Source organism: Uranotaenia lowii, chromosome 2, assembly GCF_029784155.1.
Source record: "Uranotaenia lowii strain MFRU-FL chromosome 2, ASM2978415v1, whole genome shotgun sequence".
NCBI lineage: Eukaryota > Metazoa > Arthropoda > Insecta > Diptera > Culicidae > Uranotaenia > Uranotaenia lowii.
The window spans coordinates 233,875,726-233,947,814 of NC_073692.1; the positions used below are offsets into that span (position 1 = coordinate 233,875,726).

At 36.9% G+C, this 72,089-nt stretch overlaps 2 protein-coding genes across 5 annotated transcripts; one reads left to right on the forward strand and one right to left on the reverse strand.

Moving 5' to 3' along the window:
- The first annotated feature begins 21,907 nt into the window (after nt 1–21,907).
- LOC129742411 (ionotropic receptor 21a) lies at nt 21,908–38,448 on the forward strand. Its single transcript, XM_055734310.1, has 5 exons — nt 21,908–22,983; nt 33,529–33,690; nt 33,754–33,995; nt 34,054–34,387; nt 37,434–38,448. Exons 1-5 carry the CDS (start codon nt 21,908–21,910, stop codon nt 38,446–38,448), a joined length of 2,829 nt encoding a protein of 942 aa, XP_055590285.1.
- A 466-nt stretch (nt 38,449–38,914) lies between these two features.
- LOC129744385 (mucin-2) lies at nt 38,915–55,531 on the reverse strand. Of its 4 annotated transcripts, none has more exons than XM_055736890.1 (13): nt 54,981–55,531; nt 54,708–54,913; nt 52,135–54,516; nt 51,660–51,829; nt 51,376–51,584; nt 51,263–51,309; nt 50,792–50,992; nt 46,328–49,912; nt 42,427–42,531; nt 41,935–42,354; nt 41,576–41,868; nt 41,173–41,516; nt 38,915–41,105 (listed from the first exon to the last, which is right to left on the reverse strand). In XM_055736890.1, the coding sequence occupies exons 1-13, from the start codon at nt 55,323–55,325 to the stop codon at nt 40,935–40,937; spliced, it is 8,478 nt and encodes a 2,825-aa protein (XP_055592865.1). In that variant the 5' UTR covers nt 55,326–55,531; the 3' UTR covers nt 38,915–40,934. The 4 variants fall into 4 exon arrangements, with proteins under 4 accessions (XP_055592865.1, XP_055592863.1, XP_055592866.1 ...); XM_055736888.1 differs by having other exon boundaries at nt 50,792–50,938; nt 54,981–55,463; XM_055736891.1 differs by lacking the exon at nt 52,135–54,516 and having other exon boundaries at nt 54,981–55,463.
- Nucleotides 55,532–72,089: the final 16,558 nt, after the last annotated feature.

Below are 72,089 nucleotides of genomic sequence, written 5' to 3' on the forward strand. Positions count from 1 at the left end.
AATGAGGGCTCTATAACTTGGCTCTGAAATTTCTGATCTGGAATAAAATTCGAAAATCTTATTTTCTTTTTAACACTTCAGAAATCGTATAGAAATTAGGATACAAATTCAAAGCACAATTTTTTATTGTGCTACACTTCGAAATATAACTCAAATGGACTGAATCTAAGTGTTAAACTTTATTCGACAAAATTGAACACAATATTTTCGGTTTCTTAAAAAATCCAGGGGTTTCTGAGATATTGAATGCCGAATTTCGGTGTTTCACGTCGTAGATTTCTTGGCGGTGCTTAATGTGTTAAAATTGCTTGTCAATTCAATTTCCAGATTCCAATTTTATCAACAAAATTAGTTTGCAAACATAATGCTGAAAACCACAAATAAAAGTTTGAATTTGAGTTTTTTTATTTTATTCGCAAAAAAAAAACATATTTTATTTAAAAAAAAAATTTCCACAGGATTTTCATTATGGAATTGATTCTTTATAAGACATATTTACTAGTAAAGAAAAATTTTCTCCTAAAAATCCTTCACAAATTTCTATATTTTTCCAGTGCATTGTATGACATTTTCCACATATTAAGGGCACCAAAATTTGGCATTTTATGTTCCAGAACCCTATAGACAAAATTCTGCTAATTTAATGTAGATATTTGAGCGGAAGTGTCGTATTCCATTTTGTAGAATGAGGTTTCATTATAAGATTTATCTCATTTTAATTATGCTTTTTAATAGAGCATACTAGCGGCTAGCGAAAACACGAAATATCTCGTATTTGGTCCGCAATGTAATATTATTGCCGTTTTTTTTAAAGCCAATTTTTAAACTTAAATCATTAACTTGGTTCAAGTTTAAATCAAAAAATTTGATCAGCAAATCTTATGATTTTTATCTTTTACTTTTTTTGAAAATTTGATTTATTTTCATCAAAGGCAAATTTTTTTGAATTTGAAGAATAGTTTGAACTTGTTTGATTTGAGTATAGAAGAAGTTCATTTTTAAGAAATTGAAGACTTTCCTAAAAAAGCTTATTTTATGCCCAAATAAACTAAGTTTGTTCTACCACACTTTAAAACAAATTCAAAGATTTTAACCTCTTTAACTCTTAATTTTAGAACCAATTTTCTAAAGTTACGATTTAATACGAAAACTTTTAATGTCAAAGTACTTAAAAATGACTAATCATATAGTTGCAATCAAAATTTGTTTTTATTTTTTTTTGTATTCGTGCATTTTTGCACAAAAAATCATAGCTTAAAATCAGTCACCAAAACCCCCCCCATGAGTCGATTCTTCCTACGGCCCTGTATATAACCATGGTGAAAACATTTCATGAAATTATTGAAAGTATAGAGGCGTATCGAATAGTGGAATACCATAGACCTTTTCAACTATTCGGTGAAACGAATATTCGGTCTAGTATTCTATTGAGTTTTCAAGAAAAACACAAAAGCCATTATTCGTATTTCCTTCTATTGCTTTAATCTTAATATCCTCATGTTTTTAAGTCGATTATTCTCAACCAGATGTGTAATGAATAAAATTATCTTTAAGTAGGTATGGGTCCTGCGTCTATCCAAGATTTAAAGCATGGGTGGCCAACATTATCAACAGGCGGGCCAAATTTTGGAAATGCGATAGACTGGCGGGCCACACCATCATTTTTTTAAATTTTCCAAGCAAATAAATGATTTAAACTTCTGTTGGGTTGATTTGTTGCAGAAATGTCAAATATTTAGTATGGGAATTCCACAGTACATTATTTTTTTCATGGCTATAATTATTCAAAATATAAAAATTCTGATTTTTGACTTCTGTATCATGTTGAGTTGTCTAACTTTTCCTTAAGAAATAAGGACAAAGAAAATAATGTGATGATATATAGGGGAGAGTGGGGGTACTTGATCCCCTTTTCTTATTTTCACCATATATTTTTGGAAAAATTTAGCAACTCGCCGTCTTTGACATTTTCTGCCAGCTTGTAACTTCAAGTTTCTATGTTCCAAAAATTAGAACGATACTTGAACCCGTTGATGAACTAGAAGCGTTTTTGTGGGAGTAAAAAAATTGCGATTTTTCTGAAGTTAGGGGAGACTTGATCCCCTATTGAAGGAGACTTGATCTTTTATTCAGGAAGCCCTAATCCTTGTATAAAAATCAAACAAAACCCCAAGATAGAATGTTAATTGACTATTTTGGTCATGTTTGTTCTCATTTCACAATTTATAACAGACATGAGAAGAAAATTCTAGAACTTTGTCTCAACGCTAATAACATTGCATACTTAAAGGCGCTATTTTTTAAAATTAAGAGAAAATTAATTATTTTTGCTCTTTTCTTCAGATAATTGTTTGATAAATATTAGTTTTTGTATAAATATTAGTAATTTCGTAATCAGCAATCATAACGATCAATTCAGAAGAAGAATATGCCGTTTGGAAGGGGGATCAATTGTACCCAACTCTAGGGGATCAATTGTACCCATAATCAACATTTTTGAAAACTTTTTCTGAAAAAAGTTGAGAGTTTTCCATTGCTTTGAAAATATGGCATTATGAAGTTCATTTTACGCTCGAACGATTGATGCATTGGAACAAATATTTTTTTCATAATTTTCCCATATAAGGAACATTTTAAAGTGATGCAAAAAGATCTTGAAGTTACATTTTGTGAAATTTTTCAAACAAAGTTCAATTACTCAAACAATTATTTTGTTAAAAATTTTTTAAACTACAAGCATTGTTATTTTGCTCATTTTGGCACATTTTTCTAGAACATTTGATCTTTGTAAGACATTCCAGTTTCGAGATATAGCTAAGGAATCAAGTATCCCCAGGGATCAAGTATCCTCATTCTCCCCTATAGGTATCGACTGCGAGCTTCCTAAAATTAAAAAGATCAACCCACTTCTAACATGTGCGCCCTGCTTCACAAATGCCCATTTCAGATGTCACTACTTAATCGGCAGCGCTGCACAAAAAATGAAAAAAACAATTATTCATTTGCAAACCAAGTTTTTAAGAAATATATTTCAAAATAACTATTTCAAAAATTAACCAGACCTCCATCATTGATAGTTTCAAAACTGAACTAACTTCAACAATTCAAAATGCAGTTTCTAGTGAAATGCATTCTATAAAATCGGATTTTCAAATAGTGACCATGGCTATAGAAACATGCCAAAAATAATCGGCTTCAAAATTTGACACTATTCAAACAGATTTTAAAAATTTGAATTACGAAATGAATTTCCAATATAGGAGGTGTTTGATCTATAAAAAACGCAATCTTTTTTTCCGGCATAGTTGCAAAGCTGGAAAACCAGTTGGAGTGAGTAAAAATCTAGGAGTCCCATTTGTCATGAACGAAAATACGATTTATGTCATAAAATCGCTCAAAAACTTGGAACTAACCAACTACTAGAACTAGATAAGAAATCTCTGTTAAAAACAGAGCAGATCTGAACCTCTCCGTTCAAAACTCATCAACTTCGCCTAAGAATAAAATGGTTTGAATAAATATAAATATTTAAAAACATTTAGTCAACTTTTCTTTATGTTTTATAATGGATACCATAAAAATTGTCAATTTTAATCAGTTTTAATATGAGTTTTACTCATTACTTTTTCGTTTTTCTGTAGTTTCGTAGAACTTTGTTTTATTTATCGAATGTTATTCTATGATAACATCTTTGGTTCATTTTGTTTCTGAAAATTATCACTAGGTAATTGTTTGAAGATGATGAAAAGTTTGAGAGAAACATGAGAATCAATGAAAGGAAAATCATAAAGCGTAAATATCATGAATATTTCGAAAAAATCATTGATTCTCATGTATCTTTAATCTTTTCATCATATTCGAGAAGTTGGTTTTTTAAAGAAATTTTGAGAGCGGTGTTTTATTTTTTTTTTCAATTTGCACCAGTTTAAATGACATGGTTTATATAAAAAATTTCAAAAAATTATCAAAGAATGACGGCACATTTTTAACATGTAGATATGCCTGAAGATTAAAAAGAAGGATTTTAAATGGTTTCGAACTTTTACGAAATTATCTTCGATATGGGAACAATTTTATTATCTGACGGGTTTGTGACAAGGTTCCTATATTTTCCATTGGATAACAAAATTTGTATATTTATGCGACTTTAAAATACATCCTTTTTTGCAGATTTCAAAATTTATTTTTTCTGAGGCATTTGATATCATATTTTTTCGCCAAAAAAAATGAAATCCACATTACTTTGTAATTTTTTATGGATATTATAACATGACACATCAAAACGCAGTGAATTTCAATAGCTTTTAAAATAAAATATTAAAAAAAGTTAGTTGTGAAAAATCATTAATAAGCTGCCAAGACTATTAAATAATACCTTCTGCAAAAATTAGCAAATTTAAAAGTTTGGTAAACATCTGGAAACACCCTGCACGAATTGTCATGTAATGTACATTCGTATCTATTTTGCCGTGATATGTACAGTAAATATTTCGTTGATTTCAATGAAAGCTGACAAATGAAGTATATTCTCCGATCTAAAATCTTAAATAGCCATAAATTCTAAATTTTGACAAATAACCAACTATGAACCAATCACACTAGTGTCATGCACCCATTTAGGAGCTCTCATTGCTTTAAGAATAATGGTAGGTAAGTGGTAATAAAATAAGAAAAATCATCACAATACACATCTGTTATTCGAAATTCCAGTTCATGCATCAAATATTAGAAAATTAAAAAATATACAGGTTTTTTCTACTTTTAATTCGAAGTCTTGAATGGTTGGTACAGATCTTGATGAATTCTATCTCTAAATGGTACAGAAACCAAGAAAAAACCTCAACTCTTAAATAGAGCAAAAACCACATTTAACATTTTGGAAAAAGCTTCGCGGGCCACAAAAAGACAGCCGCGGGCCACATGTGGCCCGCGGGCCATGGTTTGGCCACCCCTGATTTAAAGAGTTTAATTTCATTCCACCAAGATAGCAAGGTGAACGTTCGTGGAAGCCAAAAAAGTAACTTCTACCTCTAGTAGAAGGTAAAGTTAACCTGAATCGAGCTGAAAAAAGGTACCGTAAAACGGGGTAAGATTGATCACTTTTTTCAATATTTTTCGCTTATTTTTTCGGTTAGAAGGAATGGGGCATGTTTCATATTTTTAAAACCAGTAGGTACTGCTATGAACACAAAATTCGATTTCGTCCCTGTTAAGAATTTAATGCTTTGGGGTAAAATTGATCAGTCTCTATTTTGACGGTTTTAACGAGTTTTCTTGATCATAAAGGATACAAAACACCTTCATAAGATTTCATCGCGGTCCAAAAAAACAACATCGCGGTCCTTAATGTGTAATGGCCGAACAACAATTAAAATCGAAAGGTGGACAATGGTGCTGCATAAATTAAGGGGCTAAATTTTGAATATTACTTAAAAAAATTCAACTACGAAGAAAAAATGAAAATTTTGCCATCATTCAATTTCCTAGGCCCTTGCACTATTCCTCTTTATTTTTTTCCTTCAAACTTTTCCATTTGATAGGGTTTTTACCATTTTGCCTTCAACTGGCTTATTCTTGGAAAATGTCCCTATTTTTTCAATAACAAAAATTTGCCTCAGAATACAACAAATACAACGCCAAAATTATACATTTACTAAGAAAAAAAGTTTAACTCTCACATAAATCAACCTGCTGCTTCCAAACACTTTTATTTCACCAAGAAGGGTGTTTGTTCGCTAGCCTCCGGAAAAATAGATATTTCAAAAATTTGAAATAACATTTTACTTACATTTGAAATTTGAAAAAAAAACAAATTTTTTCCCAATTTGAAGCTCAATTTAAAGGTTTTAAACGTTGAAAAAAGTTTTTAAATATTTCAACTTCAGACTTAGTTATTGATGATTATGTGGAAAAATTTCCCGTTATCAAAGTTACCCCAGTGATCAATGTTACCTACAACGGTGTTTTGCCACTCAGGGACCAATTTTGCTTCGTGACCAATGTTCAGGCATGGTAATCGAGCAGCGAGGTAGTCAGCAGGATTTCGACACGTCGTAGTAGGACGCGGTGCGCGGAATATTTCATCGCTATAGAAATCTTGTTATGAAAGCCGCGAATTGTTTTAGCGGGTGAAAAGGACGTTTTATTCAACAGCGGAAAAGAAGATCGGCTTGGGTTTTCCGAAGCGCCATTCCAGCGATCACTTCACTTCAGTTTGTTCAGGCACGACGACAAGACGGCCAGGCCGCTAATTTCTAAATTGTTATACAGTCGCAATAATTGTTAAGTGTTAGAAATAAATTAAATATAAGTAACTAGCTGACCCGGTGTGCTTTGCTACACCTTGCAAAAATAAATGTAATTTGTAATTTTTTTTTCAAATTTAGATTTTTGTAAGCAATTTTTTCAAATCAAACATGGTTTAGAACAAACAACTTTGAAATGAGAGCTGCAGCTGGAGTTCCAAATTGCAATTCGAAGATGATATATATTATTTACTGAAGCTAGATCTCTAAACTTGTTTTTCAAGATCTGAAATTTGTACTCTGTTTTTAAAGCTTCAAAATGACTCAAATAATATTTTTTTTCATATGTGATGAAAGAAATTAGAGAAACATGAACTATCAAAGAACGAAAGAACATAAGCCGTAAATATCATGAAAATTTCGAAAAAGATACAACGGCTCACCGACAGGACTTGAACCTGCAATCTCCGCTTCGGTACAACGGCGCGTTAGCCAATTCCACCACGGTGAACGTGATGGAACCGGCGAACACGAGCAATCGAGCTCTGCCGATCAACTGCTGGACCTTCTATCGAAACACCATGTATATCCCGCATGTGATCTTTCCCTCTATTGATCTCTCTTGTTTCTCTAACCCCACCCATCGACTCGGGATTTTAGCCGAACGAGCACATGGTCGATTGCTTCGGGTTTGCCGCAACTTACTTATTTTTCATGATATTTACGGCTTATGTTCTTTCGTTCTTTGATAGTTCATGTTTCTCTAATTTCTTTCATCACATATGAAAATGTGATCATTTTCAGGTACAAAGATGTACCAAGCGATTTCATAACATCAGTATTGACTCAAATAATGTCAATATTTATGAATTTTCCACCATTTTTTTTTCCCAAAGTGGGAAGTTACGAACTTCCATAAAAAAGTTTGTCGCATTTATTTTTGAGTTATGCCAAATATCCGTACGCAAAAAAACCCTCTTTTAAAATATGGTCCCTTCTTTGAAAGCTCTGTATCTTAAACTTACATGGGAGCTCCCCAATCTTTTCCAATTTTGTCCCCCACTGCTTGAAGAAGGTAGGCTGATGCACCTGGCTCGAGTTTACATAAATTTCTAATTGAAAGAAAAAGATTCGCATATTGGTATTTATTGCACATTGTACTTTATGGAAATAGAATTTTGAAAACCGATCAATAGTGTGAATCGGGAAAGTTTTTTGAGTATATTCTTAAAATTCTGTATTATGAGCACTTCCAGCCCCTGATTAGCTTTAGATTATGTTTTTTTTGGAGGTGAAAATGTAATTTGAAAAAAAAAAACGATGAAAAGGATTTTTAATAAACATTTTCAAACAGCTTTTTTCACCATCCTCGCCCTTCGAAGCAGTTTGAATATCTATCATTTTTGAGCCAAAATTATGTTAAAAAAATGTTCCGCCATATGCCAAACGCCATATGCCAAAACATGAGAAGTTTTCCCAAACAACACTTATCATGGTATGAAAATTATCGATTTTATACAGTGCAAATTTCTGTTTTTTAATAAATTTATTAAAGCAAAAAATATCAGTGCATCATTATATAATTTCCCCACGTTTTTTATTTTCTCTTTAAAAGTCAAATATTCAAAAATGTTGGCAAAAAAAAATCTAAGTTAACATTTGTCCCGTATTTTGGGGCTAGTGTAAATGCAAAGCTTATTTTCAGATGCGTTAGAATAATGGCTTTAAAATCAATTTAATACGTATAGGGTGATTTGCCAATCGTTGTCCCCTAACCCATTGTTGCACAGCATGACTTAAATTGTCAATATTTCAGCTGTTTTTGAACTTTTCCTCAAAAATAATACTCGATCATGTAATTCGGAATGTTTTCTGATGAAATGAGGCTTTTGAGATGTTTTCTGCTGTTAAATGTTTATCTTACGACAGTTTCAATTTTTCTTGTTTTTTTCGCGCGGTTTTCGCGCTATTTGTTAACAAAAACCTTAACATTCCTTCTACGGCAAATAAGGTTTTACGTCAGAACAAAACATTTTTCGAATCAGTTTTCTATACTTAACGTTTGTTGGGCAATTGCAACACCATGATTTTGAAAAAAAAAATATGATCCTTACTTAACCAGAAAATATGTCGGATCGTGCAACAATTGGTCCGCTCAATCTCCTCCTGTCCAATTGTTGTACATAACTCCGCTGCAAAATTTGTTTGGAAATTTCAAATTTATAAATTTGTATACCTCCAATAACTTTGTTTGGTTATTTTCACAGCCAAAAATAGCACTAAAAATTTTGGAAGCGATTGACTAAGTCCTGAATTATAACAACATGTTTTGAATAAGTAAGGAGGCTTGTGCGGAAAAATCCAAATTTTCATTCAAAAACCATCAGAGATGTACTGAAAGTCTAAAAAACATAATTTTGGATTTTTAAAATATTTCTTGGTTCTTGCAATACATAGCATTTGAAAAAAAAACTAAACCTTACTCGTACTCCAGAAATGATATTTGTGGTCATTCAAAAAATTGAAAATAGGTAAATATTTTTGAATTTTATTGTTTTGACAGCTAATTTGAAAGCTGGTTAATCGTAGGATGAAAATAAGAATCGCATTATACTGCTTTGCATAGCCAATAAGTGTGTTCATTTAAAACATTCGCAAAAACATGTCATGTAATTATTGAAAGCTCCAGAAAGCAAATCCTTAAATTTTACAATGGATTACGATTTTTTATTTCGAAATGGTTATAACTTTTTTCATGAAATGCTTTGCTTCTTCTCATGTTGGCAACAAATTAATCTTAAGAATAGGCAAAATCAATGCTTTAAAACAAACTTTATTTTCAAATTTATTTGAAATTCTTGGACATGCGAAAAGTTAATCTCCCATACAAATTGTCATACAAAATTGAACACGTTCATTGACTGCAATATTAATTTTTGTAATTTCTGTGCTCTTATTAATTATTTTCCACTTAGAATTTTCACATTTTTTGCACTTAATGTTGATTTTTAATAATTAGTTCAATAATTCAAAGACACTTTATATTTCCATAAGTTTATCTTTTCCACCGTCGAATCCTAAAATTGAAGTTTTGAAATTATTAAACTCGTTGAAAAAACTTATGAATGTACGAAAGTCGGGCAACTTGCATTGTCTGAAAAGTGTCAAAGTCTTTGAGCTTTGCGAGACTACTTTTTTATCAGATTTATTTCGATTTTTTTTATCTATTTATTTATTTACTCAACATTTTATGCAAAGAATCTAAAATTTGTTCTGAAAAAATCTATTTCTCTAATTTCGAGACGACAAATCTTATAGAGTTGAATTCCATGTCAACAGCGATCCCCTTGATATTGTTAATAATATTGTCAGAATATTGTACAATAGGAAAACTACGACCTTATCATCCAGAAAAATTAACAGCCATAGCTTTGTGAAACCTAATTTGATCCAAAAAAGTTTTTCAACCGGAAAGCTCTATGTGATGTGATTGTTTCCTGAAGATTGATGAAATGCTACAGAGGTTACATTAATTACAAATAAAACCACTTACATGAAAAAGATATTTAAATCAATTAACTTTTCGAAAAGATAAATACTTATACAAAATGGTATATCATGAGCATAAATCAGTCGAACGATTCGAAACTTTGGGCGTGGTTGTGTCCATTTTCAAGTTTTAAATTAATATTCATTACGTTAAAATCGATTGACTTCCAAGTGAATCCTAAAACAATTGTTTTTTAAAACCACATATTCTTCATAGGGGTAAAAGGGCGGCAAAACAGATCACGTTCTCTAATCTTTTCACCTGTAAATAGGCACTTGAAAATTAAGCATTAAAAACCTTTCAGTTCATTCTATGGGATTTTAAAGACATAAAATTGTATGTTGGTAGGACATATAAAGAAAAAAGTTCAACACTGGGTAGATTAGGTCAAATAACACTCCATTCAAATGGCTTCGGTTCAATTTGAGTTTCTGAGAAAACTTCACGTGTGATAAATGCTATTCCAGACACTCAAACCGGTGGCTTTGTGTTTTTTTAGATTTTCGGTTCGAATTTTCCCATTGGGCATTTGACGGTTTATATGGAAGACCCACCTCCCCCCCCCCCCCCTTCCCTCGAAAAGGGCCGTCTCCAAATAAGATTGCATTTGAACAAAAGTTCTCATAATAAGCTTCCGTAACCAATATCAGCCTCTACGACCACATGATGGCTGATTTTTAAAATGTGCAACCATTGGAAAAAATCGGACAACATTATGAACGACATGAAATTTGCCTGTGCAACTATTGGGCACAGACAAGCTTTTTTAAATGATTTTTTAAATTTTTATGTTACTTTTTTCAAACACTTGAATTTTTGGATCTTGTTGACCAATCCTGTATGGGTGCATCGACAAAAAAAAATCGAGTGAATTTGATTGAAATGACTAAAATACAGCATAAAAACCAAAATCATGTGCTTAGCTGTGCAACGATTGGCAAATCACCCTATCTGTTTTTGTTTTATCAAGTTTCATTGATATATCTGCAGTATTCCAGCAGTATAAATTTATGTTTGTTATTCCACTTTTAACGAATGCTGTTCAAAGCAAATGACCTTCATTTACAAAGACATTTAAGAATTTTAAATATCCGCTTCAGTTTCAACGTTCGGATTACCCCTTCTGGTCTTTTCAACATATTGAATCATTTTGAAGATGAATTTCTCAAAAGTTCGACGTTTGCCCTTGCCCCACCGTGTAAGTTGACAGGAGCGAATATTGTTTTGAACACTTTAAAAGTATACTAAACATTTCTCATAAAAATTTTGCTTCCAGTTGAATATCAGCTTTAAAGTCTCACTTTTCAAAAAAGAAGCGGATCTAAAGTCTCTTTTATGCAGTCATGCAACACAAAAACACTTTCCAAATAAACTACGTACTTGAATTGATATGTAAGCAAAAAGTACGATGTTTTTTTCAGATTTCTTTCAAATAAAAAGCTCCCAGTTTTATTTCCAAATTCGTTTCAGTTGTGTATTTGGGCCGACGTAACAATTTTTAGAAGAAAACGTAATTTTTTATTTTTTTTTGTAACAGAGAAAAGTTGAACGTTTGAACATGCTCTAGTGTTCCTTGAATGAAAATTCTTTCGGAAAATGAATTCCCTCACTTTTGGTCAATAAAAATCAGTTTATTTCACTGATACCTTTCACTTATGAACACGTCAGTCCTATCTTATCTAATTTAAAGAAAAGGCTCTTGATCAGTTCATGTGTCGCATCGGATTTTTTCATCTTCTTTTTCAGTTAAGTACATTTTTACATGTTCAACTAAATGTTTCCGATCTACCTCTGTAGAAAACATCTTATTCATATTTCTGTTATCAATATGATTCAAAAATAACCTTGTGTGCAAAATGGGTTAAAAAATTGTATGTAAATTCTCTACTTTCAGTATTTTTTTTTACAATTGTCCGCAAAGTGTCATACCATTATTTCATTAGCATCAGAACTAAATTTATATTTATAGACAACAAATGCTATATGGACAACAAATATGGAAGTATTTTTACAAATCTTTCAATTGCTTTTAATTCGATTTATAAAATACCAATCCGTGTCACATCTAGGCGTCATTTATTTCCACGTGCTGTGTACAATTAAGCGAGAAAAACATCTGGGTTGCATATCGCCCCCACGTGCATAAGAAATATAGGTGCTTGGTTGAGAAACAGACGCCTAATTGTTAAATTTTTCCAGCGATCAATGAACATTATGTTTTGGTTACTATCCACTTGCGTCGACGTTTGCTTGACCATAGAGACGATAAACAAACCCCTCAAAGAAAAGAAAATCTCTAAAAATGGATGCCATGACTTTTCAATTTCAAGGTTTGGCAAAAATAATGTAAATGTTTTATTCGATCGGCAAAATGTCAATCTGGATCACATCTAGGCGTCATTCATAACCATGTGCTATACAAATGAGCTAGGAATCAAGTAGAAAAAAAAATCACATCAAGGCTTCATATCGCCACCCCTTGCATTGAAAATATTCTTGGTTGAGAAATACGCGCCAAAATATTCTCACTGATAAGTATGCTATGCCATGGTTAATATCCTTTTGCGACGTTGGCTCGCGGCGCCTCGACCATGAAGACGAAAAACAAACAAAAGACTTTAATTTGTTTCGAAAAACTACAAATTTTGTATGAGATCCCCCCCTCCTTTAAGTCGGATGGGGTTTTAACTATTATAGAAACCATCTCCGGCCCCAAAAACCCTCAGATGCCAATTTTGACGATGAGCGGTTCAGTAGTTTCCGAGTCTATAGGGAACAGACAGACAGACAAACATTCATTTTTATATATATAGATTAAAGTTCGTTTAAAGTCCAAAATAAATGTTTAGTGAGTTGTGCAAATAAATGTTTGAACTGCAAGTGCGGGTTGTCATCATTTGACCATAAAAGTGAGCTAAAGAACTTACCCGAAAATTCGGAATTAGTGTCCGCATCGTTTAATGTCTGGGAATCAGCCACTGCTACCCTGAGCCCTCGACAACCAATATGTGAAAATCGGAACAGAACGGTAAATGTTTTCTTAGATTTAATTTAGTTTGTGTGGTTCTCGTCATAAAACTTTGCTTATTTTACAGATTGGCCCACAGAGCTTGGAAGTGTTTTCCACGTCATTCCGGAACATCCGGAACGAACGGAGGGCATAAATGTGTTAACCAATGTAGGAGGATTCAGCGGCCACGGTGACAGAAGTAGGAAGCAGGAGTATTTGCCCGGCAATGAAGCAAAACGAAGATCACCGAGCCGGATTGCCACGAGCCTAGCGGAAGAAAGTTATGAAATTTAAACTGTAAACTTAGTTGTTGATGATTGTTGTGTAGAAAAATTTCATAATTATCAAAGTAGCTCCAGTCTACTGTAAGTCAGTAAGTCATTTATTCAAACCTATGATATTGATCATATTTAAAATCACATAATTTTTTTTCATAGATGAACATAATGAACGCATGAACAAAAGAGTAGTTTGTTACTCGAAATGAAGAAGCCCCCAAAACTGACGCGCAAGGAATTTTAATACCAATTTATAAGATATGTTGGCACATCCACGTGAATAATGTCTAAAAAACATCATTCAGTCTTTGGGAAGCTGAGAAATAAACTGGGCGATAACTTTTTGACTTCTAATTTCACATAGAGGGCGCTCACAGAATATTTCCTATGCCATTTTGAGGGGCGACAAAGATGTTAAAGTCATTATCTTCATGTTAATAATATGATTAAAATAGATCTTATTTCGACAATAACCAAACAGCGCGACAAAACGTGGTTTTGTAACATAGGGGAATCGCATGGAAACTTTCAACCATTCCTCATCGATTCTACCATGTTACCCATGCTAGCTGTGTCGCGTTTTTGATAAAATAAGATTTTTTCACGTTTATTTTCACTTGAACTGCAGACCGGGCTTAAGAATGCTTTTTATTTATTTATTTATTTATTAATTTTTTTTTTGTAGCGGCCCACCACACTCCCCCACACCAAAAGGCTCATTTGAGCCCCCTGGTAATGGACGCTACTGTTCTCAGCACGTTTGGCAGCAATTGAAAAAGAAAAATTAATACGCGAGCAAATTCTACTCATGCTGAGAACACAAAAATTATTTATTCAATTGCGAGGAAATGTGATGAATATTATTTAAACTAATTTACACTATGAATCTCAATGGAAAAAGTTTCTTTTGAAGAGATTCATGTTGAAACAAAGTTAAACTAATTATACAATAAAACTATACTAAATTAAAAAAAAACTAACACTTCAAGTAAAAATTATACAGAATTAACGCTACAAAGTTATAAATCTTTACACTAAAAGCTAGCTTTGTTCGGCTTGTTTAACGACTTATTTTTTCTTTGAACATTTGAAGCAGTTTGTTTTTGAATATGGATCGACGATTAGTTTCTTTCAGATCATTGGGTAAGTTATTATATTTGGTTGGTCCGATGAAAGAAATTCTTTTCTGTCCTAAAGTTGTAAATGACCGACAGCGTTGTAAATAATTTAAATGACGAGTATTGTGTGTTCTTATTGCAGCTCTAAAGTTGATATTTTGGATGGTATTTGATGAGTGCATATTGTCAAAAACATACATGATAGTTTGGAAGTTGTGCAACCTAGTGGCGGGCTAGGAAGGGCCTAGCCGTGGTTATAGGTTCCAGCACCGCGCTTAACCCGGAGAAGTCACGTTACCCGTGCCTCGCACGCTGTCTGGGCCCGTGCGAGCCGCCTGGGGGACTGGTGCTTGGTCGACTGTCGAGGGGCTACCTGATGGTGATCTATGATGTAATGCACGATGAATGTATTTATTACGCACTTCAAATGGGTCGATTCACGATGACGTATTCTCCCTTTTGTGGTGACAGTTCGCACGTCCTGTTTACAAAATTTTACGAACGAGAAATGGGGTGCGGCGAAATTTTTCGTGTAGCTGCACGGTCAAGAAATTTAACTCAAAACTCAGTTTGAGGATAGCAAAAAACCAAGTCCCATTTTGTGAACTAAGTTTAGCGCATTTTTTGGTTTTTAATGGTTATCTCTCCGGGAATGAACGGAAACTTGAAAATTCTTTAAAATTTCGAAAAGGAGGTTTGTTTATTGAAATGTTTTAACATGTTTTTAAAATCCTTCTTCAACACATTTTTTCTGGACCAACCCACTTTGCATTGAATATTCTGGGAAAGCGCCTCTTCTTGAAACAAAAAATCCCATCGAATGTCCAAATGTGGAAACTTCTAAGGAATTCGAATGTGCCGAATCGATTGTTCTGAAATTTCTTGTGTTATTTTGACCGGAAGCTGTAAACAAATGCAGATACTTGTACGACGACACTATTCAGGGACAGAAGAATACAATATAGGAAAATTCTCCGGTGAACATTCCGAAAGAAAAGGCTGAACTATTATAAATTTATACGATATGATATTTTCTAGAAATAAAAATAACTTCAGATAGTTAAACCACTAATCACATTGACATGAGACTTAAAACCAAATTCCTCTCTGTTTTTGGCTAGAAGCCTCCTATCGTCGACATTGCGCGGCAGCAATTCGAGCATGCAAATTTTATTGGTATCGACATTTTCGTTAATTTTCGAGTAACGCCAAAAATCGAAAACGAGTGTCCAGTTAGTGGTTTAACTTTAAAGTTTAAGTTCATTTAATCCAGCTGGATTTACAAACAAAATTATTGATTTTTCATTATTTAATACCTCAAACATCTAATTTTCTTTTCAATTTTCTTTATCCCAAAATTGAGCCAAGAAAATCCCTAAATTGAGCTAAAAACGTGTGAATGGGAATTAAATGAGGACCCAAATGTTTGCTTTGCTTCCTCAGCGTGTAGAATTGGAAAATAAGAAATCAAAACAGGAATCGCGAAATGTCAAAAACAGTGAGGCCAGGCAGTGCGTGAATCGACCTATAAGACGTTGTATCACCGCTACACATCCCCCTTCCACTCTCAATAAAAAAAAGTACAAACAAAGAAAAAGAATATGTCATTCTTTGATAAATTATATTTTCAAGTGGAAGTTTTTTTCCAAATAATTGTGTGATACACCATATCCAAATATTTGTCTTGTTTCAATTTGCATGTTCTGCAGAGCTGCCAGGTGTCCTGATAAATCCTGTTTTTTTTTCTCGATTTTTGCCAAACCACCTGGCATCCCTGATGTTCAGCCCTATTCAGCATGCCTACAGCTACGGGTGGTTGCATATTGAGGATAAGCAGGCAAGGGGTACCAAAAGTTTCTCATTGGTGGGAGGGGGGGGGGGGGGGGGTGGAGACGGAGCGCTTTTTTGACAGCGACTTGTTAGCCTACCATGCCTACGATTACGATTGCCTGTCACAAGATGGACGATTCCGTGTATTAGTATAAGAACACACCCGAAGCTGTACACGCCCTGGCCCTATTTGCACATTTAGGATATAATTTAATGATTTATTGCTGTTTTCATTGTAGCGTGTAGAAACAAAACAAAAAGGTAAACAAAACAAATTTACTTCAAAACTTACTTGTGCAATTTTACGAGCCGATCAATTTTCAGTCCAAGAAGCTTCACTGGTTTGTATTCTCGCCAAATTTCTCGGTCCCTTATATGCCTGCCAGTCCTGGGTTGGAGTCTAATGTCGGTGGAAGAAACTGATGCATCCACACCCAGATTTGCCGTCAATACAAATTGGACACCCATGTTCCAGGTCGCCGCCAATTCATCGATGATCGCAATTTAGCGGCCTTACCGGGCCAGTTCCGCAAATGCTGGCAGATATTGAAAGCACGCCACTAGTGCAACTTTTTGCAGACTCTAGACCCCGGCGCCTCGGAAGTGGCCAAGTTCAGCTGCCACAGCCCGTTCGAAACTGCTGACGCTGGCTGTGGGTGAACCATACTATGATCGACAGTCAATCTTCGATGTCCTCTTCCAGCGCAGGCAACGAGGACAAAAAACCCGCTGAACCGCGAACGAGAGGCGAACACAATTACAACACATCACCATTAAACATGCAACTGAAAACGGTGATCGAGGTGACTGGAATATGGACACAAACAATCAACCAATCAAACCTATTCGAAAATGTCGATGCTCAGTTGGACAAAAAGGAAAAAAATGACGGCAGGAAAACCGATTTATAAAAAAACGATAACGCCCCCTGTACATCCTTATTAGTTCCTCTACGCTGAAACCATCGTCCATTAACACGGCTCCCCTTCGAAAAATTTCCATCGGGGACAAGCAGACTCGTCAAAATGTGAGTAACATGCATGCACTGGTGGTCGCACCTCTCTTGCCAAAACATGTGACGGAAAGTTTTCTGGAGATTTAGCTCTTTGTATCGACGAACATACACGGTCTTCCATCTCGTTATTCAATTCCCACAAGCTTCCATGTGAAATTAGGGATCATCGACAGTCAGATCGTTTCTTAAACGCGAACCGCAAGAGACGAAGGAATTTGTGGCAACCGTGACAGGACACGAACCTGCAAATCTTCGTGCGATGCGCCTGGAACTTATTGCTAAAAATAATCATTCAAGTATGAGAGTTGTCATGGGCATGCAACGAGGGCTATCAGTTAAATTTAAAGATCCTTTTTTTCAGATGCGTTCCGAAATGTTGAGTTTTAAAAAACAGCGACAAACAATGTCTAACAGTTAAAAGTCATGCTCATTCTTCTTCTACCGAAGTATTCAGATGTCGATATCTGAACGAGCATCTCGGCTTCTATGATTACCGCTGAGGTTCTCTGAGCTACGTAAGGCTAAACCGTTTTAAGATTCAAAGTCGAATGCTAAGATCAAAACCAAATTCCAACTAATGCCGTTTATTCTGTATCGAATATTAATTGCTAGTGTAGCATGCTTTTACAATTTAATTAATGTTCAGCTAGTCAACAACAACTATTTGTACTCTTACTTCAACGAACAAGCAATGATTCATTTGCTAGCACTAGTTAGTTGTATTCGAACTCAATCATGAAACTTCTACGTGTATATTTACTTAGACGTTACCAAACTATTCAATTCAACCAAATTTTCCCGTCATCAGTTGATGGAATTCTGCATCTTGTCAACTCCAAATTCCGCTAATATTCATTTATTGTACGATCAATAGACATGCTCATCGTGGTATTTATTCAATAGAACAGATAACTTATTCAAGCGGAAGTTCTCATCTCGCCAAAAGTTTCTGCTGCTCTGACGGAAGTCGTCATCTCATCGCGTCAGCGTTATGAAACAAGCTATTTGGTTCAGATGGAAGTACACTTGCCTGGCAGAAGTCTTTGTCGATCCAAATACAACAGACCAACTCTCTTTAGGCGGAAGTCCTCATTACGCCAGATATTCAATAAAAATAATTTAAATTTTTACAGGCGGTAGTTCGCCAAGTATTTTCACAACCATGACGGAAGTCCTCATCGCGTCAACTGTGTAGAAACGATCTTTCCTCAGGCGGAAGTCCACAACTCGCCGAAAGCTCAGGCGGAAGTCCTCATCGCGCCATATAGATCTACTCGAATTTTCCTTAGGCGGAAGTCTTCATCTCGCCAAGTACTTCTAATGCTTTGACGGAAGTCCTCATCGCGTCAACTGGGTGGGAAAACAAAACATTTCCTCAGGCGGAAGTCCACAACTCGCCGAGTGCTCTGACGGAAGTCCTCATCGCGCCAGATAAAACAACTCAAATTTCTCTTAGGCGGAAGTCCTCATCTTGCCAAGTACAACTCAAGCTTTGACGGAAGTCCTCAACGCGTCAACTGTGTAGGGAAACAAAACAACATTTTCTCAGGCGGAAGTCCACAACTCGCCGAGTGCTCTGACGGAAGTCCTCATCGCGCCAGATAAAGCAACTCCAATGTTTCTTAGCCGGAAGTCCTCATCTCGCCAAGTACTTCTAATGCTGTGACGGAAGTCCTCATCGCGTCAACTGTGTAAGACATTTCCTCAGGCGGAAGTCCACAACTTGCTAGATAAAATAACTCAATTTTTTCCACGGAGGTATCGCGGAGTTTGTTATGGGTTCTACACATCGCGCAAATTTTTCCTACAAGCATTTTATTTATTTTCCCTCATCTACTTCATCTAATGGAAAAATCTGTCGCTGTAGGCAAACTCAATTAACACATTTGAGGCCGCTGGGAAAAATCTTTATCGATTCAAAAAATTCAAAATGGCTACTTACGATTTTTCTTTGCGTTTCAAATTTAAATAAATCCACCAGAAGAAACCAGATTCTCGAAGTCCAGAATATATCCGGCAGGATCGCCAATTGTGCAACCTAGTGGCGGGCTAGGAAGGGCCTAGCCGTCGGTTATAGGTTCCAGCACCGCGCTTAACCCGGAGAAGTCACGTTACCCGTGCCTCGCACGCTGTCTGGGCCCGTGCGAGCCGCCTGGGGGACTGGTGCTTGGTCGACTGTCGAGGGGCTACCTGATGGTGATCTATGATGTAATGCACGATGAATGTATTTATTACGCACTTCAAATAAGACGTTGTATCACCGCTACACAGAAGTCACAAAGGTCTACTAAAGGTAAGATGTTATGAGCACTGGAGGAGTGAATAAGTTTGGTTGGATGTAAAATAGGGAGATTGTAAATATTTTTTAGACGTCTGTTTTGCAAGGATTGCAGCTTTTGTAAATGTGATTGAGATGCTCGACCCCAAACTGAGATAAGGTAGTATAAAATTGAATGGATAAAAGCGTAATAGAATTTCAACAAGACATGTTGAGGCACAAAACGTCGTAGTCTCCAGAGGACACCGCAAAGAGGAGAAATTTTTTTTCTGGATTTTTTGTATGGCAATTCCACGAAAGAGTACTATCCAAGTGAATACCTAAGTATTTGAAGCTTTTTACTTCTTCTATAACAAACTGGTTCATGCTAGGGTCTCTATATTGTCTCTATATTACTTTCCTGGCCGAGCGAAATATCTTTGTTTTTGTGTAGTTTAATGATAGCAAGTTGCTGTTAAAATATGCGGATAGTAATTTTAAATCATGCTCCATGTTATCGATTATGACATTCGGAGATTTTCCTGTATAGAAAAGTGCTGTGTCATCAGCGAAAAGCCTTGCTGTACCTAAAAGTGGAAGTTTATATAGATCATTAATATATAAAAGAAAGAGTAGTGGCCCTATATTGCTGCCTTGTGGGACGCCTACACCAATATTTCTGATTTCACTCTCTACTCCTTGAACAACTACATATTGTTTCCTATCCGAAAGATAACTGTGAATTATATCATTTGCTTTGCCCCTTATTCCATATTTATTTAATTTTTCCAGTAAGATGCCATGATTAAGCGTATCAAACGCCTTTTTCAGGTCCAAGAATAAAGCACCAACTATATTTTTGGAATCAATTTCTTTAATTATGGAATCCACAAGTTCAGAAATTGCAATAAAAGTATTTGAGCCTGCTCTAAACCCATATTGCATACTATATAGAACACTGTTACAATTGAGGAAATTGGTAATTCTATTTACTAGTAATTTCTCGAAAACTTTGCTAAATACGCTCAGACTTGATATATGCTTGTACTGAGTACCGCAATACGGGGTAAGATTGATCACTTTTTTCAATATTGTTCGAATATTTTTTCTGTTAAGTTGAATGTGGCATGTTTCATGCATTTAAAACCAGCACTGGACTCCTATGAACGTAAAACATGGTTGCAGAAATTTATTAGACTATTTTAAAATCGACTTAAAAATCGAATTCGTCTCTGTTCAGAATTTGATGCTTTGGGGTAACATTGATCAATCTCTACAACAAGGATACAAAACGCCTTCATAATATTTGCAAATGCTAGTTTATCAATATTACCTTGCTTTTTAACGTTTTCTTTGAAAAACATTTAAAAATAAAAAAAAGAACAATGATGCTGCATACATTTAGGGGCAAAAATTATAACAATATCTTAATAGTTTTAGCTTCGACAATAGAAATACACAATAGACACAATACACAAATACAATAGAAATTTTACCTCACACATTCCCCTAGCCCCTCCCATCATTTCCATTTTCATTTTTTCTTCAAAGTTAACCATTGAATAGGGTTCCTATCCATTTGTCCAATACAGGCTTACTCTTGGAAATGTCCTTGTTTTTCAAATATAAAAAATTTATCATTAAATGACTGTAAAAATAGCACTATAATTATACATATACAAAGAAAAAAATTTGTTCTTTCACATTTAACAACCCGTTTGCTTCTAAATGCTGTTTGGTGTCATCAGTAGAGCTGTTTGTTTGCGAGCCTTGGAAAAATAGATATTTTAAGATTTTGAAATTACATTATTACTAACAGAAAATAAATTTCAAATACAAACCAAATTTTGCAAATTTTTAACTCAATTAAGAGGCTTTCAAATGTAGAAAACAGTTTTCAAAAATTCAAACTATAGAGCGAGTTATTGATGATAATGTGGAAAAATTATTTGTTGGTCAAAATTACCCCGGTGGCCAAAGTTACCCCCATTTTACGGTAAATGTCTTTTCTAAAGCGGTTGTAATTTTATTCGCACTTCACATCGATTTATTAAAAAAAAAAACAAAGAAAAATCCTCAAAACTCAAAATATAACCACAGAAATGAATGCATAGAGGCTGATGTCGGCTTCTAGGTAAAGATTCACGCTACTTCTACTAAAATAGAAGAAGCCTATAGCCTATAGGCCTACGGAAATCCAACATGTAGGAAGAAAGAATTTTTATTTCTTCAATTCATATTTCTATTACAATTGAAGAAGCTTCAACCAGACCCTATCCGTACGGAAATAACCACAGCTAACTTTCGTTTTTGCTGTTCAATGGTTGTGAATGAAAGAAAACGAGAAAAATAGGAAACAATTCGGCTACACACCTGATCAATCCCGACCAGGTTCAATCATAACCCATGGCAGCCGCGGGGGATCAAAAGGTCACTGGGCTTTATGAATTTTCCAGCATTTCCTCGCATAGGTTGTTGCAAGGACGAATGCCATGCTCAGTGGATGCCTCTATAAAAGACAACCCCTCGATTGGGGATGCTTTTACAGTTACTTTTGATTGAAAGCAGTGTAGTTCGGGACACATTTTCGGGTTTTGGTGCAACATGAAGAAGATTGTGCTGATCAGTGTTTTACTATTCCTGTGGTTGGAACTTTTACTGGCCTTGTCTGGGGTTGTTCAGGGTAGAGACAAGTATCAGGATGCATTGATTGCATATAATGGACCATCGCAGAACAAATTCAAATACTATGAGTTGTCCAGTGAGCAGTATGTGTCGGGACGAATCGAACCCGAAAATGAAACATATTCTGGATTTGAAGGGACCGATTCGCGAAATAAACGATTCGCCGATCCGACATTTCGTGGAAACCCCAAAACTAAGGAACAGATATGGGCTAGAAATTTCGCTCATCGTTTGACGGATGATAAGCAAGCTCGATCGCTGGTGAAGCTTTTGATCCGCATTATCACCAAACATTTGAGTGCCTGCATTCCTATTATTTTGTTTGACGTATTCGTCGAGCAAAAGGAAAGTTTCATTATGGAGACGCTTTTCAATGAGTTTCCCACGACGTACACCTGCGGAAAGATAAACGCAAACTATACGTTGGACAGTCCAGATCTTCTGTTGCCAACTGCCTCCAAGTGTCGAAGTTTTATTCTGTTCTTGTCCGACGCCATGATGACCAGACAAATCATTGGACCGCAACTGAACAGTTTTGTGATTGTTATACCTCGATCGAGTCAGTGGAAGTTGCAGGATTTCTTATCCTCCAAGCAATCAAGGGATATCCTGAATCTTCTGGTTATCGGTGAATCGTACTCCCAAGCAAAGACTGCGGCAAACGACGAAATTCCCTACGTTCTTTACACCCACGAACTCTACGTTGATGGCTTAGGTTCCAATCGGCCCTACGTGCTGACCACATGGATGAACGGGAAATTTTCTCGACCGAATGTTGAACTTTTCCCGAAGAAAATACGCAAAGGATTCTCGGGTCATCGCTTCACAATTGCCGCAGCCCATCAGCCTCCTTTCGTCTTTAAAATCCTGTCCACCGATGGAGTCGGTAATATTGCCATCCGATGGGATGGACTGGAAATACGCTTGCTGAAAACGTTGAGTAATTATTTGAACTTCACCTACGATATAAAGGAGCCGTCTAAAACCTATTTGGGGTAAGTTTCTATGTACCCAGGAACGGTATATTAACGTCGCGGATAGTTGTTGTCATGTGATTGGAACAACACTATCAATGAAACTGCAAATCTGAAACAAACTAAGCGCCTACGGTTAGGCTATAAAAGATGATTAAACAAGTACCGTCAACTGGGGCATCATGCAACAATTTTCAACTTCAATGGCTTCTGAAAACTTAACCGCTTGTACATCAAAAGTTTAAAGGTTGGTGGGACAGAAAAACTATTGGTTTCACCAGTTATTTTTAAATTTACAAAAAACATGCGATTTTCACCCTGCTAAGTAAAAAGGGTAAGTTGCAACAAACTTTATTTTTAATGTAAAATCAAATAAAAACGTTTGAAAATTTATAGTTTTTATATATTGTTGATGTCGATAACGATGATAACGTATAAAGCACCGTTTGTATTAATTTTTGGTTTTGTTCGAATTACATTTTCCATAACTTTGTCTCAACCCTAATGACATTGCATACTTGAAGGCGCTGTTTTCTATAATTAAGAGAAAATTAATTAGTTTAGCCTTTTTCTTGAGACAGTTATTGGATAAATATTTATAATTGGACAAATATAAGTAATCTCGTAATCAGCAATGATCAGGGATCAAATGTACCCATAATCAACATTTAATAAAACTTTTTCTAAAAAAAGTTGAGAGTTTCCCATTGCTTTGAAAATATTATGTTCAACTTTTCAAATTGTATCCGTGGTCTATTGTTGGGTCTAATTTCAAAGCTTGGGTCAAAGCTTGAAACATTAAACTTTAAAACCTTCGAATGAAAATTAATAAACTTTTCATTTAACACAAAACCATAATTTTTTAAATGATCATGATTTTTTAATAAATCTTTGAAAAGTTCGAAAAATTATTCGAAGTTGCAACTTTAAAGCTAACTAAATTTGCATTTGCTTTGTGCTGATTAGTGTTTTATTTGTGCCAATATTTACAACAAATCTTGGAGTTCCTTATTTTTATTTTTTGCTAATTGATTATTCACGAAACTATCCATTTTCCAACATGTCTTTTGTCAGTTTAATTGAACATGATTTAAGTTAATGTTTAGAACTTCAAAAATGACCTTTTTTGGCCTGTTATTTTGATAGCTGTAAGAATTTTATTTGAGAAAAAGGTTTTATCTCTGACTTTGATCACTAGCACTCTTGAAATAATATTAAATTCCTTTTTTTATCAAATTTAATTCAATAATCAACTTTTGAATAAATCCTTATTAGTTCAAAATCGATTTTTTTAAATTTTAAATTCACATTTCAACCGGATTAAATTTTTTTTCAAATTCAAAATACTACAGAGGAATTTTTCAATCAACCCCTCAATTTTAAATAGAAATAAGAAATGCAAATAAAGATGAATAATTAATAACAATTATTATTATTTCCGATACTCGGTGAAAAGTGATGTCCTTTTTTAGTAGGGACATCTAAATATTATGATTTTTTTAATATACATGAATAGAAGGTTAGATGAAATGAAAGATGGTGAAAATGAGCGGGTAGAGTTTATTTAGAAGCATTAAAGCATGGATCACTACAAATCTGGATGCATTAAAACGGGTCTATCTCGGAGCTATATAAACGAAATAAAAATGTTTTGTACTTGAAATGTAGGGTTTTTATTGCACTTTAAAGGAAAAATAATAAAAAAATTATTCCGATGTTGTTTTGTTGAATTTTCGAACTTTTGGTTGAGTATCACTAATTATAGTTTGAACACCCTATTCGCTGACCTCAGCGGCCATTTTGTTCCACAATCTCTTCATCTCTGTTGCTTCCCGAGTCGTCCTACCATTCTTCTTCATCTTCTGCTTGACAATTGCCCAAAATTTTTCGATAGGGCGGAATTGAGGGTAGTTGGGTGGGTTGATGTCCTTTTCGACAAAATCCACCCGTTGGCCCAATACCACTGTAGAACCTCCTAGCTGTAGTGGCAGCTTGCCAAATCTGGCGAAAACTTAACTAGTCCTTTGTGAAATCTAATGTACGAAAAAAAAAAGTTTTTCAGGCACTCCTCCTTGTAAATTTCGGAGTCCATGGTCTTGTTTTTCACAAAAACCGGAATTTTTCGTCCGCAGCTGCAAATACCTTGCCAGATCAAACACTTTCTTGCAAACTTATCAGCAAAAACGAATTTGAAGTTGCCGGGGACATCACCATGACCAGTGCAGTGCACCACTGCAGTGGCTTTACATAATTTTTGGCCAGAAAGCTGCCCAAAATCCATCTTCACGTACGTTTCATCATCCATGAGGATACATCCGTCGAACTTCGTTGGAATCTTCTTGTATAACTTGCGGGCACGTCTTTTGGCTACTAAATTCTGCTTCAATGTCCGGTTTGGTTGCTTACTGGTCCGATAGGATCGTATTCCTTCGCGTAGACGAATTCAGCTGACGGTGCACCGGTCGGCGTTGAATTTCTTGGCAATGTCATAGTCCAACTACCCTGTGTTTTCCTTGATCGTTCTCAACACCTTCAAATGCAGTTTCCGATCCTTAATTCCACTATGACGCTTGGTATGAACCTGCCGATCTATAGTACGCATCTCACGGAAACGTTTGAGAACGCTACACACGGTTGATTTGACAATTTTTAACGATTTCGCGATTTTTGAACCCGACCACGTCGGGTTTTTGACGTGGGTGTTCAAAATTTATTTTCATCTCGCGGCTTCCATCACGTGTAACTTTTTTGAAACAAAACGAATCGTAATGAAATTTTCAGCACTGGTAGAAGAAACATTCCTCTACAAAGAGCTGCCAAAACATTCCAGATCCGACAACTAGGAGCACTATGGTAAAATAAATAGTGCGTCCAGATTTGTAGTGATCCATGCTTTATCATCACATATCAAATTTTTGTTCCGCACGGGTCAACTATTATGAAGACTAGATACAGATAGAGTTTTATCTATTACCACACATTATTCATTTATTTATTTATTGATTAGATCCTAGGCTTCAGCCCTTTATCTTATTCTATAATATAAATGACACTTAATAACTACACTTATTGTTAATTTGTAAAAGAGCACTGCACAATTCTACTTTTAATTTGTTCTCTGGTCATGCTTAGTTGAATAATATCGACGTTTGCGTAATAAAATGGCCTCATTCGGTACATTGGTTCGTTTCGGGCGTAATTCTGGGTCCGATTAGCTAGTTGAAACGGCCTTACGCTTCGTAAATTGCTGCGGCCTCCGTACGGAGATATAAGAGATACCGTAAACTGGGGGAACTTTAATCACTTTAAAACCCTTACTGCGGTGAGGAGTTTTAAACATGACCATTGATTGCAGTAAATTCAAACGACATTGGTGATTATAATTAAATGTTTGTTACAAAACCAGATTTCGAGTTTCGGGGTAACATTGATCACTATGGTTTTTACGTATCTAAACAACTTCAAATGTATTGTTTTGATGCCATTAGTGCCATTAGATGCCACTGTAGGTTCAAAACATCGATAACAGTATTTTTTTGTTTGGACTCAATCAAATTTTTCAACGTTTTTTTTTTTCAAAAACAAAAATACTCTAAAGATGGACAATGTTGCTGCATACTTTTAGGGGCAAAAATTATAAACATTTTTTCATAGCTTTTTGGCAACAAAAACAAATGAAATTACACCTTCATGCAATTGCCTTACTCCTCGCACTGTTTCCATGTTCTTTTTTTTCTTCAAACTTAACCATTTGATAGAGTTTTTAGCCATTTTTTCTATACGGACTTTTTCATGGAAAATGACCGTTTTTTTTTAATATCCAAAAATTATCATCAAATGACCATAAAAATAACACTTAAACTTAACCTAAATCAAGAAAAAAGTTGAACTTTCACATTAAACAACCCATTTGCTCCTAAATGCTTGAATTTGATCAGGAGAGATGTTTGTTTGTGAGCATTAAAAAAACCAGATATTTTATGATTTTAAAGTTACATTGTAAGTAATATAAAAAATCCTCTAATAAAAACCTAATTTAGCCTATTTGCATCTCAACTTATAGGCTTTCAATCGTAGTAAATAGTTTTAAGATATTCTTACTTTAGAAAAATTAGTTAATAATGATTATCTGCAAAAATTTCATGTTGATCAAAGTTACCCCGCTGATCGAAGTTCCCCCAGTTTACGGTACTAAATAGAGCGAATAATGTCTTCCACAGATTCAATCCTTTAGAAACAGTGCGTCGATCGATTTTCTTCGGGTTTCCAGCGTATTCAAACCTAACAGCATGCCCAAGACTCGATACTCCGGCATTTATGCTTGCCAACCAAGGTTTCTCAAAGCGTATTTCAAGAACTTCTTCTGAACTCTCTCTAGTCTGTTGTTGTGTATGTTGTAATACGGTCGCCACACAACGCCGGCATATTCAATGACGGTCCTAACTAATCCAGTGTAGATTGTGGCAATTGTATAGGGATTATCCAGCTCGTGACAGATTCTACTAACCATTTCGAACATAGAGTTTGCCTTCGCTACAACTATTTCGATGTGTTTTGAAAAAGTTAACTCCGAGTCCAACACAGCTCCCAAGTCTTTCACTGAGTTTTGCCGAGCAATGATGCAATCGTTTTCTAAGCGGTATTCATAAGTGATATTGCTTATTTTCCGAGAAAATGTTATCAAGTTTCATTTCGAGGAATTGATCTTTAGGCCGAATCTACTGCAACACTCTGTGAACCTGTGTAAGGCATTTTGCAGAGCCAAGCAATCCTTTTGGTGACGAATAGGCAAAAACATTTTTAAATCATCGGCATAAACCAGCACAAACACATCAATCAGCACTCCAGGAAATTCGTTCATAACAGTGATGAAAACAGGGGTCCCAAGTGAATCCCTTGTGGAACACCACTATTGACCGAGAAAGTATTTACTAGATCACACGTTCTCCAGTTTGACATATTGCGTTCTTTCGATCAGGTACGAACGGATCCATTGAAGACAGGATCCGGTTATTCCATTCTTGCATTATATCGACAGTAAAGCGTTTATATTGATTACGTCAAAGGTTTTGGACATGTCAGTGTATATTGCGTCAACTTGGAAACCTTGCATAATCCACTGTGAGGTTCTTGATACAAACTTTGTTAGATTCGTTACGGTTGAGCGTTTCTTGAGAAAACCATGTTGACACAAGCGGGAAAACTTGCAGTGCGAACAAACAAAAAGATTAGATATATGTGATCGCTCAGATAAGCTCTCTTTAACTCAGAAACGCTTCTATCGATGTACCTATAGTCTTCTCAGTTTGTTATCTCCGCGTTTGCTACATCCGGAGTTTGGATGCGAAACAGTACGGTCGATAGTCTGATAGTGACCTATCACCGATGCTATGTTGTCGTGTTTTTCTATTTCGTTTTGACCAAAGTTATTTAAATTTATGAAGAGATTAATCACCGTATCGGCCTTATCGGTGAAAAGTGATGTCCTTTTTAGTAGGAACATCTAAAAATTATGAAATTTTTCATAGATGGATAGAAAGTTAGATGAAATGAAAGATGGTGAAAATGAGCGGGTAGAACCTATTTAGTAGTTGGCCCGTGCTGATCAAAAATTTGATATGTGATGGTAATGCTTCTAACTAAATTCAACCCGCTCATTTTCACCATCTTGAATTTAACCAGATATACTAGAACCGATATACACCACTTAACGAGAAATCGGGAGACACGAATAGCGCTATCTGGCGACAGAAATGGAACTATTACACTGTGAATTTTTTAGGAGCTTTGATCAGAGATGCCAGGTGTCCTGATTTTTCAATTGACAATCGCAAAAAGTGTGGCGTAGCATATAGAAAAGGCGGAAGTAAAATGATTACTATTTGAATAAATATGAATTATTAACAGCGCATATTCTTACAATTCTTAAAACGTTGTCTAAACCCTTAAAGCATCGGCAGCGATAAGTGCTATCCCAGGTGTTAACCCCGGACACATTCTAGGTCCTTTTTTAGCTTTAGCAGTACATTTGCGCACCGGTAAGTGCTAAACTGGTTTCCATTTTAGCCACTAGTGACGCTCCGATAGGTGTTGTTGTTTTTTGATGCTATTTCCTTTTGTTAGCATCTGTCAAATCAGGAGCTGGTCGGTATTCAAATATGGCTCCTGGCTTGCTTTTTCAATACCGAGGAGCAAGTGTCAAAATTTAGTGTTATTATAGCTTTGACACCTGACCGCTGCTGATACTCTTAAACATCGTGATTGTAATATTCCTATCGATTTAGCGCAAAGTTTAAAAAAAGAAAGAATGAAAAGGGAATGTTATTAGAATCATAAACTTTAAGGTCAAGAATTCGTAATAAATGACTAATTTATTATGAATACATAAATAACTAAAAATACATTGATTTACGACACTCGCCATAAAATCTGCCTGCACAGATTTTAGACTTTTGCATTGCAAATTTCCGCCAACACTTAACGAGAAAGCAAACAAACACACATTCTTAATCAAACATTTGCGCCTTTTAGTTTCTTTAAATCAAACTCCATAAATTTTATTTCATCTTTGTCTTTATTTCGAGTTTTTAACAACGATCCGTTACCTAGAATATGTCATACAAAACGGCAAATCAAAATAAGCGGAAGCTTAATACAAATTTTAAAAGCTTAGCTAAGAGACGAAAATTAAATATAGATTAAGTAATAAAAAAAATTTAAATTCAAAAATGATTATTATTAATTTTTCCTAGTTATATTTAACCCTTCGTTTCATAAAGTAACAAATATGCAACAATTAATGTATGGAAAAAGCGAAAAATCGTATTTTATTTTAATTTTTTTTTTAATGTACACATCATTTCTAACTGTTTAAACCGATTTTTAAGGAAAAATAAAAAAATCATGAAATGAAGGGTTAAACAGCTTTTTGTGTTTTGGAATATCATTTGTTTTGCAATAGTAAAAAATAATAAAAACGTTTCATTTCAAAACCAATATACATGCCAATACCAATATAATTTCGTCACATTCCATGGCGGGAACAGAATTTTTCCTTCTTGGTAATAACAAATGACATGATGCTTAATGTACACCCAGTATTTATTTCAGTACAATTGGTTTAAATTTGAAAGAAAAAACAATTCTGTTGCATACATTTGTCTCAATTAATAAAAAAAATCAATCTGTGCCCTTTCAAAATGTTAATCTGGAGTTGTCAAAATGCTGATCAGGGATGCCGTCCGAACATATTTTCATCACTTTTTTTGTTCAGTTTAGGAACACATAAAAAAATAAATTCCGCTCATTCCGCTCCGCTCCGCAAATGAATTCAAAATTCGCACCACCAGCCTTTACTTCTATCATGTTTTTCAGAAGATATGTCACAAGTCTCTCAGGCATGATTCCAAGTCCATAATCAGAAAACATGGATATTAGTTGTTAGCTTTTTGTTTTTTGGAGCACTGGCATTTCTGAAACGCTTTGTTAAAATTGATTTTTTTAATCAATTCATTAATTATAAACATTCAAGAGAGATTATTGTCACGTTATTGCTGGATAAAAGCTCGGTATAATGTCCTTCGACCTAAGATCTGGATTTGATAAATGATCTAACAAACTTTATAGTTTGATAATGATAAACCAATTTGTTTGAAAATGTTCAAATATTATCAAGAAAAATCTAGCATGAGACAATAAAAATACCATCTTTTAATACGAATCGTTTAAAACCCCATTTTTGCCAAATTGAAAAGCGACACCCGTCATCTAGTAAAGAGAAAATAACGATATTTCTACGTAAATTTCGTGATATTTTTTTCCTTAACTATTATTAGTAAGCAAAATTTTGATAAACAGTTAAGCAGTTGACCGATTGTATTTAAAACATTATCTTAAAAAAACACTTTATGCGCATCCAAATCTATTTTTTTGAAACAAAATTTGTTGGTTTACTAAAATTTTTATGGTGCAAGAATAGAAACAAACTATTTCATTTATTATAACTGGCATCCCTGATCAAGTCGAGTCGGAATACACGCTATTCACAAGTTAGACGAATTTCTCGAATTAATGCTTCCATTTTGTCCGCTAGAGGATGCTGATGGTGTCGCCTTCTCATTATATGAAGAAAATAAGTGTGGTGAATATTGTTTCAATTATATTTGATTTAACCTAACCTTCTATCCATCTATAAAAAAATTTCATAATCTTTAGATGTCCCTACTAAAAAGGACATCACTTTTCTCCGATAGGACCGATAAATTAAAGTTACATTTTGATTTATTTTATCAGTAAAATTTATATTTTTTTCAATTTGTGAAAAGAAAATGGCGTTAGAAATCAGTTTCGTTGTTTTAGGTAAATTTGAATTTAAAACCCCCTTTCCCCGCTCCCCATGGGCAGACCTGGTTTAAAGCTATATCACAGCGATGACAAAAAGCGTGGAAAATATATTTTAAGCTTTTAGAGAAACCACGTCTCCTCAGCGTTAGAAGTTTTTGAAATTTATTTACTTAAATTCTATTTCTGTGGGTATCTTCGAGAAATTTTCCCACGAAGCGTCGATTTTGTTCTTAAATTTCTTCTTCATAAATTCAGATACAACATTTTTAAAGCTAATCTAACTTAGAAAATGCGGATTGCTTATTTTGAAGAAAAATTACTCCATTTATCAAGTTTTGGCATGATTTCACTGTGAAATTTCGAAATTAGTCGTCCCAAACGTCTTTAGTGAACCAAATGATGCTTTTGATTATGAGTCACATTTAGTGGTATGAATAAGGTTTAGCAATTGCTTCGGTAGCTTTTACTTAGCTCGAAATCAATCAAAGCAAAAGTCCAAAGCATTTGCTTAGTTTGGTATGAATAAACATTTGCTTAGCGGATGTGTACTAAAGTCTTAGAACATAGCTTTTGCTTCGAAAAATAGAGCAATCCAACTATAGCAGAATCTGAAGTTTTCTAAAGTAAAATGAAAGAAGGCGATCAGAAAATTGAAAAGTACGGTTAAATAGCCTTGAAGCCGACGAAGCGAGTGGTGGGTGTGAGAACGATCGGAATTTTTTGGTTAATTTGTGCTCGTTGATGTTTAAAGAAAAATGAATACATATTCGAATATTGTCAAACAAGAAATGGCCTAACTTTAATATTTATCATAAGCTCTCCCCTCCGATGTATAAAAAAATAGGCAATAGGCGCGCATTTTAATTTAGATTTTTTTTCTTAAATCTTAGAATTATATAAAAATGAGAGATCTGTATATGTTTTAAATTATTACAATTTATTTCTTCCTTTGAGCCAATTGGGACTTCTTTCACTATAGCCGGATTTTTTTAAAATTTGAATTTACTAATTGATTTGTTTAATTTCATCTTAGACGAATGATTTTATACAACGACAAGAATATGAAAAAAGTTGGGTTATCACTTCGACTTTTCTTTATCCATGTTGAAAATGCCTTTTTGAATTGTTTTGAAGTGAAATATTGCTTTAAGTTGATAAATTCATAACGTTATTAAAGAATTTTTTATTGGAAAAGTCTGCTACCGAGCATACTTAGAAAATAAAGCAATTGCTAGGAGATTTGTCGAGCAATTGCTTCAGATTTGAGCTTTATTCATACCAAACTAGCTTGTTCTAAAAGTAAAAGCTCCTGACTGAGAAAACAGCTGTCAAAAAAACTTTATTCATAACAACCGGAGCAATTGCTTTAAGCGACTGCTCGACTGCTCGATTTAGTTTAGCAAAAGCAATTACTAGGTTTTTTCATACCACCCATTGATTAAAATCCCATGTCGACCATGTCAACATAAGCTATTCAAGTGAAACATAGTTGACTAACAGGGAAAATATATCATCTGAATTAAAAAAAATTAAAATATGGTGTTTTTTCTATTAATAATATTTCACTTTTGCCTTTGAAAAACACAAGATATGCAAAAAAATAACAATCTGAATGACTATTAGGTAAGTTACTGATATGTCAATTCTTTTTGGTTCAGTATGAACAAGCGTTTTATAACAATCTATTAAAGAAAAAGTCGAAAAAAAAAAATTGGAAAAAAGCTTTGCGGGCCGCACTTTGCTCATCCGCTAATTAAATGAATTTTAATAATAAACTAGCTGACCCGGTAAACTTCGTTTAACCCGTTACCTAATAAATCGTTGGAAAATGTTTACAGTTCTATAACTTTTTGTGCTCGTGAATCAGTTTTCATTAAAATCGTCTTCAAGTTGTTCGAGTTTTGTCCCGTTTCTAGTTGATTTTGTTTAGGAGCTCCCCTTCCATAAAAAGTGAGATTCTTGAAACTATTATACAAACCATCTCTGACCCGAAAAACCCTCGGATACCAAATTTCACTTCATTACGACCGACCATTCATACGTGATGGTGTTACAAAGAAAACGCCTCCATTTTTATATAATAAAAAACGAAAACTCCCACTTCTACATAAAATTTACGTAAAAAAATTCATATATCACAAAATAAACATAACGTGTAAGATTTTCCCCAATTCTATGATATACGTAAACTCAACGCTTTTTGTAAAATTTTATCCTGCACAGGTCAGGGGATGCTGTAACGGATGAGGTCGAGCGAAGACAGGCAGACATTGGCATGGCGGGAGTGTACGTCACAATTGAACGGAATCTCAATACGGAAATGTCGGTGGCGCATTCTACTGATTGCGCTTCTTTCGTGACGTTGATGTCGTCTGCTCTACCAAGGTTCTAAAGCTGTTTGAAATACTATAATTGGGTCAACTACATATAATCACTTTCCAATTTCAGATATCGTGCCATTCTGGGACCCTTCCAGTGGCCAGTGTGGCTTGCATTGACACTGATCTACTTGGTGGCCATCTTTCCGTTGGCGTTCTCGGACAAGATGAGCCTTCGCCATCTGGTTGGCAATTGGTCCGAGATAGAGAACATGTTCTGGTACGTATTCGGAACCTTCACCAACAGTTTGACTTTTACTGGAGAAAATTCTTGGAGCAATACAAAGAAGACTTCAACTCGTATGTTGATTGGTAAGTTTATGCTTTAAAGTATGGGATTCGATGAAAATGATTTTTTTACATGTTCAAGGTGTTTACTGGGTATTCACGATCATCATAACATCATGTTACACCGGATCAATAATTGCGTTTGTGACGATGCCGGTGCTGCCGGATACAATCGACTCGGTAAAGCAGCTGAACGATGGCTTCTTCCGTTTGGTCACCCTAGATCGGGGTGGTTGGGAGCGATGGTTTACAAATTCTAGCGACAAATCTACGGAAAAACTGGTCAAGAAGCTTCAACTGGTCTCGACTCTAGAGGAAGGCATTCGCAATGTAACGGAGGCATTCATCATTTCGTATGCCTTTATTGGCTCCAAAGCCGAACTAGAATATTTGGTTCAATCGAACTTTTCAGCGGAGTAAGTATTCTCTACCTGTCTGATGTACTTCTCTTAAGTTACTTTTTCAAACTAAAAAGATAAATTTTAAAATATTCTTTGATTAAACTATGTTAATGTTTTTAGATTTTTGTTCATTCATTTGTTTCTTTGATCTAAGTCAGCTTTTTATTACATCTTATCAAGGACACGCTTGTCAGCATCATCTACTGATGAAAGTTCCTTCTAAAGTCAATTATAGTACCACCATCACCATCAGAAGAGGCAACACCTACAAATCAGAAATCTGCCAGAAGTAGTTTAGATTATCGATGTTTAAACATGATCGTTGGAACTTTCTGCACATGATGGCGTGTTTGATGTGTCGCCTTGTTTTTTGAAGGGTGAGGTATATTGGTTTTGTTACTATATTTGGGTAAATGCTATCTGAAGTTACATAAGGCCATTAGAACAGATATTTACAACAGATTTGTCTTAAATCCTGTTTAAAAGTACAAATTTAGTCAGGCTGATACTTCTACCCAGAATATCTGGCAACACTGTTGTTTTACCAGGAACCTAATTTGAGTAGTCTCGCTTAATCGTGTGATGGTGTAAACATTTAATATGTCATCATCATCACTATTCTTTTGTTTGGTAATCATCAGTTACGAATTGATCACCAAAGCATGCGGTGATTGTAATGTTTTGGATTTGCCGACGCAGTAGCAGATTTCTTCTGCTGATCCGGAAGAACGTTTCTTCTGAAGGATCCGTAAGTTCAACACAATATTTCGTAAGTGGAGATGGATTGGACACACGCTGCGAAAAGATGAGGACGAGATTTGCAGAGAGGCCCTTGAATGGAACCCAGAGGGACATCGAAGAAGAGGCAGAGCCAGAAATTTGAGGCGGCGAAGCCTAGCCGCCGAATTACGAACTGTCGACGAGAGTCTTGACTGGGACCAAGTGAAGACGCTGGCTCCGGATCGTCAACAGTGGAGGTCTTTTACCACGGCCCTATGCACAGGAGGATAGGCGCGGGAGCATTAAATAAGTAAGTCTATCGATGTGATTGACAATTGCGTTCAAAAAAATAAAAACAACTTTATTCAGGCAGCCGGGCAACCATCTCAAATAATATGTTTGTTGTTATGTAATTTTGTTTGTTTTTCGATAGTTAAACTTATTTTTCTAAAAAAATGAATACAATTACCCTTGCCGTTGCCGAAACTATTTTCCAGGAGGACGGCACTGTTTATGTGGTTTGTAATTCAAATGGAGAAGAAACAATACTACACTTTAACCGTGAATATTACGAGTCTGTTTTGCAGGCTGGTAAGTAATTGTTATTGCATATGGTAGTATGTTTTAAATTTGATGGGTATTATAAAAAAAATTGATAATATGTATGTTCGTGTCATGGTTTAAAGTGAACTAGAAAAAGTTTTATTGGAAAACTTTTTCAACCTGGAACCATCATCGATTCAAACTGAAGCTGAGATACCCCCTGCTAGTAAGGAACAATGATGAATTTATCGACGATGGCAACAGCAACAGCAACAGATTTCATCAATTTCCTTCTAAAGCTTGAAGAGGAATTTCGGGACATAACCATGAAAAGAAAATCTCTTTTATGGCGTGAAATAAGGGACAGTATGATCGTCAAAGGCCATAACTACAACACAGATAAGTTGAGGTCTAAATGGGCGAACTTTATGAAAACCTACCACCTCACTTTGGATACCAGGAGCCGATCCGGGCCTAAGGCTGTTACTTGGACATACTTAAAAGTATTGGATCGATGTTCTCGGAAAGAGTGCCAGGCATAATGTTTCCGAGGAAACAATTGGGTCTATATTTTCAGTCACTAACGAAAATATAGAGCCCAGGAATTCGATGCCAGGACCTAGTAGACCATATTCGAAGAGCGCCGTTTGGAAGTTCAAAATGAAAGCGATTTAAAAATGGCAAAATTAAAAATTGAAGAGGAAAGAAACAGGGAATTGAAGCTTTGGGATGATCTTTGAGGGCGCAAACTTGCATTAGAAGAAATGAAACTCGGAATACCTAGAACAGACAATCATTTTAAAATCGTGAAATAAATGTTCTTATTCGATTTTTTTTTGTTTGTGCCCGTCTAAAAATTCTTGCTTTCTCTGCTAGATCCTCAGCATCGATTTGATACTCATTGCTGCCTCCAGAAAATTGATTTTCGTCTGTTGGTGGTGGTGGAAGAATGAAATCATGTAGGCAACAAGATGTTAAAATGAAAAGCTTCGTATACTCTGAAGCTTCCATACTTCCATAATCTACATCCTTCTCTACTTCACTTTCCAAAGCCCAACAGCCTGTTCCGGAACCATCTATTCAGACGAAAATTGTACTCGTACCCTTCAACAGTCAATCTATGATAACTTCTATAAGGGGGTCATAATAAATGGTTCTAATTTATGTCCGTTATAGCCAATTAAATGCTCATTTGGAGCAAACTTACGTGTAGGTGAGCTAAAATAGCGGTAAACTGGGCTGTTACGAAAATGCTGATCCAGGAATCCACAAAACACATCCCGATACTTTTTGGTTGAGTCCCAAATGAATTGAACTTGAAGTGTATATGAATGATTTCGATCAAGATAGCTGTCATCTTGTTGACCAACAATGTTCACATGGTTTCCATCAATGGCTCTTCACATTCCCGGAAAAAACAGATTCATCTTGAAATCCTTCACGAACACTGTACTGAATTTCACCACGTTGTTCTGATACCAGTATAAGCCTCGTCGTCTCTATTATATAACAAGACCAACGCATTTTTGGTGACTGTACAATATCTGACAAGTTTTGGTCTTCGTACCTTCTTCTCCTATGTTTAGAACCCTTTGGATGAATGTGTCTAATTCTAATATCTAATGGACAACCAGATGTTAAAAATCGACATGACACCTCCATACTTTCTGAAATATTTCCAAATAGAGTAGAAATACTTAATATCATAGTTCGTCAAAATAATTAAAATGATTTCAGAATAGTTTTAAAAAAATTATTTGTGTCAATTCAAAAGTGATCATTACCCTTAATTTTTCAGATCCTCTAACAAACGGTATTCGTTGCACGTCAGCAAGGAATGCTTCACCTTGTACGGTGTGTCCTTCGTATTTCCGCGCAACTCCGTCCATAGGGATAAGTTTAACAACGCCTTCCTTTACATGCAAGAAGCTGGAATAATGTCTAAACTCAACAAGGATGTCTCTTGGTCCCTACAGAAAACTAAAGATGGGAGATATCGCCAGGCTTCGGTTGGCAAAGTTTTGAGGGTTCCAACAGCTGGTGAAAAAGGCTTAACACTTGCCGATACGGAGGGAATGTTTCTTCTGATGGGAATCGGATATCTGATAGCATTGAGTGTACTGATATCTGAATGGGTCGGTGGTTGTACGAACAAATGTAAAGAGATAATCAAAACAAGACGAGAGCGGTTGATGAGCCCGTCGAGCTCGATTCCAAGTTCTAACGCTTCGTCGGCCAATCCAAATTCGCCTCGTCGCAAACCTCGGGCAGCAGACAAGGAATACAATCTACTAGAAAATCTAGACAGCAGTTCAAACGCATTGACACCTCGAGGTGCAGAGAACGGAAGCGAATCCGACATTAGTGAAGGTACACGAGAAAAGCGTAGCCTATCGGAAAACCTTCAGTACTTCAGCTCCGGAACACTACAGGAGCTGTATGATGGTCCAAATCGACGGCATTCGACTATTGTGTATATGGATGGAAAGATGATGTCCGAAGAAGAGGCGCAACAGTATGCAAGAAACCAAGCCAAGCACAAACCACACTCCAGCTTGAGTTCAGTGGTGGAACATGAAGTGACACGCCTGTTCAAATACTTTGATGAACACAAACCAGGGCACGAGGATACTACTGGGCACAGTGTCGAAAGTGGAAGCGGCAGGCATGGAACAATGAAAAGAAGAAAGAATCGATCGGTTGAGGTGACAGCGGAGATTAATAAACCGGACGAGGAAGAAAGAGATGTCTCCAGCAAAACTTCAAGAACCAAAAGTTTAGATGCACCCTTTGGTAGCAAAGTGCTACATTGAGAAACTTCAAGCACCAGGTTTGAAAGTTGGTAGTTGTAGAAGCTGGTAAATCCCAGTAGGCTGATCACTTCCACTCATTTTCCCCTCACTGTAACCATAGCACCCATAGCAATAGTCAAAGTAGCCTGCGTGTGAACCGCAGGAAATGTGCTCTCTTTTTCGACGTACCAGCGTCCGGAACAGACGTGAAAGCAAAACAGACGTGAAAGCTGGTCAGTAGTACAGTGATAAACAGTTCATATACATAGCACGATAGGAGAGTTTTCTACACCAACAGTTCACCCTGTACTTCAATCATGAGTTCTCTATTTTTCAACTTTCTTGGCTTAAGATGTGAACCCATCTTCTGTGGGTTTAGTTAATTACAGTTTGCTTTATTGTGATCCTATTCGTTTGAACAGGCTGAGTAGGTATATTTAAAGTTTACACTACGCGAAATTTTCTGAAAAAAAATATAACAACACCGTTAAAATTTGTCATGATTTTTATTTCAACTATTTCGATACATTCATTCCGTGAAGTTATCGCATCGGTCGCACAAAATGTCTTTAAGATTTGCTTTGCTCTATCACCCGGCCAATACTTTTCTACATCACTTTTTTCCCCATATGTTCACACCTACACATTCTACAATCGCGACCGGTTTATGATTTTTACTATTTTATTAATTTTCGTTCTGCTTAGTGTGGTTTTAGATTGCTTCAATTCCGCTCGAGATTTTCCCCTCTATCGAAAAATACATTTGCGGTAAAGATACACGTAGATGTTTGTTTTATTAAATTTTATGTAATTTTTCAGTTTCTAACTCGATTAAAGTGGCGATTCTAATTAAGATGAAAATGTAGTTTTCTTCTTTCTATATCACTAGCTACGGCTAAAGAATACGTTACAGCTAGAATGACTTAAGGATCTAATGAAAAAGATTACACAGAAGGGTTAGAATGCTTAAAATTCAACAATAGAAAGCAGTGGGTTGGAAATATAAAAAAAGGATACACTCAACCGGGGAAAAGATTAAATAATATGAAAAAGTCAAACACAATCGCAAAGATTACTTAATTCGATGTCCGACAGTGCGTTGAAGAAAGAGATGTATGCTTCTAATAAACTTCTTATATATTATGTACAATAGATTGCTTTCTCAGGAGTAGTGGCGGAGAGGCGTAGAACTCTAATGGAGGGGGCTTGAAGATTTTCCTAGCAGCAATTTATAATTTATTGTCTAACTAGCTATAAATATATTTATATCACTTATGTATATCGATTAATTTTTGTTTTTATCATTTTTTTCCGAAAGTTTCATATCCAAGAATTGGTCGAATCCTCCAAGTCTTTGCCCAGAAGGTGCTTGATTGTATGCTGTTGAGGTTAACTAGGTATGCAATCCATCATGGCAGCTCTCAGATCGAAAGTGAAGTTATTTTTACAAAAGAATGACATTTTGTCTCTCCAAAGTGGGACAACTTATCCTATAACGAGGGAAGTTGGGTGGCAGTTTTTTTCTTATTATGATAAAGGAACATTCCTTGATTCGGTTGAACGATGGATTTGGACACCTAGGTAACCTGAATATCTCGCATTTTCAGTAGGTTAATGCGACTTTTGGGGCTCTTTCTGAAGATTTTTGTTTCCTTGTGCAACCAAGTGCTGGGCGATATTTTTCTTCTATATGGCAGTGCTACATTACACCATTTGCTTCGGTCTGGTTTTCTTATCGCTGTCGAAAGTCTTACGAGTTACAAGTTGTGCTTAATCTGTGCTTTCAAGAGCTACCTTCGAGTGAGTATTTGTCATGGTCCTATCGCTATGGAACTCTCAATTTACGCAATCGTTTCAGAATAAATTGTATTTACAAAAATAACAGTTTATGCATTCTAAGGGGTGCGACTATGTAAACTAAGAAAATATTCTTAATATCGAACGAAACTTCTTTCCCGTTGCTGATGAGGAATGAAGAACAAGGTTATTGTCCCTTATAGGGTTATCTCGATGGAAGTTACAATGTCAAGAATAAATTACCAATTACTTGTGAATAGTATGTGAAAAGTGCAGCTGCAACTCATAGTTTGTTTCTCGGTGTGATTTAACAGTAACTCTAGGAATTCGCAATCTGAGTTTCACGTTACGAGGCATTCGAATATCTTATGTAGGTTATATTTTGTCACTATTCCCTTGATACTTGAGAACCAGTGACTCGTTCCAAAAGAAATTAGTTGTATTGCTTTTCTTTTCGCCTTCAAGAGGGGAAAGGATAAGAATCATCTAGTCTTTTGATAAAATTATCCAAGATATTTAGAACTTTCCTCGATCGTGTGACATCTGCAATCAGATATGTTACTTATCGTATCACTGTTGGATTGAAAAAGCTTTTCCGTTTCACAAACATGAAATAAACGGTTGATTTCCTGCTGTTTAAGATAGAGTTTCGATGTAGATTAAATGGTAGTTCAAGTTCCAGAAAATCTCATACAAGAGAGGGAGTTGACTTAGTTCGTATCTGCCACTTCGATATCACTGTCGATCCGCGACGAGCGAATTCCGGTTTTACCAGTCCACGGGTAGATGTCGGGGCAGGGTTGGCAGGTCCGCATGTATCGGACGCCGGACTTGTGCCACAAATTGCACACCTTAGGATTGTTACAACGCTTGGGACGATCCTGAAAGGGAACGAGTAAACGTTGAGTCAAAAGTTCGTTTGAAACTGTCATCATCACAAGTACGAACCCCATAGTTGCACTGGAATGGCTGGAACGAGTTGATGCGGTTCAGTGGAGTGGGATCTCGTACCCACTGCAGCGCTTGCCAGTTCGTCACGATGAACACATCTTTCATGGCGTTGATCGTGTCCAGGAACTGTATGAAGCCCTCCTTGTGGTGTGGCTGGGTGAACCAAGCGGCGTGATAGTACAACCCGAATGGTGCCCGATTGGTGGTGTAGTGGCGTTCGAAGTTCTTCATGATCATCTTGTAGACGTTTTCGGCATCCGGTGGATTGGAGCAGGCGTCACCCATCGAGCAGCGGCCTCCATTCAAATCCTGCCACATAACCATCGGTACTTCCCAGACACCTGACAGAGAGAAAACACGATTTATATTTAAGCTTGGGAACTTTAACTGGAACACTCACCTGGATAACTCTTAGTTGGGCAAGGAGGAATCATACAGTCGTGGAAGATCTTGTAGTCCAACGTGTACGGCCAGCTGGGTGGGCGGTTTTCGTACACCGGCATCGACGAGTCGTAGGTGAAGTTGAAATCGTAAAGCATCTTGAACATCTTGTTGCCTCCGATGGACAGGAACGGAGCTCGCATACCACGGACGTCTTCCAGCTTGACACCACCGTAGGCAGATAGGATCTCCCGCTGTCCAGCGACTTCACGGGCCCATTTCTTCGGTGAGAATCCTTCGCCGAAGCTATGCCTGTTTAGGGGGTAGACATTGGTTAGAATGATTTTGGTAAAAGGAAAAAAAGTTATGAAAACTTACGATACGGTATGGGATGCCATTTCGTGTCCATCGGCGTACAGGTTCTGCACCTGGCTGTAGTCGGTCCACTCGTGCGATACGTAGAAGGTAGCGGTGATTGGACATCCGTTGGGGTTGACGCGGCCCCGTTCGAAAAGATCCTGGTAGAGCTGTTTGTTCAGATCATTGACCGAATCGTCGAAGGTGAGCAGGACAATTTGTGGCACGTGTTCAACGGGTAGTTCTCCGGGGATGTCCTTGCCACCGCAGTAGCAATCCGGCAACAGGCAGACGTCCTTGCGGCACTTGGCAGCGGTCTTGTCCGGGTTCGGCTGTGGGTACAGAGGTTCCGGTCGCGTTGGTGGATACCGATAGATGTCGATGAATTCCTGCGCCTTGGAGACAAAGGTCTGGGCAGGCTTCAGCGTGGGACGGGCGCGTCTGAGAAAGAAAGTTAGAAAGCGTATCGGAAGGCATTAGTAGGAGCTAGACTGTGAACCCTCGACAACTCACGGTGGATGAGTTCCTCGGTTTGCCGGCACAGTCGACTGCGTATCGGTGATGTACTGCGAGTTTCCACGATTGCGATTGCTGTTGGTGTTGCTATTGCTGCTGCCTCTGTTCAAATTTGACAGAATACAGGCGTGATGTCATTGGTAATTGAAAATAAAAATGTATTAGTTTACAGCGGACGAATCAAATTCTAACTATCCACAATAGAACTCTTGTTGCTTACTAGTTAGAACTACAAACTAATAAGCTCATGTTTTATGAATGAGATTAACTATCAACCGGAGCTAGATGAACCGGGTTTTTGGTGAGGGCACCTACGCTTCAGCTAGGTTTAGTCGAGCAGCGACCGGCCTCCACAGGACACTACTTTTGGTTTTACCTTCCTGTGGGGCTCTTACAACGGTGAGTGAAGCTTCACACAATACTTCTATGTAGCTAAGATGGAAGGAAGCGGTTAACTTCTGACCGAGTGACGATGGACAGATGAAGAGGCAATTTGGAAAATAAGAAACGGTGATCTTTGAGGTCAGTAAAGCAAAGCGGGCGCAGGTATGAAGTAATAACGCTAGATGGTGCAGAACGTCGGTGAGCGAAGTCGTTCCTGGGCGTCGCGCAGATCGATGATTGTTGAAGTAGGGTTATTTAGTAATTAGATTGAAACCGATTTAGTTCAATTTTGTAGCAAAAAGGCGCGTTAGTTATCAGGATACGTTAGTATCAACTACGGTGCATTTGTTTATTTTTAGGATTTGGGAAACGGAGATCGAGAGGAAATTTGGGGAGGAATTGGAAGGACTGGATTGAAATGGAAGGAAGTTGGTGAATGTAGTATGACAAGACAGGGAGTGTATTTGTTGAAGTATTGTGATGGAGGGTTTGGTGTAGTTTAATGTTGGACTGTTGTAGGATTTTCGTGAAGTAAAATATTGGCAATGCTAGGATAAGCAATTAGGATCGGAGTGTATTTCAGGTAGAGAATTGGAGTGATTTTAGCCGCACGCTTCAAAACACTCACACATACACTCACACAAATCTACGTACATATTGACACCTACACGCAACAACAAGCTCACGCGATAAGTAGAAATTTTTGATGAAGACGGTCTAGGTTAAAGATCTTCTACAAATTTATATTGGTTCAATTAAAACTTAATTCTAACTATGTTACAAATAGTTCATTGAACAGTTCAAGAGATTTCATTACATGTTACTAAAGTATATAGTTAAGAGTGTCTAAACGAAAAAAGATATAATGTAAAACTATTTCTACTATATTAACTAAGAGGTCTGATTGGCAAAATGGGGACATTATTTTTCATGGATTTATTTATCGAAATTTGGATATTTTAAGCTATGAATATGTTTCGTTTATAGTCGTTTTACCATCTTTATGGTATTCCCGACTTTATATCAACGTTGCAGTTGGCGGATCGTTGATAAGCTATGGATCTTCGATTTGAATCCAAATTAAGATTCTGAACTGAATACTAGGTACATTTTATTTCTCAAAAGTGCGTCGGTTACCTTATTTGGCACTATTTGTTCTTAATTTTGCCTTTGATAATGTTCCTATTTTTGCCTATGGTGAAATGTTCATCCTGAAAAGTCATCTGCTTTGAAATGAAAATTCTAATCGAAACATGCCATGACTTTGATAGAAAACAACATGAGGAATTGATTAAAAAAATGTTTCTCATTCTGGTTATAGCGTTTTTTTTAGGTTTTTTCTTGAAAAAAAAACTTGTTCAGTCGTTCTTATGATTAAAATCATGTCAATAATTTATCGGAAAAAGAAAAAAACTGAATCGGATAGCAAATTTAACTTAAATGTTCCATTTATAGGGTTTTCTTAAAAAAAATGCTGAAAACTTTGATTCATTTGGACAGACTATTTATCGATTAGAATTTTATTAGAATTCACCAACCGTGGCCTATAGGATAGCGTTTGAGTCTTCTAAGCCAGAGATCATGAGATCGAGTCTCGTTCACGGCGGCATACTTAGTACACTTTCTGTGGGCTGGTGATGTAATTATTAGGAACACTTACCATACCCTATAAGTATTCTTGCAAACCATTAAATGCCTTTGGATACTATTTTCAATCAGTTCTGTGTTGTTAATTCGTTAAAATACAACGTCATAATGAGATCTTATAACACGTGATATATCTATCAGTATCTACTATTCAAAAAATTAAATTATAATTGTCAAAAATACTATGTAGTAAAGATACCCATCACTGGTTCTAGTAAATACGCCAATTTTAAAACATAATTCGAAAAATGGCACAGAAGGAAACTGATAGTTATTCAAGAATGGAAATATAACCTTCTTAATCACTTCAAAAGTAAAAAGCTAATTAGCTGAGTAGTATGAGTTTGTTTTTATTAATTTATTATATATATCTCCATTCATTATACAAAAAGTACAAAAGAATCAGCACTTGAATCAAAGTCAAAGATTTACAAAAGTTGATGTGGAGATGGAAAAGAATTGACACATAATATTTTTTTAAATTGGTTAATAATTTATGCGTAGGAAATGTAAGAAAGAAATAAACGTTAAGAGAAAATTTCGAAAAATCATGTTTTTTCGAAAGATTTGAAAATTTTAACGTAGTTGTTAACAAACACTCATATCCTTCTGCACTCAAACAACAGCGTTTTGTGGAAACTTGGTTGTTGAAATAAATTTTTTAAGTTTGATAACTTTTGAAAGATTAAAAACAAAACGTCTTCCAATCTGTTCTAACTATATAATTTTACGATTAAAAACCTCCATACTGCTTTTCTTTTGAAAAACTTGACAAAACATGTTTGATCAAGTTAATAAACCAAGGTATAGTAAGTGTAATGTGATATTGTTTCAGATTATCACTAATCCAAATCGCGTTTTTTTAATCCCTTTACTTATTTAATGACCAATCGTTGAGATGGACAAAGCAATACATGAAGTTACCGATTATAAAACCAATGGTTGTTTTTGAATGTCGCCTTTACCTTTCCCTCAACCTTTCAGCTACACTTTCCTTTCTTGAGGAAGTTGAACGAATGAATAGCTTTAAACATCACACCCTCAACGATAATCTACTACCACTAGATAGCAAAAAATACAGATAACAAAACAACAACAAACTACGGTTTTCAAAAAGCACATTTCCATGACTGAAGTAAAAAGTAATCCGAGAAATTTCACCGATTTAAAGTTCTAAAGTTAAACAACGTCAACTTTGGGGTTATTGAAAGCGGACAACCGACGAAGCAGGCTTTGATCGGCAGTCGCTCACAAACTACGGCATCTTCTACGTACGATAAAGCGAGGAAGTAGCTGTAGCATTCCACACAGTCTTGAAAGTGTTTGAATGGGATTGATTAGAGCACACCGAGGAAGCGACTGTCGACTCGTTGAACAAAAAAAAAAAGAAGTAGAAGAGCTTGTGAACAAGTGAAGAACGGGTGACGTGAAGGCAAAGAAATACCAACAATCGACTATAGTTTTAGGTTGTTTCTTTTAAACTCTATTGTTGGTTGGCATTTGGTAATCAGCAGGTGGTGGTGTTGGCGTGGTGAATTTGCAGTGGTATTTGCGCTTAGAGACAAGTTATTGAACAAATTGTATTAAACTAAATAAACAAAACAAAAACAACAAATAGCTAGGATAATGCAAAAATTAACGAATAACAACAACAACAATGATAGCGATAGGTAACTGGAAACAAGACTAGGAACACTAGCAGTTCAAGTGTTTTATTTTTGGTTGGCAAGTGCGACAGAGTAACCAATACACGATAAGGTCTGTTGTAGGCTTGGCTTAAGTAGGTTTAGTTTTAGTTTGCTTAATTGGTTTTGTAAAATGAAGAGTAACAAAAAAAGGTAGAGAAAAGTTGGACTTGAATCAGTACCTCGAGGGGATTTCGTTGCACTTGGCTGAAAGTGAGTTTTCTGTACATTGTATACTTTTTCCGGCTGACGGTTTACTGTATCGGCGAGGCAGCTGTGCGGCCGCAATCGTGGTCTTTATGGCATTATTGACTCTGGATACGCGTGGTGGCAGTTTGCCGTTGGAGTATGTGGTGGGTAAGCGAGGGGTGGTATTGGTATTGGTTTTGGAGGTGGTGACAGTGGTAACGGCTACGGGGCTTGGTGTTGAAGCCGTACGATCGGAGTCCAGGTTGACGTTTTGTTCGACGGACGACGATGGATCGTCATTGTAGTCTTCGTCTGAGTCGTATACGGGAGAAGACGTCGAAGAGTACGATGTCGATCGTGATTTGTTTGGCAACAATTGCGTTGTCGTGGTCAAGTTCAGCAACTGAGTGGTAGTGCTTGGAACGTATCGAGGCGAGGTACTACTCGTCGTGGTCGTTGTTGGATATTCGGTTGTAGTAGAAGTAGTGGTAGTGAATCGTTTAGTAGCTCGATAGTGAGGTTTGAAAGAGGTATAAGTCGATCGCACAGTCGTTGTGGTAGTAGGTTTGGTCGTAGTAGTAGCAGCACTGGTAGTTTCAAGATAGGAGTAATCCACCAGATCCTCTTCCGGCACGTCTCCGTCTTCTTCCTCGTCTTCGTCTTCTTCCGATTCGTTACTGATACTGTCATTCTGGTTATAAGATAACAGCTCTTTTTCGGTAGGAATATTCATTTCTGGCATTTCAACAGTGGCACGGAACTTCTTAGTAGTCGACTCAGTCTTGCTGTTGGAGGATGGTCCAAAAGAATTTTGTTCAGTCGATGTAAGGTGGTACCGAGTAAAATATACAGGTTTGTCAGTGATTTCAACTACATCGGCAGAATTGGTTGCGTTTTCCAAAATTACCGACCCCTTTTTGTACACTTCTACGCTATCGTCACTAAAACGTGACTTATAATGGGAAGATTTAGCAGGAGCATTTTCGCCGTCATAGCGAGATCTTTCAGTCGAACCAATTCCGTTCAAGTGAGAACTGGTCGACGAAGCAATCGATGATATCGTTGATGGAGTTACCCTGTGATCTGGGTATTCGGATGAAATGGTAAGCACGGTACTTTCGGTGCTGGAGATTGGTACGTTTGTTTGATTAAAGCTAGTTGTTGTACTATATACTCCGTTTAGATTAGTTGGTCGAAGGCGCGTGTAAGTTCGACGATGAGAACCACGGTTACGAATTCTATACCGAGGGGTAGTGACTTCTTCTGAAGTCTCGGAAGATTTGGCAACATTAAAATTGGGACGATATCGACCTCGATATACTTCGGTAGATCTAGGAGAAGTAGTGGATAAGATTTCATCAGGAGATGTTTCGTAGATAGTGGAACTTATTGTGGTACTAGTTGGGGGTGGCAAGGTACTTGTTGTTGTGGTAGCTTCAGTAGTTGTCGTGGTTGATGGAGCTTCGGTTGTCGTCGTGGTAGTGGTCGTGCTAGTAGTAGTAGTTGTTGGTGGTGCGTCGGTTGTTGTGCTGGTGAAATAAAGAGTGCTAGAACGGGCAAACGAAGCCAATTTTGGGGGAGCAGTGATAAGGAAGTAGCTCCGTACTGCGGGTTCTCGTGGGGATTCAGTAGTGGTACGGTAGATGTTTGCTACCACACGTGAAGTAGAATAGGCAAATGGCTTATCGGAAGAGGTAGCTTGTCGTTGAACTTCGAGGCTTTTGAAGGGAGAAACTACCGTTCGAGAACCAGTATTTGATTCAAGGGTTTTATTCAGGTTTTCTTTGAATACAAGACCTCTGGAAGTAAAACTTTGAATAGCTTCGGCAAGTTTTTTGCTATCTTCAGCAGCGGTTGGAGGTTGGGTGCTTCGAGGTGGGAATCTAGTTGGGGGTAAGGTTTTAGTTTCTACAGATGGTTTTGACGGTATAAAGGAATCATCTAGTTCTTGTTCTTCATGCTCCTGAAGAGTATTGGTTTGAGGACTTGATAAAACGTTGTCTGGGTATGATGCAACCCATTCACTAGAAGAAGTTGGATCAGTGTCTTGAAGTTTGAAACTGGTAGGACGTGGTGTACTTCTACCAAAAGGAATCGTTTCAACGGGTTCTTGATAAATACGTGATCTTAGTGTTGGGACGGTTGAGCTGGGAATGAATCGTGGGATATTGGAAGATGGTGTAGGTGTTTCAGTAGTGGTAGTTGTTGTAGTGTCTCGTGATGAATGGTGGTTGTACCTTTGATTCGAGGGGACGACATTGACAGTTTCTACAGTACCCTTAGAGAGGTTTGGTTTGTTTCCAATTCCAGTACTCAGGGTTAACCGTATCGATTTATTATTTTCAAATTGTTCGGGATTGATTTCATATCTGGTAGGGGATTGTGAAGGTGCCTGTGGTCGAATTTCGTACCGGGGAGAGGATGGGAAGAATTGTACCCTTTGAGTGGTGGTAGTTGGGGCTAAAGTAGAACTCAATGTAATCCTCACGGTTCCATTGTTTGAGTCAAGTGTATCTTGATTGACGCTTAGCCGTGTGGATTGTGTTGGGCGCTTGTCGTTTCCAATCGAGTCACTAACACGAGAACTTCCAAAACTGGAATTCAGAGTAAATCGTACGACCTGATCATTTTTACTGGGAGCAAACGAAGCTGGTACAATGGAAGGATTCACAGATCCAGGGGCAGTAGAAGTAGCAATTGTAGATTGCTGTGTAGCCGAAAGGGTGGTGCCAATGGCTTTGAGGAACGTATTTTGACCACGTGGTCGATTACCAGTATTCACGTAACTATCATAGTCTGCAATGTTAGGAATTTTTGACGATGGTACATTTTGATTCGGCCTGAAGCCTTCCGATTGTACATCGGGTGTAAATTGGTTCTGAACTCTCTGACGCACGGTTACCGGAGCTGGTGTTGTAGTTGTGGTTGTGGTTGTAGTAGTTGGTTTGGGAGTAGTGGTGGTGGTGGTGGTGGTTGATGTAGTTGTCGTCGTTGTTGTTGAAGGTGTGGTCGAAGGAGACGGAGAAGGTGATTTGTTGAACGAATACGAGAAATAAGTTTTAGGTTGATCGTACGAAAAAGGGCTGTCTTCTCGAGGGTTGGAGTAATCGTAATTGGTTGCGGCAGAGGGTGGTGGATTAACCGGGACTAACTTTTGAGTGATAAATTTTTTATCAGAAGGATTGTTGCTACTATCGTTGTCTTGAGCCTCGTACTCGTAACGCGTCTTGGTAAGAGGATACTCATCATCGTCGTCGTAGTAACTGTCTTCAGGAATTGGGTGAAATTTTATTTCAGGAGGTACTCGTAAAGATTTGTCGCTGCTGTCCGAAAGAGAAAAACCGATGACTGAAGGAGCAGAAGTCGTCGTTGTGGTTGTAGTTCTACTTGAAGGTCGGTAGATGTTCGAACTCATCGTACTGGCTGCCCGGGCAGAGTAGGAAAACGGGGAAAAGGACACTAGGATGGGAGTCTCCGTAGAGGTCGTGGTAGTTGAGGAGGAACCCGCGCGTGCTGCGAGTGTTAATATTATTGTTTTGGGGGTTGATTTATTGGGCTTTTCATCCAATTGTGATGATCTGTAGGAATAAATAGCATTTGTTGGAGATTTTTTTAGAAACGCTTGTTTACTAGTAGGTAATTTAGGTAATTCTAAAGAGAAATTAGGCGAAAGGCATCAGTTAGCGACAATGAACACGCTCAGGAGCACTACTCTGACTGGCATGGACATAATCTAGAGCACGAGTAATTTAGAATTAGAGAGGTTATTCACGTCGAGGATTGCAACTAGACCATTTAGCGGGACTGGGTAATGGGGCCTAAACTGGATCCGGTCCTCATTAGTTTGCAGGTTGACAAAAAAATTGTTGTAATATTTCTGGTTTAGACACATATGAACCGCAAAGAATCGAACAGTAATAATCTAAATTTTCATGTGGTTGATGTTTTCGATTTTTGAGTTGAACAGAGTGTTTATGAAATGTTTATTTATGAAGTAAGCAAAAGCCATTGAGAGAATGTATAGATAGATTAAAATTTACAGAAAAAGGGAAATTATAGCAACTCAGGGAGAAAGCAACATACGATAGGCGAATGATGAGAAAGAAAACAGTATGGAAAGACAGCGAGTATCAAGCGACATAAAATACTGACAATACACACAAAACACAGCAAAACCAACATGAAGTGATTTCATCAACCAACATTTAAGGTGGAAGCGCTACAAATGTTTCCAACAAAAACAAAAATCTATAAAATTTCTCTACGTCCTAAATGATGGCACTACACACACAACTACCGGGTTTTTTTCAATGATAAAATGTTGAATTTAGAAGTTTGTTTGACACGGAAAAGCGATGATACAAATTTTATGTTTTACGTCACACAGAAGCACATGAAGTTAAAACTTGGATTCCAATTCAGGTATTAGAATTTTTTCGATTAGACTGTTTTAATACCTTGTGGTATAGTACTGTGGTGGTGGAGCCGGTGTTGTAGTAGTGGTGGTCGTGGTTGTAGTGGTTCTGGTAGTGGTTGTTGATGGTAGTGAGAACGGTTCGGGTGATGTGACGAAAGCTGTCTGGTATTTGGGACTGTTATAGGTTCTAATTGTTGACGATACCAAAATCGGACGATCAGAGATCGAGTTTAGATCGTTCCTGATCAATGTGTATTTGTTTGAGGATAAATTCAACATTCCCGCGTTGAATTTTAGGAGTTTTTTTTTGTTGGGTAGTTGTGTTCGATTTGGTGTTCCGAATTTGGGGGGACATTTTTTTTTAATTTGATTTGATTCGTAACAAGAGAAACAGGAAATAGCGAAAATATATGGTTAGATAATTATTTGGTTTATGGGAGATCTAGATTTGAAAGCATCAGCTTCACAGTAACGTATTAAAAAAATATGAAAGAAAACAGAAATTCGGTACCTGAGTTGAGTGTGCGTTTGTTTCTGATTATAACGATCATCATCGAGCTATGGAGGGAAAAATTGAAATGATTATTTCGCATTGAAAATCGAATCTATAAAAGTTGATCATACTTGTGCAACGAGAGCATCATCGTAATCCTGATAAGAGGGACGTTGCTGGTATGTAGTTCTGGGAGAAGTAACATAAGAAGACTGTTCTCGCTGAGAAGTTGCTGGAGCGACGGTTGTTACTACGGTTGGTCTGTAGGTGGTAGAAACGATGGTCTTCTGCGGTGGTGGTGGCGACTGTTGTCTGTTCTGGTTGTACTGCGGTTGATATTCTATGAGGGAAAAAGGAGGGTTGAAATGTAGGCAACAATGTCGAACAAGCCTCAGCCTCGGACGGAAGTACTTACCAACATCTCTGTACAGTTCCACATCGTCGTCATAGACTGCGTAGTAGTTATCGTAGGCAGACGGATCGTAGTTGCTAGTGTTGTAGTAGTTTTTGCTGCTTTGGCTCAGTACGGTTTTTTGCGGTTGTTCCGGAACGTATCGGTTAGGCGCGGGTGAAGACGTTTCAACTCTGTTGGGAAAACACGCCACAATTAGAATGTTGTATAAACAAACTACAGGTAGAAAACAGAAACACGAACACAAGGTAGGGATTCAAATCCGTGCATGGAAGGGGTAGTATGTACAACAGGAGTCGTGAACAGCTCAAAAGTTAGTAGAATTCAACCAAGATATTTACAAATGTCCATGTCACCTGAGATCCGGGTCGGTAAAGTGTGCCACTCTTTTTCTCTCTATCTCACTCACTTTCGGCCAGCAATGTATGAAACCCACAACACAACAAAGGATAAAAACAAGAGGGTGTAATACTCGTACCTGTTCGGGAGCCGTTCATCGAGTTCCAAACGATTTGCACGGTTCGCGTTCTTGTTTGGTCGAGTGCTAGTAGCAATCGTGGACTGGTCGGGTGTCTCAGTAGTTCTCCAGCGTTGCTGGCCTCGGTTCGGTCGAATGGTGTACCGTTTCCGAGAGGTAGTGTCGTCGGTCGAAGCAGCGCTAGTCGAGCTGAGAGTTGTCCGCGTTCGAGTTGCCGGTGGCGATGAAGTAGTAGTCGTCGTGGTCGTGGTCGTTGTCCTAGGAGCGAACGTGGTGGTGGTAGTCGTCGTTGTCTTAGCCGATGTTTTGGCAATAAGGGATTTGGCCGTTGTACGGAGCAGTTCCTTTGCGGTGGTTTCGTCAATGAGGTTTGAATTAGATATCGGAGTTGGTCTTAGGCGCTGTCGGATTGTGTACGGCCTTAAAGTTGATTTATTGAGGTACCGTGGTATATCGGCCAAAGGTTTGATACCTTGGAATACATCTTCTGGGAATTTGATGATCGGGGGTATATCACTTGTAGCGCTTGAGGCATGTGTGGTCACTGTGCTTGGTCGCCATGTGGTAGTTTCATACTTATGATTACTATAATATAGATGACCAGAGACGGAAGCGGCGGGTTTCGGGGTGGTAAGATTATTAAGCGGCCTTGGTGCCATGGTTTCTGTCATTGGGGTGTACTTTGACTTGTTAACCGGATACCGGTATTCGTAGTCGTCTTCATCTTCATCATCTTCATAGTACTCGTCATCGTCATCTTCATTGGGGCGATTTGGATAGCTTGGTTTGCGGTTACTGTTCAGTGTGTTTTTGACATATTTATGGCCCCGATCATCTTCTATTTCATCCTGTTCATAGTAGTACTCACCGTAGTCTCTTGTCGGTTTAACAGTCGAGGGAGAATAATACAGCTTATAATGCTGTTCGACTTGTTGAACTGGCCTAAGGTTCGTTGTACCGTTTTTGGGATATTGTGAACTGAAGTCTTGGATGTCACCAGTTAGCTTGGTGTTGACATGTTGCACGTGACTTGTTTTGATATTTTCAAAGAAATTTGCATAATCTGAGCTACCTTGGTTAGCGGGTTTGTAAAATCGCGGGGTGGTTGAAATTGATATAGGCTGAAAACCGTTGGTGGATTTGGTTGAAAAGTATCCGGTTGGTTTTGGTGAAGAAGCTTCATACAATGGCTTATCATGATATTTGTTGTAGTTTATCTGTGCAGGGATGTTACTTGTGATCTTTCCAGTTCCTACAAATATGTTTTGAGGATAGTACTCAAGTGATGAGGATGGGGGCTTTGGTGTTGTATATCGTACGCTTCCAGCCGAAATTGAATTTCCAAAATCGTAAACGGGAGAAGTCGTGCTTGGACCAGCTAGAATCTTTTTCTTGGCTTGCTGTACTTGGATCTGTCCGCTTCCGTGATGTTTGGATACTCCAGCGAATGTTTCCTTCAGAGGGTTAGCAGTGGGTTGATTGTTGAAAAAGCCTCCGACCGAGCTGAATGCTATGTATGGAGTCCGGTTCGTTGATTGAGGTATCTTTGCGGATGGTTGTGGAACGGGATTGAGCTTAGCCGCAGTTTTTGCGTGATTGTTGACCGAAATCGGCGTGGACGAATAACTGTTTCCAAAGTGAAAGTAGGCAAAGTTGTCTGGAATGGTTTCGTCGTCTATGTCCGGGACTGGGGTCGTAAACTTTTTGTTTTGATTATTCACAAATGCTGCTGCGGTAAATGCTGTTTGGTATTGAGGTTTTGGCGATTGGTTAGAGATCAGCAGTGGTATCAGCGTTTCCTGAGGATTTATCTTGGTAACTGTTTTGTAGTTTTGAAGACTCGAAACAGGCTTCTGATTTGGTAGTTCTACTGGCCGTAGATATTGGGCAGTCTGCTTAGCTTTGACGTAAGCTTCCAGATAATCGTTATAATTGTTTGTGATTTCCTTTTTACTGTATGTCTGAGGTTGGTAGTACCGTGCTCCGGATTTGATAAGGGTCGATTGAGTTGGTCCAACCGAGAATGTAAATGGGTCATAGCTACTAGGGGGAAAGCTGTTTTGGCGTGACAACGAGGTGTCAAGTGATCTGTACTGCCAGTTTCCTATCGGTCGCAGCTGTCGAGCTGTCCGGGTACCTTCAGCGCTGCTTGTGGATTCTTCTGAGTCGGAAAGTTCTTTCGTTTCCGAAGTTTCGTCATCGTTTGAACGTTTAACAGGGTGTTTCTCTACCAATGCGTCAGTCTTTTCGCTATTGACAATGGGATCAATTGAGCTGTCTTTGATGTCAAGAACTTTGTCACTTTCTTCTGCCACATCGCGTTTTCTTCGATCGTGACTTTTGAGATCTTTGTGGTCAAGGTCTTGCAGTTTGTCGTCGTCACTGTTTTCGTGAAATGGAAGTTCAAGATTTAGGAGGTAGAAAATGTAGAAATTTGACAGTTGAAAAATGAAACAAACAACTTTGGTGCAGAAGAATACAGCAGAGGTATCCTTAGGTGTATGCATTTCTTACGGAATAACCATTAGTGGGGCCAGTTCCCAGCGGGTGCAAGAACAGAAAGTAGGACTTACCTGAACGGCTGTGGCTGGGCACTGTACGCGAAGGAACCTACTTTAGCCTGGGTTGGGATGGCATTTACACTGGGTTGCTGCAGAATACCGTCGCGATCTCGCTGAACCTGGGTAACGGTGCTTGGCTGACCACGATAGACACGTTGCTGTCGGTCTGACTCTTCCTCTTCAACCGGGGGAAGAGTGTCGTGAGCTTCGGCGTAGAGCTGTGTGACATCAGAAGAATCAATTAAATCTTGGATCAAACAAATTACCCAGCTTTTCAACATCTACCTTGGCAATGTCTTCTTGTGGCGATTCTTTCGGCTGACCGCGAGTGGTAATGATCGGATTAGGGTTTGCTGGTGGTGGTGGAGGTGGGATCGATTGAACTCGTTGGATACGACCTGGAGCAGATGGTTCGGGACCAGTTGGGCCGCTGGGACCACTGGGACCCGATGGGCCGGAAGGTGCGGATGGAGCTGATTGAACGCTGGAGAATCTGATACGCGACAGTACTTGTGGGACTCGCGGCGTTACGGCTGATGTTCTCGAAGGACCGGCAGGAGCACTCAGTGCTGGCAGATCACAGCCTACATTCCGGGGCCAATCGCAAGTTTGCAACTCGTGACTGTACATCAGCCCTCCGGTACAACTTTCCAATAAAGCACCACCGAACACACATACATAGTACTGTGAGCAATCTGACGGGTGTGGATAATATCCGAATTCTTCTGGGCAGTTGAAATCGACGGCCGATGAATGACTGGACTTCGGGTTGGAGCCAAGAGCACGGGGCTGAGCAGCTCCTGTGCGGAATGTGCGCTTTGTTTGTGCGAGTACATTTTCTGAAAAGATACAACAAAGTCCGTAGTTAATTAAAACGATCTCGTAACATGTTCATCGTATTAACTCAATGTCAAAGAATTGTAAAATAATCCACCATTCATAATAACTTTTGTGAGTCATTTGGATAGATCATTCTGTTTCATTGAGCAAAACACTCGATTGATGCTGTTAAGATAATTAATCACACCAGTGATCAATATTGAAACAGAAATTACTGCGCTCGATGGGATGCTGGAGTGTTTTTTTCCAACTTCAGCTTGCACTTAGCAGCACGTTGACTATTGGACTCAACAATCTCCAGCAGCATCATCATCATCCCTCCGCTTATGGTAGAGTGAGTGAACCATTGAACGTCGAATAAAGAAGAGTGAATACAACAATAATAATCGTAGAAAATATCTTCATGTTTTTTTTTTATTTTTGAAATACCGAAATCCTTCTGAAGTTTACCATTTACAATATTCCGTAGAAATCTGTATTTCTTCTCATGAAAAAAAATGGTCTATGTAAGCAAATAACGCTGTTTTCCTTATCCTGCATCTATCTGGTTTGAAAAGGAAAATTTTCGGGGTTATGGAAATAAAAAAAAGTCATACCCCCTACTGAACATAAGAAAGGGCGACTTAGTAGAAATAGAAGGGCTGACCCTAAATACTTAGGAGATTCTTATCGAGCTACGCAAGATTCCCTTCGCGCGATTTGCAACTTTAATTCATTAGATGCGCTTACCCTTTGTCTGCCCTCTCTTACGAGTCAGTTGTGGGAGTTTGACAAAATTTAAACATATGACCAATGGCATTTTATTCCGGACAAACTACAGATGGGTTCCTATGCGTTCCTGATAGCTATCTCTCTTTCTTGAAGCAGGTATTTGAATTGTAGGAGTCAGAGTTTTTCAGAGGCCAATGGTGATTTGGAAGTCGTCAAACTAAAGAATAGTGAGAAAGATTATTCCTGTCGTTAAAAGTTATGGGCTTGGACGAGTGCGCGCGCCTCTTCTGGCAAAGTTAGCAGCACATCATCATTATTCGGTCGTGTTTTGTGCGCTTTTACGATGGCTGCAAGATACGCGTTTTCATAGTAAGGTACAAATCTATCACCACCAGTCATCAACTGTGTAGTGTTCTACGAATCTATTCCGTGGGATTTTGGGCGATGAGGAGCTGAGGCGAATAGGGCTTATCAATGATACAAGTAGGTACGCGCCAAACAGAAACGGTGTCAATGACAAGGGTAAAGCAGACATAAAGAACCCGTGCGCTTGACATTCAGAATCATTAGCCGAAGCGAGAAGAAGAAATCGGCGATCTTAAAACCCGCAGCCATCAAACAACAGTGAACGTGCCAAATTTGGTGCGGTTAGCTGTAATTAAAGTATATTGAAGATTCCAAACTGAAACTTTAATTTATGGATATGGCAGGGTGATTTGGTCCGGTAATTGGACTCGGGCCCGGTGTTGTCTGGAATATGTCAGGCAGGACCGTTGATCGTTCCAGGTTGTAGGTGGTGGGTCCATTTTGGGATTTACGGGAGTTGGAGGTTTTTGGCTTCATGTGACTAAAAATAATGGTTCCAGCTGCATTGGTTGGTTTATAAATCAATCCCTGAAGATGAAATATCTGCATGTTTAAAATGTTTTTAATTTTCTTGAGAGTTGAAAAGAATAATTGATTTTCATTTTGGATTGATAATCCTTAGCAACGTTTGTAACTTCTTCAAACTTTTTTTTATTTAAATAATTTGTATTAGTGCGTAAGAAAACTAAAAATTAAACAAGGGCGTCAAAGTATCAATCAAAGTAAGCATCGTTTGCTTGAAGACGTGTTTGACAGCTGCTATCAAAAATTTTCAACATCTTGAAAAAAATTAAAATCACAGGTTGAAGGAACAAGTGAAAGTTATAGAAAATTAAGAACTGAAGAAACTGAAAGGTCTTTCAGTGATATCGATTGTGATAAACAATATGTCCACAAAAGAAAAAATATCAAACAAATCCTGTTGGCATCAAAAAGGTTGGGTTACCAGTGGTATTAACGTAAAACTCTGGAAGTTTCGGGTAAGATTAATTCATTTTGGTTTGTGTTTTTCATTATGGTTTCAACTAAACAAACTGAACATTATAAAATCCGACATAACCACATGAAGCGTTTGGCAGGGAACTCCACGCGTCATTTTTGCCTTGTTCTTGTATCTTTTGCGTTTTACATGAGAAACGCAAGTTTATAATTTTTCAGGATGCATACAAGTATTGGCCATATTGGTGTTAAAAGAAAAAGAAGAATAACAGACAAATAACATGGGGTTTTCAAAGGTCGCCCAACTTCTACAAATTGACTTGAATTTAAAACAAGTCTCAAAGATATATACGCTTATTGATCGATTTCCGTCGGTTAAAAGTCTATAAACCGATATCGTTCGAAAACTTATTGACACTTCAAGAGTTTATTGAAAACGATTTATTTGATTAAAGCGGTCACATACAAACATCGAGCTCAATGCACCGCAGATTGAATTATTTCCCAAGAATCGCCCCTCCAACCGAACCTTCCAGCCAAGATGAATGGTGTCAATTCATCGCTAATCTGTTGTTTATTTCCGCCGATGAGAAAAACAGCATAAAAGCTTGCAATAAATTTCTAATGCGTCCTGGGGTCCATGAAGTTAGTTGGATGGCAAGCTGTGAAGGTCTCTGGCTTATCTCAGAAAAACAATCCGTCCACCCGTCTGAGTGGTCACTTCCATAAAGAAGCACTTTGCAACTCCTAGTTGGCAGCAAAAAATACGGTATAAAACGATGTAGGTACCTCATGGATAGCTTCAAACGCTTTGATCTATAGGGAAAGATTCCCCCTAGAGGCGAGAGCTGGCTATGAATATGTTGTATTGGCCAGGGCACCGACTGGGTCGTTTAATCTGCCATCCGGCCACGACTCTGAGCGCAGAAACAGGGGGACACAATTAAGTTGTAAAACAGAAAATAGCTTCCACTTAGCTATTGTGGCGAATTTAGTGGCCAAGGGAAGAATAATAAACAAGCGATGGTTGATTGAAAAATGATGACAAAAAAAACTTGAGAACTAAATCTCATTCGTTGACATCTGTCTTCGGCACCAGAGAGATCAACAATTGCCATTCTACTGTCGGTATTTGCTCAATCGAAGTATCCCCAGAGGCAAATCGGATTGGTATGCCGTTGAAATAAGAACGGACGACGGATAACTTGAACCATACAATTATGAGCAAAAATAGATTCGTGGAGAATGACAAAACATTGGAACTCAAATTATGAATGTACTAATCTGCTAGGTTTAAGTTATATTTACTGAACCTGGAAAGAGAAGGAAAAAAAGATTTTGAATACATTGCGTTTTTTTGGGCTAAGATATATGGGATTTCAGTACATTTTTTTTTAAAGAGTTAAGGTATATAAAATACTTGCGATAACACTCAAGCTTCGTATTAATTTAATGAAGAAATTTTCATATTTACGGTATGCCGCAAACAACGACTACCTTATGGTATCCTCAAGCACACCAAAGGTCTTACCATCTAAGAATTTATCGACCTTCGAAATATGTAGGGGAAACCGGGCATTCTGTACCGTTAAGAATTTATGCTTTTTACAGCGTCACCAATCGTTTAAGAAAAAATTGAAGGTTTCCGATGAATCAGGTAGCTCATTTAAGTCTTACCTACTAAAAAGAGAAAAATTATAAAACCTCGATTTTCATGATATTTTTGAAGTTTTCAAACAGCTAGCAAACACACCTTGGGGAAGAACGCCAAAACTAGTGGACAGATCGCACCGCATTAATAAATCGTTGGAAAATGTTTACAGTTCTTTAACTTCTTCGTGCTCGTGAATTAGTTTTCATGAAAATCATCTTCAAGTTGTTCGAGTTTTGTCCCGTTTCTAGTTGATTTTGTATAGGAGCCCCCCTTCCATAAAAAGTAATAATCTCGAAACCCTTATACAATCCATCTCTGGCCCGGAAAACCGTCGGATACCAAATTTCACTCAATTCCGACCAACTATTCATACGTGATGGTGTTACAAAAAAAAAAACCGCCTCCATATGTCTATACATGCTTGGCATCGCTCCTCAGATTTGCCCGTTCAGAGTAAGAGCGTGTATTTTTTTCGCTGTGCTCTTCCCAAACGGAGAATCTTTAAAAAATGCTCCGTTACCTCCAGAGCGACCAAGCGTCCACCCGAGTGTGGGCAAGAGAAGCAAGCAAACTGATGAAGTGCGTTCTCGGTGCAGATACATTCGTTCGCACTCGGGCGAAAGAGAAGCTTTACAGAAAACTCGGTTTGTCTTCATCGGTTGCGTCTGGATCGATGTTTGGAAGTGCGTCAGAATTTACAATGCAGAACATAAATCTAACGTAACTAAATTTATAACGCCAAAGGTAGTTAAGATAGAATGCTGGTGTTTTCGACAATATTGCTCTGTATAATAAAGCGCATATTTTGATATGAAATATAAAGTTTAGAAGTCCACCAATAGCGAGATATAAATCATAACTTTCTTGTTTAGAATTTTAGAGCTTAAGTTTCTTCTACAAAGTTATTTATCTCAACAAAATACACAACTTTGCTTAACATACCAAAGTTCTACAATCTTAACCCAAGGAGATACGGTTGAATTAAAAAAAAATACTTGAAAAATGCTCTACAAAAAGTTATTGTTATTATCGCGCTATTTTTAAATCTCTCGCCTTTAAATTTTATATCAAAATATGCGAATTAACAACTTTGCCCAAAACACCTATCTTTTCATTCCTGAGCGAGTTCCTCTAGATTGATGTTCTGCACCAGGACAAATGATTAGCTACGATAGCTTTCTTCGGTCGAAAAATATCAAAAGCGTAGCGGTTAAGGAACAAATCCTAAATTTAACTATTTGTGAAAGTTTTGAAGTTTTATTACTTAAATTTGTCCCAGATTCTTGCGTAATGTTCACGGTTTGTTTAAAAGGCAAAGATTTTTGGATAATTTTAGTAAATGTTACTTTTCGAATTGCTGCTTTTGTAAAAGAATGCTTCCCACGTACGATATTAAAAGGACATAAACCTAAGTATACAGCAATTTGCGGATGTCCGGATATTGTGAAAAAACTACTTGGATTTTGCCCAGTTTTATCCACATTATTTGGAAAATGAAACAAGAAAATCGAATTCAGTTTAAAATTGTTTGTCAAAAATTGGATTTTTGAAAGTTTATTTCATCAAATATCAAACCAAAACTTTCCTTCGTATGCTTTAAACATAAATTTGACACTGCTGATGTGTTGCGACAAAAAAAATGTAAGTCGTTTTTCCTTAATTTCCTCAGATTTGGCCGGATATTGCTCGGTTTATGGAATGGAGAATTTCAGATTATTTACCCGGTTTTCACCATGTTTTTTAAATAATTTGCCAGGAAGTGCCCGGCCCGGCTACGTACAAAAATAGTTCATACATAAAGCTACATTGGACCTCTTCAACTGATGCACTGTTCCGCACTGCATAGCGGCTTTTTTGTAGAAAACATTCCTGCATTGAAATCTTTCTGGCTTGATACACTGAGCAACACAGCAGCGTCGCTAGAGCACAATTTTCTAGCCAGCTCCTTCTCTTTTCTTTAGAGCGAGCGACGTCCACCCGACCGTCAGAGCAACCGCAATCGGGCGCACTCGGCAAAAAGATAAGTGAACGTTGATCGGCTGAGCAGTGCACTCGGAAACCGAAATGATAAAAGTGTAATTCGTTCTCTGCTCTGTTCTGTTTGCGAGGTGTTGGACAAGCATGTGTCTATATAAGATATAATAATTGAAACATTAAATGTTTAACATGTTCATCGTAATTTTGGTTTATTATACGTGCTATGACAAAAAATAATTTGTTATTGCTAAGCTTATCGAAAATTTCGCTTTTTAAAACACTCTTTCTGATATTCTAATAGCTAAAACGCCTTCAAGTAGGCAACGGAATTCAAATTCTTGGTCGATGCCGCGAAAAATATAACGGTTAAAAATTTTTCCGAATCTAACATTTATGTACCTATTAAACTTGAAAAAGGACGAATTTTGTTATAATAATGCATTCATATCATAATTTGGAAGTCAACAAAAAATACATTTCGTTGTTATATTCGGGTTTTCTCCAAAGTTAACAGCATTCAAAATTTAAGTGTTGAACACGTGGTCTTGTGCGCATTCTGCTCCAATTATGATGTGATTGATTTTAGTAAAATATTTGCTGGAAGTTATTGAAATATAGCAAAACATTTCGAGTCATTCGAAAGGGTATACGAGGGGATAAACGAAAAGCTGCAGTGTTATCAGACTGCGCAGGCTGGTTTACCACGAAACCTTAAATATATGTATGTTAACAATAAAAAAAATAAATATAAGTTTACACAGATTCGACTCATCCTTCTGTTTCTAAGAAGTAAGAATTAATGTAGTTATGGTGAATTTTTCACCTAGAAAATGATAGAAAAGATTACTAGCCACAATAAAAATTAAGAAAAAAATATTCAAAGCCAAAGGTTAGCATATTTTTGAGAAATAATTGCATGGGCAATCTTACTGGTGCATCTTGTACAGTTTTCCCCTATAAATGCGAAACTCTACCAATTTCTTTCTAGAAGATATCCAGCTTGATTTTTTATTGTTCTATTAGGGTTAATGATCTTGAGCGGAACTAATTACTTTACCTAAGATCCAGGCAATGATTATTTATGAATCTTCATACAAGCTTTATCATTTTTGCTCACAATTATGAAATGAAATAATATTATTAGAAGCTTTAAAAACATATACTTATTTGCTGCAATTTTCACTAATCTATGCTTACTTTGAGCGTTAATTTGTGTAACCTTCACCGTTATGAACAGATTTTTATTGAATAAAATGGTGGAAAAACTTATAAAAAGCATTATTCGGGTTTTTGTTACAAGTTTTCCATCAAAATATCATTTAATCGCGTAGTTTTTACAAGTAATATATGATCTTGAGTGGAACTGTCTTTGATCTTGAGTGAAACTACTAGCTTCCAAAATCAAACGCTTGCTACCTTAAGCCTTATGTTTAACACGCAGTTGTTACCAATGAATGTATACAGCACCTTTGTATTTTTCTTCTTGTATCAGCTTTAGGGACAGAAAAGATGTAAAATTAAGTTCGAATAGAACTAAAAATTACTGTAATTGGTGTCAGAGACACACAAAAAGTTTTTTTTTTCCGGTACAAGAAATGTTTTTTGATTCTCTCTTTCAGATGGAAGGCGGGAAGGAGGAGGCAGGAGGCTTTCTTATATATTTTTTGGCATACCTATGTAATTCGAGAGCTTATGAAGCCAATAAAGGTAGAGTCCCAAGCAACCAAAAGTCACATATTTACTTGAACGAAGGCATTGCAAGTTACATATTGGCTGACAAAGAGAATCAACTGCCCAATTCCCTTTAGTGAGCTTTATGTACTCATTAATGAACTTGAAAATTGCAAAAGTGATTAATATGTACGTTGTATTTGACTTGTTTTGCCCAATTCTCATGAGTGAACTACATATAGTACTCATTAACGAACTTGAAAGTTGCAAAGGTGATCTATACGTACGTTAAACGGGACTTAAGTCACATTAAAGGCACCATAGTGCTCAAAACGGGATTTGGTAAGTCACATAAAGGGCACGAAAGTGCTCAAAACGGGATTTGGTAAGTCACAAAAAGTGCATTGATGTGCTTTCAAAATCAAATCACCACTTCGAGTTTTAGTTTCAGTTAGAACAACATCTAAGCGTGGTCTAGTGGTAGCGTGTTCCATTCTCACCACGAAGGTCGGGGTTCGATCTCCAAGCCGGGCAATTTTTTTTTAACAAGTAATTTAGTAATTGAGTGACCATTCTGATGCGATAGATGTAGGAAATGTAGGAAAGAAGCAATTGAGCAATTTGTCGAGTTTGGAATTCGGCGCGTGGCATCATGGCGGCACCGGTACAGAACACAGTAAATAATCGAGAGAAGGTGATATGAACCGAAGCCAAGGGATCAGTTGAGATAGAGAGATTTTTTGCTCATTTTGCGATTTTTTGGGAGCTGAATTAATATACGATATTGTTTGGTTCTTAATTTTCTAATTGGCATTTCAGTCTTTAGGAGGCAAATTATAGAATTTAACAATTTGCCCAACGTTTCGGCCATTGATATTGGCCTTTTTCAAGGGATAATTTGCATTATACTGTATATGTTCCTGAGTGTATACTGTGTGAAGAGAATTCATGTCGGATTTTAAGCTTTTTATTAATTTTCTTAATCGCAGGTCGTAATTGAATAAAAACTGTTGGATTTTATGTGGACACATTTCTTGTAGCTTACTTGTAAATATGGTGTAATAAATATTTCGAATCTGGAATGTATTACATTAACAAAGATTCTTGAAGATCTTTTTTTTATTTTAGAGACGAACCAGCCAAAGGCTGAAAGTCTCTCTAATAAAGACAAAAAAAAATCTTCTTTCTTTATCATTTTAAAGCGATTCTCGACAAAAAATCACAATGAAAATATTTATTCCAACATGTCAGTCGTTAGAGTATAACCTGAACTTCTTAATTCCATATTTTCGAAGCAATAGTAAACTCTTAATTTTTTTTTAGAAAAAATTGTCCAAAAGGTATGTGTTCAAAAGGTATGTATGTCACTTAATCCCTCGAATCCAAAAAGGTAAATTTCTCTTCTGAATGGATGTTGATCATTGCTTAGCACAAAATTATTAATATTTATCCAACGATTTATATTCATGCAATGATTTTCTGATAAAGAGTACTCAAAAATGTGAATTTATCTTAAAATTACAAAATTGCACCTTTAAGTATGCAATAGATATAGAGTAGTTTAAAACTTTTTAAAATTTTATTTTTTTCTGACACTCACAGTTTATGTGAAATGAAAACTAATGTGGCAAAAAAAAATCAATGGAACTTTTGTCTTTAGATTTTGCACGATTTTTTTTAAGTTTAGGGAACACTGATTAAAGGATCAAATCTTCTTTAATGAAGGATCAAGTCTCCTCTAACTTTCAAAATATCACAATTTTTGTAGTCCCAAGAAAACGCTTCTAGATCATCTTACTTTTGCAGCATATAAACTTGAAATAACACGCTGTTAGAAAATGCAAAAGACGGCGATCTGCAATTTTTTTCCAAAAAGATATGATGAAAATAAGAAAAAGGCATCAAGCATCACCATTCTCCCCTACTATTCGAATTTTAAGAAGGAGCTTCCATTTAAATAGCTAATTCTTGATGTTGAAATTCCAATTGATATTTAAATAAATTTTAATTATTTTTACCACAAATTTCTTCAACTCTATAAACTGTAGCAACACACTGGTTCAGCTTTTTTTTAAATACATAACTATTAATTGTTTTATGAATTTAGTGAAATACTCAAAGTTTCCATATTTTGTCAATATAAATTGTATTTACGCGATTCATAAGAAACTGGAATTTATTAAAAACTGTATTCGGTTAATGACTTGTTTAGAGCATTGCAAGGTTGTGGAGGAGAGCAAGGTTGTCGAGATCACAGAAAAATGTGTAATTTCACAAAACTTTGAGCAAATTTTTATCACAGAATGTGTGTCACAGAACACAGAATTTTGAAATATTCACAGATCTCACAAAATTTCTCAATTTTGAATGTATTTCCAAAATTATAACTTTTTTTTGCAATATAAAATTTATATTTCTTACTTTGAATTATTTGAAACATTTGAATGCTTGCGGTTTTTTAATTTTGATACAAAGTCGGTTCATTTTTCATTTTTTACGTGTAGTATTTAACCCAAACAAAATTTAAAAAATATTAAATATTTATATTTTCTGAAAATTTTTGGATCCAGAATTTATTTAAAATCAAATCTTTCGAAAGTGGACTTTTTTCAAAGATCGTGTTTGCGGAACCTCTAACCATAATTTTTTTAGTTGGCCCATACAGAAGTTTGTTCTCTAAATATGCCGTAATCTAGCAATCTGACGTATGCGCCAGCGAGTAAAATTCTAATCTACCATTTGGGGGGTGAGCCCCCAGATTCCCAGACATTATGCAATTTTGGGACACCCTAGTACAGTTTTTTTCTGCAAAATCTGTAATTTAAGGCATACTTTTGAATTACTGACTTTGTCGTTACCTTCAAAAGTTGTTTAGGGCAATATGACCCTAAAACCAACCAACCCACCCCCTCCCACCATTCAAATATATGCTAAAGAATTGGATTTATGAAAAAAAACCAAAATTTGAGAATCGATTCTTTCAAAGTGAATCAATGTGAAAATTTGATATCTTCTTTGTAGTAATAAATTAATTTGAACGGGTATTTTGTTAATAACTTTGGAAGGCAAAGTTTCTGTTATATCCATTAAAACATTAATTTTGTGATGGCATTTAGTTGAAGGTTTTTACAATTACACAAAGACAAGGATTGAGAGCTTTTATGAGTTTTGACTGACTGTTGACTGTAAAAAATTGTCCCGCTCAAGATCATATTTTAGTTCCAATCAAGATCAGAATTCTATCTTCAGTGAAATAGCTCTAGAGTTATTAGGATTTACTCTGAAATATTCTACAAATCATCGTTAGAAACCAGTAACCAAGATCTATGCACTGAACTAAAACAAATCCTTTGGATATAACCCATATTTATACTGCATCAACTGTTCCGAGTTCAATCGAATCAAGCCATTTACTTAGTTTCGCTCAAGATTATTTACCCTAGGTACCTATGTTTTTCTCTGGAAAAGAAAACAAAACAAATTGTCTCAATAAATCCGACACCAACGCTGGGCGAGAATAAATTTGTTACGATAATCAATCGATATGTTCTGGATAGCTCTCTAAGGCACAACGAAACGTGTGTGGGCATTATTGGCGGGGATATATGTTCGGGATCTATTCTCACCTCTACACTCTGCTAAGAAAGTACCTAGTTATATAAAAAAGAAAACGGATGTCAAGAACAAAGCTCCATTTGTACCTCACTTAGAAAGCAATTCGGTCGAAGTAGGAGTCGTTCTGGAACGGTTCTTCGGATTAACTCCCACGGTTGGAGGTGTTGTTTACTCTGAGACTTGGATGGAGGTGTTCCAAAGGTGAGAAAATAGTTCTGCCTTGTGTTTGGTTTGCCAATAGCAAACGAGTGAGTTATTTGTCTCGATACTATGCCGCTATAAATCTTCGGAATAGAACGATAAAATATCGTGACTGTTCCGAAGTTATTGGGTTGAGCGTTCTTAGGAAACCTTCCGGGAAAGTTGTTGACCCCGTGATCGGATCGCGGGAGTTTGTATTAGGAATTGAAGGTAGGTACAAGATCCCAATTCCGTCAAAGAGATGTCACCAAGTAAGGCAACTTCATGTCGGAAGATCAGACCTTTCTGATAGTGTAAACCAAGCGACGTTCTAGTCTGCGAGCCTATGCGATGTCATTTTTATGTTCCTTTAGTTGGCTGCAGCGATAAGACCAGTCTACGACTCGAAGTCGTTAAAGGTTCCGTATCGGTTACATATTGTGGAGCATGTTTGTTTGTTTGTTTGTTTTTTTTTCGTATCCCGAAGCCGCCTCCTCAAAGAACTTAACATGACATCACAATTACATTTTCCACCCAAAAGGTATCCAATAAAGCTGAGAAATGATTACCCCGTCGCGGCTCAATTTGACCAAGCTAAGAAATTTATTCGCCGCACTTGGGTCGCACAAATTGCCCCGTTCCGAGACATGTAAGGCGATACCCACAACCTCTATGGGTTGCCATTTTATTGGTAGGTATCGGATTCAGCCGGTCGTCCACACCCACCGGACACCGGAATGCCGGCCGCTTACTCACTCAGCAGCTAACTCGCGGAAGATGATCGGTCGATCGGACTCGGGAGGGTATTAGTCCATGACCAGCCACAACAATAACAAACATTTCATGCCTGGACCTCAAAACGACGCGACGCCGGGCGGACAAATTGATGAACATCGAACATCGGAGAAGAGGATGCATTCGCGGCCTACGCCACGCAATTTGAGCTATGGCACCCAGTAGGTATCTTCACATCGTTGGACCTCGCGATTGTAACCCTGAGGGGGGTCAGCTTCCAGTTTGCCATATCGGTCGGTTGTCGAATGGCCGCGCCATGGGTAGCATAATACCAAACTCAACAAAATAGCAAGAAGAAGACGACCTCTTGTGGGGTGGAGTCAGGTAGGGGAGTGTTAAGGCAGCCAAGTTTCCTCGGCGCTGAACCTGGACCAACGCCCGATCGGCAAAAATGTGCGAACCGAAACATCGAGACAGATGTCTTTGAACTTGAACCTTGTTTCTGCTGCTGTTGCTGAACTTGTCGTGCTCGGGGCGGGGCGGCATTTTTTTTTGTTTTTGCTCCCGCTCACCATAAGGAGTGCGGTATATTTGTTCCGAGATAATCTTTCCTGCTTCGGAGTTGTTTTCAATGAATGCGATTAAAATTAATACATTGAACTCAAATTAATCTTGTAGTTTTTTTTAAGTATGTTGAAAGAAGCATTAAATATCCAGATGCTTATCGAAGAATCCTGTTTTGACCGTGACTCATCATCTCGAACTACCTCAACTACAATTATGCTTCAATTCTTAGCAAACTGAGTCTTACGAGTAGACTCTTCTTAACTCATAGACTACCGCTTTTGAAGACAGTTGTCGAGTCGAAACTATCTATGATAGTCTATGATAGTCAATCGATTCTTATCATTAGGAACAGAATCAACTTCGAAATTAAGGCACCCTAGTAACAAAAAATATCATAGCATGAAAAATCAGCCTTAAAAATCTTCATCAGCCATGCCAAGTTGATTTTTTTTCAACTTTCAAGAATTTGTAAATGAAACTACAGGTATCTCAAGGATCTGAAGTAGGAAAATTGGAACATAAAATCATGTTTGTTTCTTCTGTGGAACCGAGCCTGCTAATGGAAAATTCTTGAAAGAAATTACTTCGACGAACAGTTTTGTAAGACCGTAACTTTGTATCAAAACAGTGATAATCTGTGAAATACTGTTATGTCTTTTGGCATTGGGAAACAAACAAATCTACTGACATCACTGCGGGTGCCTAGCGAGGTATTACATGACTACTTTTCAAAACAATACCTCGCTAGGCACCTGCAGTGATGTCTGTTGAATAGATGTTGATTTTTTAGTGCAAAATAATGAATTTTCCTAAAAAAAACATAAAAGTTTAAATTTATTCATGTAATCTTTACTTAAAAATTATGCAATTCATCTTAGCCAAATTGGAAGGCGACACGTATCAACGTGAAATCGTCTTCAACGAATTTTACTTTTTGGTTCGAAGAAACTCTCTTGTCAACTGGCAGCGCAAATGGGACGAGGATGAGTTGGGTCGGTGGCTCCCCTCGATTATCCCAAAGGAAAGCCTTAAGCCCTGGTTTAATAGATTGGACCTGAGTAGGGATTTTATTCGTATATTTTCGCGTCTCATGTCCAATCATTATTCCTTAGACTCTATCGTTTTAACATTGCTGGCAGCAATTTGTGTGGTTGCGGCCAAGGTTACCATGACATCGAGCATATTGTTTGGTCGTGTGAGGTCCATCTTGTCGCTAGAACGAATTTCATAGACTCCCTTCGGGCCCGAGGAAAACCACCCTATGTTCCAGTGAGAGATATGCTGGCCGTGATAGATTTGGACTACATGTTCGAAATATATTTTTTTCTAAAAGTTATTGATCTTCGTCTATAATTCTTTTAATTTTCTTATTTCCCTATATCTATATTCTTTTCTATTCTTATAAAAAGTGATGAACTACATTTAAGCACGCAATTGTAAACAAGCAAAATGAGTGTGGCTCCTTAAAGCCTAAAGGTATGAGCCGTTTCAAATAAAGATGTTACAAAAAAAATCTTAGCCAAATGTTTGAAACCCAGGAATATTAAGTACTTTTCTTACGTAAAACTCAGAAACTCAAATCCGTCGGATTATATATGAGGTAACTATTCGAGTGGAGTGCCTTATCGACCAGAAATAAACTCTCATATAATTTTGAATAAGAATTTGAACAAACATCGTTTTAACTTGTCGGATCAATTTCAGTTTAACAAAGTGATAATAGTAGATTTTTTAGGTAATGAGGGCAACATTGAACGAAAAAAGGATGGTGGCCCTTGAGACTGGCATAACTACACGCAGAGAAAACTTGGATTTTGATACAAAACAAAACTGACTTTGATTCAAAACATTAAGTTTTTTGAATCAAACTCCTGTTTTCTTTGAATCAATGAATTATCGTTCTGATTCAAATGAATAATTTTTGAAAGAAAGAATTAATGTTTTGAACTGAATAATTTTGGACTTTGATTTTAAACAAATTCTTTGATTCAAAAGAAATTTGTTCAATTGCACATTTCGTTTAAAACAAAGTTAATTTTCTTTCAACCACAGAAAATTGTTTTCAACAGAAAGGAATAATTTCTTTAAATTTAAATTTTAATCTTAGAAGATATTTTGGATTGCGCAAGAACCGAATTTCGAATAAAGTGTCCGGTTGTGTTGAAAATCAAAACTAGTGAATCAGAGATAGCTATTTAGGAGGATTCAGGATGAAGAATGGTAAGTGTGTGTTAATCCATAAATCAAAAAGTGAATGTTTAAGATTTTATATAAACTCTTGCATTGTTACAGGACCACGGCGGATTCCGCCCCAAATCCAGCGGTCTGAATATCTTCGGTTCGATCTTCAGCGGCAATCACCAGTTGGATGACCACTAAAGCTAGCAACTGGAGCTGCTTCCGGAACTCTATTAAGCGACCCAAAAAGAATGCCCTCAGACCAAAATTAGGACCGGATGATTCAATAATAGTGAACCAGTGCTAGTGTTAATTTTGTGAATAAAAATGAATTTAAAATGTAAATTCTTTCTTTTTATTATTCAAAATTCCTTATAGGAACTTATAGACAACAGAAAATATTTCTTCCAATTGGAATAAAAGGAAGATGGTTCAATGAACCAATCCTTTTAAATCTAAGTCTAAATTACATTGTAGCAAACGAGAACAACTTTGCATCAAATGGAACTGTTTTTTGTTTCAAAGCATTAATATTTTGATTCAAAGATTTTTCAAAAGAAAAATTTTTTGGAACAAAGGAAATTGCATTTGAATCAAAGGAATTTTTATTTATCCCAAAATCAAAGGAAAAAATCCTTTGTTTTTGCGGCACTTTCCTTTGAAATAAAAAATCTTTTCGCTGCGTGTACCTTTTTCCCTCAAACTATAATATAACAATACTTCTTCACATTATTTCACCAAGTGTTAAGATAAAGAAACGAAATTTAACAAATATACAAATAATTTTATGAAACAATCTAAAATTTCCTTATTTGCGAGAAAATTGTATCTTTCCTTTAATTTTCTCTTAGATGCTCAAAATTTGCTGAATAATAGAAGGCAACAGAATTCATGTTTTTCGGAAGTGTAAAGAAAGTAAGAGCTTATTTTTTTCAACCCTGATTAAAATAAACATTTAGTATTTTTTTCTATCAGCTCTCCTTTTCGAGATTACTTTTGAAAATAGCGTAAAGTTCATAAAACAAAATTTGAGCACTTTTTTGGTAAAGCTATAGAACAACGATTATCTAATTCTGACTTCCCAGATAAAAAGATTTTGTAGTCTTCTTTTTTATTTTTTTAATCTACAAAAAAACGGAAATTTTGATGAAATTTCCCTTCTATGCATAATTTGCTCGATCATTTTTCGAGTTATTAAAAAAAGTATAGTTACATTCCTCTCCTTTTTCAAGCTCTTATCTTAAATCTTATTTCCATATATAATATTATTTTTCAGGTATTTTAACGTTTCTCCATATCTTCGCACAGAGTTATTTGTCTGAAATAACTAAATATTTCTTGCCGAGAAATATCTTGGTTTTTAACATTTATGCATTGACCTTGAGACTGAAGCGACAACTCGCGGTAGAAAAAAAAGTTTTGGTAGGGGCTTTAGACAAACGCTTAAAGCAGAACTACCTATATGCAAATAAAAGCTAACGAGAATCTTTTGATTTTCGTTCCAATTCAATGGTCAATATTCATAATTGACCGCAGCATAAATGTAGGGACACTGCTTACTCCAAAACAACTTGCTGATATTGATTCCGTCCTTGTTATGCATGATTAAATCATATTTTAACAAAGAGTGGAATCAACATGCAGCCAAGTTGAAGACCATGTCGCAACTGAAAAATCTAGCACGTGCTCACATACTGGTTAGCTGAGATTCAAAGTTGGTTTCTTTCGTATCACTTATTCAACTCGTTCAACAAAAATGTATGAGGCTTCCGTCTCCTCTTCCTATTTCACTCAATGGAAGAGGAGAAGGGACCCAAATAATTATAGAAACATTACTTGTATCAAAATACAATTCCATTCCAAATTCGGTGCCTTTCGACTGATTAACTTTAAACATCTTTGAAAAAACTGTCTCTTTTTTCTCTTCCTTTTTTGTTTACTGGTATCAGTAAACAAAAAAG

Excerpts from the sequence above, each read along its gene's own strand:
- LOC129742411 (XM_055734310.1), top strand. The coding sequence starts at position 21,908 with ATGAAGAAGATTGTGCTGATCAGTGTTTTACTATTCCTGTGGTTGGAA. Across the intron at positions 22,984-33,528 it reads CCGTCTAAAACCTATTTGGG|GTCAGGGGATGCTGTAACGG; the intron begins GTAAGTTTCTAT and ends TATCCTGCACAG. Across the intron at positions 33,996-34,053 it reads TTCAACTCGTATGTTGATTG|GTGTTTACTGGGTATTCACG; the intron begins GTAAGTTTATGC and ends TACATGTTCAAG.
- LOC129744385 (XM_055736890.1), bottom strand. The coding sequence starts at position 55,325 with ATGTACAGTCACGAGTTGCAAACTTGCGATTGGCCCCGGAATGTAGGC. Across the intron at positions 54,517-54,707 it reads GCCCAGCCACAGCCGTTCAG|TGACGACGACAAACTGCAAG; the intron begins GTAAGTCCTACT and ends TCACGAAAACAG. Across the intron at positions 51,310-51,375 it reads ATGATGCTCTCGTTGCACAA|CTCGATGATGATCGTTATAA; the intron begins GTATGATCAACT and ends TTCCCTCCATAG.